The sequence below is a fragment of the Accipiter gentilis genome, chromosome Z, assembly GCF_929443795.1.
Source record: "Accipiter gentilis chromosome Z, bAccGen1.1, whole genome shotgun sequence".
Classification (NCBI taxonomy): domain Eukaryota; kingdom Metazoa; phylum Chordata; class Aves; order Accipitriformes; family Accipitridae; genus Astur; species Astur gentilis.
In genome coordinates, this window is record NC_064919.1 from 15115665 (window position 1) to 15177589 (window position 61925).

Below are 61925 nucleotides of genomic sequence, written 5' to 3' on the forward strand. Positions count from 1 at the left end.
TAAACATAAATATACAGACTTATTCATCCTTCAAAATATATTGTAGTAAAATTAAGTAGAAAAGCAGTAACAGCATAGAGAGGAGAAAAATTGTGAACTCTGTAGCTTCTGTACGAGTTCTGCTTACCTTCTGTTGGATGACGCCTCTTTCAGGCTGGAGAATCTCATTTATCTCCAGACTGCTTTTGACTTTGGGGTAGCAGGAGTATTAACATCACTTAGATTTGTGCTCCCACAACCTGATCCAATCTTGGCAGAGAAACAAAAACATGATTTTGTTAATTTAGCACATGTTCAGAATCAAGTTTTAGCAGATCTTTTATAAAACAGAGCAGACATGCTCTAAAGTAGGAAAACAATGGGCTCAAAAAGCAATGACAAGGATGCAGTTTGTCCTTTTCATACAAACTAAGTGGGATATAACTAGCTTGCTTACTTCTCACTCATGTGACTTCATATACGCATTTGACGTCAGCAGTGGCCATCACCATTGCTGACTCTTAACTTCAGTTCTCACACTTTCTTCCTCCTTTTAAAATATTCTCTGTCCCTTTTGTTGGCAAAGAGTTGGGAAACAAAAACTATTTTTTTGTCATTCTGGTGACAACAGGCCATTCTAAAATCTACATGAAGTGTATTTCAGCAAAATACAAGTGTCTCGTAAAGTAAAAGTTTCCAGAGTATAGACCTTAGTCAAACAGCCTGATGTCCTTCACAATGACTTGACTGATACAGAGGCTATGAAGTACTCCTGTGTTGTTTAATCAGCTGAACCTTCCCCTTGAAAGAAACCTGAGATTCCCATGAGATCCTGTGTTTAAGTCCATTGTAGTAAATTCCTTTTCATTTCACTAGCAAGGAAGACAGGAAAGCAACAGCACCCTTTGGCTAAGGCTGCTCTGTAGACTGCTCAATATTCAGCCGTTTCCCGGGCTATGGTCTCCTGAAAATCCAAGAGAAGATCTTTTTTTGAGAAGAAAAAAAAAAAACACTGAGAAAAAAGCCCTGGTCATAGTTATGCTTGCAATCCTGATTTACATTTTGAGTATGCATATGCGGGAGAGGCAGTAGAAAATCAAGAAGTAACTGCACCTCCTCAGCATCAGCTGCCAAGTGAAGAGAATGAGCTGCAACAAAGAAAAGAGTCTGTTATCTTTTCTACCCCACCCTAAAGTTTCTCACAAACACCTATTATACTATCGCACCCCTCCACTCTGTCCCTTCCATGTTAGTATGATTTAGCTTTAACTATGTACCACTGAAACCTTTACACTGCCACTGCATTGTGTAGGGGTAATTCCTTACCCTGGCTGCTTGGACAAGCAACAGCACATGTCCTCTGAATGGTCACCTGGCTGCTCACTTCCAGGTGATCCAAAATAGATGGCTTAGGAACTGTGGCTGGCCTCAGTGGCATGGGCTCTTTTGTAGGGGAGAACAGGATCTGTTTAAGAAAAGAAGCTAAAACTCTGCCATTTATGAGCCTCTGCTTCACATTAGCTGAGTGCAGTGAGTAATAATTCCTGAAGTTCCTTTACTGCCTCCTACTAACACATATTAACACCATGTCAAGGCCAAAGTAATGGCTTGTTTCCAAAAAGCATAATACAGCCAGACACTGCAAGAGGATATGTGCTTTCTGCTAACACATCTACCTGATTAAAGTGCAGAGTGGCTTTGTTTCTTTTTCCTCCTCACACATTTCCAAGCACTGCAGCGTGTATGAATGGATTGTCCTTGAGACAAGCATGCTGCTTATCTAAAGAGGAAAGCCTGGTGTCAGGAGTTTAGGGCACTTGACATATCATAAAATTAACCTTCAGCAAACAGAGTTATGAAAAGCCATGTTTAATGCTAAGGTTATATTTACATGTTGAAAGACAATATGTTTCCCTGCTGTAGCTAATTTAAAACTCATGTATGCCATTGTGATGGGTGTTAAGTTAGATGTGAATGCTGATATGTATTAATCAGCAGTTAACCACCAACAAAACCGATGTTCCTGAGGGGAACACTTTAGAAATCACATGGGGTTGGGTAGTCTTTCTGAGTATTTCCAAGTACCTATAGAAGAGACAAAGGGTGTAGTCCGTGGGGCCCAAATACAGCTACATACCCACCTGAGGACGTGCCATGGGCATGATCACTGGCCAGCCCAGCAGACAACAGCCTCTATTAGCCCCACATGCAACAGATGCTAGAGTAACTTGGTATTGTATTTTACCATTCCTGCCATCCTCACTTTTAGCCCAGTGTCTTTCACTGGCAAACTGGTTTTGCCAAAAGGCTTTTTCCAATTCTTCTGCTCTTTAATAGTGAATGCAGGCCGAGATTTAGGATCCTCATTTGTAGATCTGTTAATACAATCTGAGGATTAGATAGCAAGAGATGGGCTTGTGCTTGGGGAACCTGCTATGACATTGTTACTGCTTGGTGGAGGGCACAGACAATTCTACTGCACTTCTGTATTGTTCAGTAATCAGAGGGTTGGTCAGATCATGCAGTTTTTAGTTCACAGGACAGAAAATTGATACGACCTACTTTTAGGAAGACTCATATTCTAATAATGTGAAATATGAAGATGAAAATGTGGAAGGAAGGGCTGGCAGACACTTAAATATGAGTAAGAATAAGCCAGAACAGTGAAAGCCTTTAAATTCCACATTCTCGCAAAAGCTTATCATGTGGTTAATTTTGACATCAGTGGAAGCAATAATCAAACTGGCACTTGAAAGCTTTCCAAATAAAAACGGATCTAAGTTTAAACACTTATTACACATTAAAAAGTACTTAAATATTTGCTGAACCATAGATGCTATTCTTTATTTCTTCAAAAATGAAATTATATAGTGAAACACAAAACACATGATCCTGCTGAGGCTGTATTCCAACTAAATTCTGACTTGAGTAAGTACATATTTGCTCTCTTCTGGCTCAAGCAAGTCTTTGCAACCTTCTTGTGTTTGTGGAGTATTGTAAATTTAGGCTGTCCGCTCTCATCCTGGAGATAGCTAGCTTGTCATGGCAGACGAAATGGTCAGTAGGCACAAGCTGATTCTTCAAAAAATAGTGAACAGCTGACCCGGCCTGTTATACTGCAAAGTCAGTATCAGCAGCAGTCCATACGCATTGCTTTGCATTTAGGTGCATCAAAAATGGAGACATGATACATTTATCCTCAGTGACCTGCTTATGCCCAGGCGAGTGAGATTTAAGGGAAAAGTTTAAAAACACCTCTACGCTCGTGATAACAATCTGGAGAGTTGACTGAAGTTGTATAACATCCCCCTCCCCCCCCCCCCCCCCCAGCACATCAAAAGACACTGAGAAAAAATTGAGGATAGGCCTTGTTAGAAGTAGGTTAAATGAGCAACAGAACAGAGTTAATCCACTAGATAGAAATTATGATAATACTTACTATCTGGGAATACTCTACATGTTCTGATATTGGAGGGGCCTATACCATCAGGCTTATAAAGGCTAGCATGCAATTGGAGTGTGGATAATCACTGCCTCTTCGTGCCTAGGAGTAGAAGAAAATGTTCTCAAGAAGCAAAGGTGGACAAAATACACATGTGCATTTAATTCTGGAATAGACCAGGTAAATATCTTACATTCTGTCTCCTTTAAGCCTCAAAATGGATTTTTAGTGTTGTTTGGACCTCAAGCTGTGTTTTTGCACCCAGAGGGTATTTTCAGTTTAAGTTCCTACTTGGTTTGGCTTTCAGGTTTTGGTTTTTTGGGTTTGGTTGGGTTGTTTGGTGAGGGGTGGGTGTTTTTTTTTGGGGGGGGGGGGGGGAAGAGGGGCAGAGATGGCATGAAAGGAGCAGCTCTGGGTTAATGCATTGAAGTCTGCTGTAGGTGACACCCTCTGTCCACACAGCAATAGATCTTGGGTGTAAAGGCTTTCCTCTGTGAAATCTACACCAGTCGAAGGCTAAGAGGTCTTCCTAAGGAAATTAAATCAAAGTAGGATCAACCCATATCCCATTTCCAAAATGATGCTGAACATTTGCTTTTCTATACTTCTGTAAAAGTCATTCTGGGTGTTAGCATCTTGGCAGACCTACAGGACTTTCAAATGCTACATTGTCATGAGTTATATTTAGTCAAGTGGTAAATGAGATTAGCCTTTATATGCAATTCTGTTTATATAGCTGGGTGCTGCCTTTCCATTTATTTCATTAATTCTTTGTGGTCTTCTTTGTATTTTTGTTTTTTTCATATTTTGTGTTAGCTTCTGAGTTTTGAGACCCCCCTGAGTGATGTGGCATTTTGGTCCCACGAAAGTCATAATAACTCTGGGTGCAATTTATTATTGCAACAAGTTTTCAGTCTGTTTCCAATTGCCAATAGTAGAGAAAAATTGTTTCCAGTAAAGCACATGAATTAATGGAGTAGTTTGCTGGGTTGTGGCTGGCTTTGGTCTGTACTGGATTCAGCTGGTTGGTTTGTTACTGTTTACTTCATATTTTTATTACTGTGTGCTGAGATGCATTGCAGCCGGCAGCTGACACGTGGATTAAATAAATAAGGGAAAAGATGACAGTGCCCTGAGAAATTAGCAGATGTGCCCTTTGTGAAGGGGATGACAGTTTCAACCTACTGTACCTAGGTGGAGGGAGGACTTTTTACTTGCACTCTCCCGCCTACTGCAGGATGCCATCATTGTTCCTATTTTGCTGACTGTGACCAACAGCAGCCCCTGCTTCTCCAGCAGCTCCAGATAACTGGTTTGATGTATTGCTGGATGGACGGGATTTGCACTGCCCTGCAGTCCCGCTGATACAAAAATGCCTTTAAGATCCTGCCTTTCCCATCCTAATCTACAAAGGAAACAGGAAAAAGGAACTTAAACTCCCTGTACTCAGACAGCAATGAGACTGTTCCAGTCTGTGCCAGTGCTACAATTTCTTGCCTGTGACTTGTAAACAGCATATCATGCAGAAGAGTAACTGGTAAACGTGTGCCCCAAGAAAAGGATACTCCATGAGCAACTGTAAGAACTGGATGGATATATTTTGGAAAGCATGGACCCTTTAGCACATCTAGTTCTCTATGGATTCAGCCTGATGATTTCAGGTAAGCCTTTGCTTTAATATCTGTAGTCGACCTGTCATGACTTTCTTGTTTCTCATGCAATGTGCAGACAAAACGCATGACTCCCTATTCCTTACTCCAGCACTTATATTTATTGATTTAAGTACCTGTGTTTGTTTCAGTGAGTCCACTTATCTCTGTGCAGTGCTCTTACAGTGAGTGAGGGCAGGACTGTGGCCAAACTATTGGGGAGCATTTAGCTACATCTAGAATCTGCTGCTACCTCTTTTTAATTGTTGAAGTCACTTGTTGACACATAATGCACATTGCAACAGGGTTTGTCTTCTGTCTAATGGTATTAACTTTTTCATAAATCTCATTACTTTGAAACCATTGAAGTCTTTCCCCAAGAATTTCTGCTCTAAATACATACTAAGTATTGAGTTTTTCTCTGGCTGACTTTATGAACTGGTTGTGCAGCAGGAAATGTTGCTGTTTCTAGATATTTCAGTATCTGATTTCAGACAGGTTTTTAGGCAACATTCCACAACAGAAATCTAGATGAAAGTCAGTGGACAAGAAGGACAGAAAAATGCACATTATATGAGATCAATTAATAACACTTCACATGCAGCTAAAGAATGAATCAGTATTATCAGCAAATGCTGTTAGTTCAACACGTCAGAAGTTAGTCATAAGAGACATCTATGGGAAGTTACAGAGTAAGATTATACTAATGCAAATTTAGTTTATAGTATTCAGAGCATTAATGTTAGAGATGCTTTTCTGACGCTACCACAAGCAGAGCCCTGAGGAAGCCTGCACTCTTCCCCCAGATTCTTAGTTGCTCAGCATTTGAGTATTGCTTTCACCATCCATACTTTGATTTTCTAGACAGTTTCTCCTGGGTAACGTACCAAGCAAAAACTGCAAAAGAGAAATACAACTCACACAGTAACCTTAGACTCTTAACTCACTTCTAACCATATCATTGAGATACGCATAGGTTGTTCCAGTCCATTTCACAGTAAAAAGGCAATGTGCTGCAGATTGTGCTGCAATGAAAACCAGAAAGTAGCAAGAAAAGGCAGAAGTCCTCATTGCTGTGTAACCTGCTTTACAGTTTCGAGATCTTCTTGATTAGCCGCATGCTAATAGCTAAGTGAAATTATGGACAAATGAGTTTGAGATGTTACTTTTGGCATCTATAAAAGGAAAAAAAAAAAAAAAAAAAAAGGTTTAAGATCTGTTGAATGTGTGTTTGGAAGTACTCTTACCTAGCCATTGCTGCAATAGGCTGCATAGTGTTTACCAATTCCTCTTTCGTGGCTTAAGTTTCTTGATTGTTTAGCTGCACATTGGTTCAACCTACTTAGCCTTCAGATCACTTCCAGCTTTTCACTTTAAGGACATATCTGGTGCTGTAAGCATCATGGATGGAGAAGAAAAGAAAGTCCAGTGACCCCGGCTCTTTTTTCCTTGTGTCTCCTGTTTCTCTGCGTGGTAACACACAGCTAATTGACGCAGAAAGCAAGCAACGTTCATTAAGCCACAAGCACAGGAGAAACAAAAGCCAGCTGCAGAGGTCAGCTATAAACGTGGGCAGTGCGGACAGGTCGGCACTGAAGAGCTGCCAGTCACTGCCTTTTCCACAGGGGCTGACCAGCGAGGTGTGTGCCGTAGTCACACCCATCTCAATAGATCTGTCAGCTTTCCCGCTTTTGTTTGAGAATGATATCATGTTTCCTGGGGCGAGCTGTGGAAGACAATGCGAGCCTGCTTTCCTCAGATACTGCAGGCGGAGTTCAGGAAAGCAGGAATGACATTCCCTGAGCAGGGAGGCTGTACGCTCAGCACAGGCAGTGAACTGGCGTAACCTTGTCTCCGATGGTCATAGGCTTCTCTGGGCGTGGTGCTGGGTAGGCACAAACTCCACTCCACCCTTTTCCAAGGTGAAGACCATCGGTTTGGCTCCTGTTAAGAGAAATGGCCTTTGATTTAATGTCTCTTTTTTAGTTTTTTGGGGTTTCTTTTTTTCCTAATAACAGTACTTCATTTGCAGCTAGAGCTAAAGATCTGATTTGGATGGTAATGTTCGAAATATATACAAATGCTCACTTTTGCGCTGTATAGATCGTCACTGCTTGCCATAGCAAATGTTCAATTAAACTGACAAAGGGTTGATTTTAATCCTGTGGAGGTTCTTGAAACTAGACTGAGCATCGCCACATGTTTTTCTTTTGGTTGATTCTACTCCACTCAACATTTTGTAGAGTCAAACTGATCCTGGCATCCATCCTGAAGTATGTATTCAAACCCCAAGGCTGTGGCTAGGTACAGTCTGTTAAATCCTGACCAAAGAAGAGCTGCAGAGTCACCTATTCCCTTGGAAGGCTGGGGACAAAGCAAGTAATGAGTGTCAGAACTTGCCTTTTCCCTCTTAACAACATCCTCAGATGGTCTGAAAATTTGCTTGCAGCTTCTCACAGTGTGCTAACTCAGAAATGTTCATGTGTGAACCTTATTTTAGCAAGATGGCCACCATCAGCAAGAGATTTGTGGAAACCAGCAACAATTAAAACCAGTTTTAAGCACATTTCTTCAACTATTTCTGGCAGGAAACAAATACATTGTCAAATGTCCCCATTCTCCAAGACAGAAAGAATGTTCTATGCTATAGCTTTGCTCTCCAATAATCTTAGATCCATTGGGTTTCTAAAAATGTTGGATTATTTGTGTGTGTGTGTGTGTGATTTAGCTGTTGGAACCATATATGGTAAAAGACTCAAAAGGTTATATTAGCCTTTTAAGAAGGGTAAAAGTGGAGTTAACAGTGCAGTGGCATCCATTAATAGCTCTCTATCATCCCTATTGATGGTTGCATTTTCTTTGGGATCAGTAGGTGTTATGAAAAAAAACCCACAAATGGTATTTATTATCATAATTATGTGGCTCATTTACATATTTAGAAAGTTAAGCAGCTTTTAACACAAGCACCACTATGATGTTGTAGGCTTTTCAAAACTACAGGAAATCATAATTTTTAGTTAGACTCAACTATTCTAATAATTCTGTTTCAAGACTTGCTTTTCTCTTGTGACGCTTAACTTAACCTAAAGAAAACCTGTATTAACCTCTGGTTAACACATGCCTGTGACTGTGAATATGAATGTCATCCTTTCCATAATTAAAGGGACTAGGCTTGTGTGATTACCTTCAAATATGCTGTTCTCAGACCAAAATGGCACCTGAAGTTCAAACAGTCCATTCTACAGCTGCAGTGCTGGGGTTTTGAGCCTCCCACAGCCAAAGCTGTGGACAGAAACCATGTTGGAACTTTTAATCTCCAGTATTTCAAAACTATGCTGATTAGACATTACACCGACACACAACCTTTCAGACACTTGAATTATCAAACTACTGATGTGACTTGCAAGAGGAACTTGCAAATGGATTTCATTCCTTGTTCCTGAAGTGTATTCGGTTTGTGAGACACAGCAATTGCATCTGCCTACAACACATAGGTTATTTACCCAAAGGGAACAGTACCCTGGTGCCTTTTTCATGAGTCTGAAATTTACATGGAATTTAGACTTTTCTTAAGATGTAGCTCTTCTTGAGATGTTCTCTTACGACAATCATGACTACAAAATCGATGGATCTGTTTTATGGGAGAAAGAAAGCTTTTCTGTTTTAGTTACATTGTTTGCTATACGTTTGCAAAGAAAAAAGTTCCAGCTGTGACCTAAATCATCGCTCCCTGACTCTGCAGCTAGAAGCCAAAACGAACAGCTTCAGCCTGTGCAGGCAGCTCTGTGTACCTACCCTAAGTGGAATTACAAAAGTGGGCTGATTCTCTCCAGTTCTTCTATTTTTTAGCTTTAGAGTTTGCTTTTGGTGTGTTCCTGGGACAGACCTAGTGAGAGGTAGAGTAGCTCTCAGGAAGTCTGTGCTCCCAAAGGTCATTTCAGCAGCTGGGAATAGTCAGGAGTGAAAAGGCATTGCATCAGACCCAGAGGAATCAAATCTAAAAGGGTGAAATGAAATCACACCACATGTACAAGTGTTAACATATGCTATTGTTTTAGATACATATTTCATATATATATATATACACATGTATACTAGATTTTTTGGGTATTTAGTCATAATTAAGTTGCTTGGATGGATTAGGTTTTTGCTGAAATTTCATTTCAGGGAAAAAAACAAAGCTGTTACATTTTGCAGAGATGGTCTGATACCCACAAAAATTTCATCATCTGGAAGGCTTTAGGTGGACAAGAGGGAACAGAGAAGTCAGAAAGACTGACTGCAGCTGAGCAGCTGGCTTTAGGACAGGGAAGGTGTGGAGTTGGTCCTTCATGTGCCCACAGTGAGAATTACCTGGGTTGGAAACCTGCTCTGTGTTGGTCACACAGACTTGAGCCTGCTTGGCCCAGACACATCTCTTAAACACACAAAACCCCCTGTTTGCCTCTCCATGGAAAACCAAGTCATTGTGGTGTGGAGGGTGTTGGGTAGGCGCAGAAGAAATGAACCAAAAATGGATGCACCTACCACCTGTATGAGACAGACATATAGTTCCATGGTCAGCTCCTACTGTGATGCAAGATCTATCTGGGACTGGAGGGATGAAAATCTTAGAGAAATTGAGATGAAGAAGTGTCTTCCAGAGACATTATCTACCCTGTGCTAATGGCAAAATCACATTTAGGATGGTGTTCCGCTGTGATTTCAGTGGAGACACATAGCAAAGAACCAGCTCGAGTCTGAACTGGAGACTTTCCTGTAAGGAGTTTAAAATGCTGATCATTTTTTAGGGTGCAGATTTGATAACTGTTCTCCAACTAACACCCAAACTAAGAACATGCACTAACAATTTTAAACAAGGGTCATATCATAAAGAAGTAAAAAAACCCACCAAAATTAATTTTTAAATTCATCACTAGGAAATGCAAACACTTTTAGGGTGTGAATATATTAGGCATTTCCTAAGTTGTGAAAGGATTTTTGAAAGACACAAACAACATTTCTATATTCAAGGGTGATATATGTAAACTTTTTGCCTCAAGGTTGATATTTTGATTGCCTGGGTTTTATTTACTTTTTGCATTATGTCAGCCTGTCTAATGAAGTGGCTTGGTTAATTTCCCCTTTGGAGCGTAACAAGTCTCCCTCAACAACACAGTTCCAGCTGCACTTCTGATAGTTCTGGTGATTTTTTCTTGTATTATTTTCTGAACAAGAAGGTTTCCCAGTGGTCAGGGACCTTAGCCTCATTAGTCAAAAAGCGTGATTAGCACCAGAAACACCTCCCACCACTCTGCTCAGAAAATTCAGTAAGTGGCAAAGTGAGGGTACGCTACTGTACAGGCAAGAACGTATTAAGAGTACATCCATCCAGCAGCCAATGCTCAGAGACACTTCTAGACTGTTAGCCTTGTGTGTGTTGTATGTACTGATGTATCCTATGAAGACTAGTTGGTTACCTATGTTAGTTTGCATACTTCATCTTGGCACATGTGCATAAACAACATACATTACGCATAAACAACATACATTACACATATACAGTGTACATAGTAGCCTCATAACGCAACTTACAAGGACCACCCTTGTTATGGACATATTTATTCTTGCTTGCAAGTACTTTCTTGACAGTAGTACCCGTATTGTGCAAGCTGCAAATCCAGCCAGATGTCGTTGAACTACAAGCCTATCCTACTCAAGCTTTCCCACTTTTCCTCATCCTTTTTCAGCATTGCCTAGCACATCATCAGCTGATTGTTCAACGAGCAATTTCTGCTGATATGTTGTTTTCTGCTTTACTTGCTTATGGTCAACCAGGCCTAAGGAGAAGTCATGAGAAAGCATCTTTCTACATTTTGGTTGCTTACACACACACATTTAGGCACCCTTGCTGGGAAACCCCCAACCAAGATGCACCAGTGTTTCTCTTCTAGCATTTACATCTTAAAAGATTGCTTTTATGGGTTATGAAACAATTGAAATGTAGAGAAAAATCACACTTTATTTTACAAGAAGGCAGTTGTGTTTCCTTCAACTGCTCCAGAGGTACACAAGGGCCCGTAAGAAACCATTAACCCTAGTAGCTTTGACAGACTATTTTATTTTTCACACTTGTGCTCTGGTCTTCCCACTACTGCAAAGTAGCAAAGTGATGTTCTGTCACTAATTTTTTGTCTCTTATTAGCTTCACACTACCTTCTCTCCACAAATAACGCCCTGTTTCTAAGGGCATGAGGTCTCGGTATTTGAGCTGTCCCACAGCTGCCCAGTAGCATCACATAAGATACAAACAGTAAGATTCTTTCCATGGACAACAAGAAAGGTTTTATTGGAAAACCTGACTTTTTCCTCATTTATGAGCTGTTTTTCAGCAGCATTTCTGTCTCTCTCCCTTTTTGCCCTGCTGCTGCTGCCATGTGGCAGAGAATCTTAATCTGTTTCAGTAATAATAACATCAGCCTTGTTTTTCTGTGGAGGACTGATCTGGTAGAAGAGAACTTGACTCACTGGGAGAAATTACCTGGGCTGCTTCTATCTTTGCATCCCAGATGAAGTTTCCAGGACTTTAAGAGACTACTGAGCCCATAAAGTGAATATGTGATTTCAAAGCGCACCCAATTTAATTTTTTGGAGAATGAACAAAAAGTAACCAAGATTGATAAGAGAAATGCTGAGTGCACAGAATTACCAAATTGTGGTGGAGTATATGTTCCACTCTCCACATGAAAAATATCACCAAACAGCTAATGTTTTGGTTAGTTTCTGACTAGTTTTAATATTAAGTAAGAAGTACTCCATTTTTAATTCTTCTTCTTCTTCTTCTTTTTTTTTTTTTTTTTTTTTTTTTAAAGGGAAACACTATATGAGGATTGGGTTTCTATTTTGTTAATTTCTTCATATTTCACTTGAATTATTTCTATCCTGATTATCTTCAAAATTAGTGAAAAAGTTAATTTTTTAAAAAAAAAGTCAAAACATTTTATTCAGTACTTCACTGAGAATTAATCAAATGCTATGCTTTTTCAGCATAATTTCTTAAATGATTGCCACTTGTATTCTTAAATAGATTAGTTAAATTCTTTTAATCTGGTGTGTGATTTTATAGTGAAAAATACATTTAAGGGGGTTACAGCTGAACTTGTAACTACAAAACAAGACACAATGAGAAATGCTGAGGTGCAGGCTATTTAGCAAGTTAGGTTTGTTCTAAATCAAAACCTTATTTTTTCAAGCAGGGAGAGTGCTTGATGTTGTTTTTTAAGAGATGTGAAGGTGGAGGGGTTGATGACTTGACAGTCTGGGACATAGATTTCCATCAGTCTCAAAATTATTTTTAAATCCTGCAGTGGGTGTTATATACAATTGGCTGTTTTACTTTCAGCATAACACCAAACCTAATCTAAGCACAAATTCTATATTTTTCCGGCTAGCATAGTATCTATATGTTTTACATTCGTATTCCCAGGTAGTTAAGAGGCAGAAATAATTTGTATTCCAAGCAATAACAGTAAAAAAAATAAGAACTGCCTAAGCATTTCAAATTACAAAAACTTTTATTCCCCTTGCTTCACCTGATGAAAAAGGGGGTGGAATTTACTGGAATTTTCTCCCCTCTCCTCTTCTTTTAAATAATTAGTACTTTAAAAATATTGATCTTTCCACTTACCTCTTACGACAGCTCTTCTTTTTCCTCTGTTATGCTCCAAATGTCAAGGGAAGGTCTTCCAGCTTATAATCACTTCAAGCAATTAATAATAAAGCTCTACAAATATAAGGAAAATAAATACACGATTAGATGTGTAATGTCTAAGCAATTTCTTTCCTTCCACTACTACTAAGTATTAATTAATAGCTAAAACAGTTACTCAGAACTTTGCATTCTCAATACACCTTGCAAATATGGACTAATGATTAGTTACGTGTTTGGGCGGTGGTGGGGTATAGTTATCCTTCACTTTGATGGAGCTGAACACTCTGGCTACTTGCTATGGTAGAGGAGTGTTAGCTACTCCACAGTATTTAACACTTTTCCAATTAACAGACAATTTTGCAAAGACAAAATTTCACATTAGGCAGAAATTGTTGATTATTTCCAAGTTTTCCTGGGGACCAGAGAAGGATTAACGGCATAAATATGAAAGTATTTGGGCAGGGACTTTCTGAGATGAAAGGACAAGTCATAACACTGTTCTATTCTCGTAAGACTTGCTGTGTGTACTCATCTATGGCATTAAACTATCTCAGCTTGAGACTGCTGCATTGTTTTATTCCCGAACTGATGTCTAGCACCAATTCTGATCTAGGGAAGTGATATTTTCAACTTTATTGGAGACTTTCTTGCTCTCTGAGCAGACCTGTGCCTGGGATGTGTTCCACGGAATTTCTGAGAACTGTTTCTTCCAGCTGGTCCTGGCTGAGTTTTGCTGGTGCAACACAGTACAGAAAGCATGATGACTGTCTGCCCGTATGAATGGCATTATGGTAGGGAATGAGAACACACAGGGACTGCAGAGACAGTGTGATACACACTTATTCCCTGTTTAGCGCTATTTCCCCAGGCAAATATGTACTAGATAAGCTGTGAAAGATACAGCCAGGTATCACCTAGCAAGAGAGAGCACAATCCTGTAGTTAAGAGTGGGCCAAGAGGGACAGCAAAGGTCTCTGCATTAATTTTGCTGTCTGAGTTACAGTGAGTGTGCTATTATTTAAACTTACTGTTTTAGAGGATGCCATTTTCTCTGTGCTGGAAGGGCTCAAAGCACTGCACCACAATGAGTGTTTGTCATGAATACTGGGCAATGAATCCTCTCCTCATGGTATCTCCCATTTCCAGCATTAGCCTTCTGCAAGTGCTCTCCCTTCTCAAAATCTATTTGCACACACAGCAAATCGCCTTCCTGATAAGGTCAGTCCTTCAAGGACCAGGGCAGGAGTCAAAGGACTTTTTCAAGGAAGCATAGAGGACTGTCACTGATACAGAGACAGGCTGTTTCCTGTCTGTGGTTTCTGTGCTTTTCTCAAAGAGCTAAATCCTGTTGTCCTTATTTGTTCTTTATATACTCGAAGTCTTCATTAACATCGAGGGTAGGATTTGCCAAAGTTTTGCCTGACTAGGTAAATTCCTTTTTAGCAAGGACAGTTGGGTTAGTTTAAGTTGCATTAGCAGAAAGAGATGCTGTAGGAATCCCTAAGCATAAAGCATATGTGCATTTTACACTTTTCTGGTTTTTTTCTCTTCCACAGTCTGAGGGCAGCAGCTCCCAGTGGAGTCAAAGAAAGCCTTCCTATCACCTCAGAGGCCTTAGGCTGACTTTAAATGCCAGTCCTGCTAGATCCTGAGTTGAACGAGTGAGTTGCCTTCAAGTCAATGTGCTGATAGGGTGCTTTTTTTTTGTTTGGTTGTTGTTGTTTTTTTCAAAATACACCTAAAGCATAGCTTTTCTTAGTGCAAAACTTTCACTTGGATATATTTTAATTTCTGCTTGCATTATATTCCAGCTGTGAAACCTTAGCTGCCAAATCATGCTTGGCATATGATTCCATACTTATGTATAGATATTACTCACTTTTAGATGCAGAAAAGCCTTCTAGTGTTTCTCCAGGAAGTCATGAAACTCCATCTGTGCTCCATCTGCTTCATGCAGGTGTCTGGGTTACTCTGCAGTGTTTAATATGACAAAACCCCACCTGTATTTAGACAATCAGAACTCTACCCATCCACCAGTGGCTAGAATTTGATTCATCTGGAATAATCACAAGTGTAAATAAGCAATATATCTGTAGTTGTTCTACACCTTGATGACACAATTTGTGTTGCCACCAAGAAACAGAAAAGTATGTAGCAAATGCCCTGAATATCATACGATATTGCTTGGCTACGTCTTGCACAGGGATCAAAGACAACATGAAAGCTAGTCCTCAAAACTCTGACTTCTCCTACTACTTTTTCTCAGCGTATTAAAAGGTTGAGATGCAGGGGGGGAGAAGAGGTGTTATTTTTCACCTTTCAATCTCTGTTGGAAGTTAGAGGAACAGATAAATGCTAGAGAAATGGAGCTGGAGCCCTGGATGAGCAGCCATCCTCTGAAGGACCCCAGCAACTTGGGCCCATACCTCTGTATTGGAAAGATAGTTGCAGCTTTGCGCCCTGTGGATGTTAGGCAGAAATATCAAAATATTTCCGTTCTGATCTGCAGCACCCTGCCTGACCTCAACACAGATAATCATGCCAAATCACAAAGTTTGGATCGAGATTTGACTCTGAGTTCCACAAACTTTCGCAGAAATCAGGATCTTGCAGTTTATGATTTTAAGAATATCTCTACCTAGCATGTGATCGTTGCTGATATGAACTGAAGCCCTCTGCTTTCAGTGCTGGGACTGTTCAATAACATCTGCCTTCAGCTGATACATCATACCTATAGTAAGAGCACAAATATTCCTCATACAAAACTAAAAATGTTGAGATAAATGCGCTATAAAATGAATGCACAAGTCTGGCCTCATTTCTATCACATACCTCTTTAACTTTTTTTCAAAGGTTTATTTTTGTAATGTGCAGCAGGATGAATTGACTTCTCCGACCTGCACCTTTATGCAATATTTACTTTAACGGCTGTTGCATCCTTTCCAGAAGGTTTAATGTCTCCATTATGTAACTGCAAGTTATCTGGGCTGGCACATTAAAGGGTGGTAGCTGTGGCAGACTGGCTGGGTGTGGTGAGTGTCAGTGTGCTGTGAGACACTTCAGTCCCCAGAGTGGTTGCTGGTATTGAAAGCAGAGGAGGACCTCCTCCCTTGGCCCCAGCACTACAGAGACACACGCAAAGACTGCAGTCAGCACTAAGACCTTTTGACCTCCCTTATCTAAGACTATACCCCTTCCTTCCAATCAGAAGAACATTTGGAAGCTGAGTGGCACTAAATATTGAGTCTCTTTGTGTAAGTACAAAATATTCTTGTATCCAAAGCAGGAAAATAGATGTGATGAATAAAAGAAATCAATTATTCTTCCTGTTTCAGATGGAAAAAATGTTAGTTTCCCTTCTCCTTACCCTGAATTTCAAAAGTAAAGGGAAACGCCTGTTGTTTGCAAATTGTTGATTATAGGAGAGCTGTCTTTCCCTCCTGCTATGCACATTTGAACAACTAAATTTGTAGCACTCTGCCAGACACTGTTTAAATTAGGCTTGCTTCTATAATTTTCAAAGAACTTTGATTTCCATGTATTTCTGGCAGTTCTATTGATCAAAGGGGGCCATTTCAAATTGATTTAAACCTAACCTCATAAAAAATGGCTTTACTAGTGCCGCCAACTTGCTCTTTGTTCTTGGGAATGTTTCATTGTGCCATGGCTCTCACTGTTGTCTGTTAGCACTTCGAATGGTTAACATATGAATGATTATGAAATCATTAATCCAAATTCATAAAACAGCTGAAAAAAGTACTCCAAGTATTCAAAGTACTTCCAAAACCTATAACTGAAAGACATATCTGCTTTACATCAATTCATACATATTAAATCCATGCAAAGGACACCATTAAACTGACAACTTACTGTCTACTGACCCTGTTACCAGCAAGGCACCATATTTGAGGCATTTATGTACATGTCTAACTATCCAAAGATCTATCTGCTTCTGCAAACCACAGTTTTCCTTGGGCTTCTGCAACAGCTCTTAAAAGAAATTCCACAAGTTTGCAAGGCTTATTTCCTCTTCTGAGAAGAACAAACTCCATCTGTCCATGACATAAAAAGTAAATCCTGAAGTCAGTGTAGTTAGAATAGTTAATCTACAGTCTTCCTATTTTGCATAAAAGCTGTGCAAGACACCAGCCAGAGAAACCCTGACTACTGGGTGAAAGAGCTTACCTGGTGATTTGATCGGCCACGTACTCAAACTCTGCAGTAAAATTTTTTCACTTGCTGCTTTTTTCCCTAGGTAAAGTGGAAGCTGCACTGGACCTCATACTGATCAATTCATTCCCTCTAGTGGGCAAGTCCGAGACATCACTTATCTGTATCACTTCCAAATGGCGTTCCCGTGAGTCTATCACAATAGACCGAGACCAAGAGGATGTGACAAACCAGCACCGGGAACCACTGGAAGTTAATGAAGATTCAAAGAGACCGACAGCCAAAACAGTGGTGTGGAAGAGGGAACAGGCCAGTGAAACTATTGGAGCATATTACTGTGAAGGGAAACTCAAGGATGAGGTGACAAGGATACATACCATGAAGATGCCGCTGCGAGGTACTGTACAGTGGTCAGATCTGAATTTTGCATGTCACTGCTTGCAGACTGGCAGTTATTCCCAGTTGACACAGGTGGGCACAAACATGACTCCAGAGCAGGCAAGGCAGTCTGGAGTCAAAATAGACTTGGCTCAAGCCTGTGTTTTTCTTCTAAAATGCAGAGGAAACTCGTAGATGCTAGCTGCTAGTCATTTCCTCATGGAAGTTAGTCAGACACCTGTAGGTATTCTGCCTGTATCTGGCTATGGCCAGGAACACAAAGTCAGGTGGCAGATAAGGTAAGTACTGGCCTCGCTAACCCCATGAAATAACACATGCAGTAACTGCTGCACTGGGTTTTCCACATCCCAGACCCCTGATTTCTAAACATGCTTCCATTGTAAAGTCTTGACAGGTCTGAGATGCAGACAGGTAAGCATCACTATCCTTTTTTTTTTAGTAAATGGGCAACCTGAGCCTAGAAAATAACTGCTTTGCCTAGGGTTCAGTCAAACCTCAGATCAGCAACATTGGATCTGCACAGTCTGTGTCAATTGAAAAAACCACTCCAGCTCAGCACTGGAAAGAAACTCTAGACAAGTTTCCCAAAATCTAAGAAGGTTATTCACAAAAATCCACTATGGATTTCACTATTGACTTGGTTTTCACTTTAAGGTTATGCACAGTAGAAAAAGCAAATATGGCAGGGAGATGTTGTGATGAGAAGGTGGGATTTCCAAGGTCCGGCACTCTAGCCATTAAATTAGATTCTCTTATGTGAAAAATTTTGCTTGTCTCTGGACCTCATTAGGCTTCTGGGATAAGTTCCAAGACAGAGATCACCATAAAATACAGAAAAGTGCAAGAAATTTTGGCTGATTTTCTGCACTAAATCAAGTTTTCAACACTTCAGCCAATTTTTAGTAGACTTCACTGTATTGCTAATACTTTGTGCCATGGCAGCTGGTCTGTTGGGAGACTTGACACCTTTTCTTTATAAGGTTAGTGAGAGCAGTTATCATTGTTGGTATCTCCTGAAATTATATGGCAAATTTAGGAAAAGAGGGTTTTAATTTGTCCAAGCTACAGTTAGTGTATATTTGTTTCTTTTATTATGGGAACGTTAGAAGCAAGGTTGGCTTATGTTTTCTCTGACCCAATGTGGTCTTTTAAGTGTTGGATGGATCACCAAGAAAGCTCTGCAGATGCAGGCTGACAACTCCATTGTTTCAAAGTAGGCTGCAATGAGGAGGAGATAAGACAACAGTCCATGGAAAGTCAATGTGACCCTGTGGCAGAATGCTTGTGAGCTGAGCACACCTCTGGCTGTCCTGTAGAAAAACCTCCATGGGTGGAAGAATGTCTTCTGAATCAATTATTTTTTTGCACTTGGTATCTGTGGACCTAGGAGCAGAGAATTTAACGTAATCAAACTTTTGAGAGATTCCTATGTGACAGAAGTTGTTCTAACCAGAAGTAACACAACATTCACACCAGCGGTAGGTAGGTTTCTTTGAATAATTTCTGGGTTTGAATCCATTTCTCAGATTTTCTCTGCAAAAGCTTACACTGACAACATTTGGGCTAGCAACTCGTCGGTGAACACTTGTAATATAATCAGGCTAGGTGGGTGAGAAAGAGGCTTAACAAAAATTCCCAAAGCTGTTAAAGTACAGAAAAAGAGGAAGAAGAGGTCAGTGAGGGACTGTGAGGTTTGGCAAAGGATCTATAGTTGGAAAACAGGACTTTTTCCCCTTTACTGTTGTTGTCTGAATAATTTTAAAGACAGAATGTGTTTTTCAACACCAAAAATTGAGCAAGAGTTGAAATGTGCAGTTTCCCATTGAGGACACAAAAGGCATGGGAAGGAGCAGTACTTCTGAAGATCAAACCACTGTTCTGCAGCCTCGGGGCAAGAAGCCGCTGGAACACTCACTAAGAATTAATCATTTGGGTAGCACCACAGACTTTAGTGGGAACTGTCAACTGCCTGATTATGTATCCATTATCAGATATGCAGTTACAGTGAGGATTTTTGCTGCATAAAATGGAAAGACAACAGGTCCATTTTCCTGTTTTACTCTACACATGTGTCATTCTGAAAGCAACGAGTCCATTCTCCTGAATTCTTCATATTGTAGCATTATGGTTACACATGTAATATTCATACTTGTAATGAGAGGGAACAGAGTGATGCTTATACTGTATACAGTATCAATATCTAGAATAGAACAGTATATAGCCTGTTCTGCAGCTAGTCAAATAGAATTTACGCAGTTCTCTACACAATAAATGTGTATTTTCATATATATGATTGAGTTTCCCCCACAGAAACTCTCTAGAGCAGGCAAAGGGACAATAATGGAAATGCTAGTGACAGAGTTATGGCACTTGCCCTGCAACTCAGTTCATTATGTCTCTATAAGGAATTGGCACACTTGAGATATGAAATCATGAAATACAAGTCACAATCTAAAAATACATTGGAACTGAGCCCACCAGGGAGTGTACATTCCTTTCCATTGCAACAATACTCTGAAGAAAAAATCTTGTGGTTAAGCTAAATAACATAAAAGAAAAGAAAATGGGAATACAACAGTTTAATATCTTGTTAAAACAGTTAGTAATGCCTCACTAAATTTGGTCCAAAAATCACTGCAGCTGAAACACTTAGGATCATTTGTAACTAGCAATTCATTTTTGGGAAAGCTGTTGAATTTTCTTTTCCTAAATAGATCATTATTTTCACCATGCATTTGTTATTCATAAATAACTTCTAGCTTGGGAGCTGACAGTAAGTTGGGACTGCTTTCACGTTTTGTTTGCCTGTTTCTAATGAGATCTTCTTTCATTATTCTGTATTAGAAACCTCTGTTTCTCTGAGTTGTTAAGTTCAGATACCAGTGCCTAGGTAACATGGCAAATGCATGTTCTTAGTATCGTGCAGGAAGAGTCCTGCTGAAATTGATTGGATAGCACTTACAAAGGAATGAAAACACATGGCAGAGGCTCAGAGCATAAACACTAGAACTGCACAGGGGATGGAAATCCCATTCTGCAAAGAATTGTGACTTTTCAATAGCTGTCTTATTTCCAATCAGAAATAAAACATTAAAATGTCAAATTTCTCAAGGAAATAAAATTCTGGGAGAGAGGTTGGCTTGGATTGATAAAAATATCTTCATTTTTACTCAAATTTTCTTTCTTTAATTTTACATCGCATGACATAACACAATAGAAACATTTTGATTTTTAATTAAAATGCCATTCTGAAATGGAAGTATTAAAATGTTCTTTCCTCAAATATTGCAAGAATACTACCCTTTTTTCCCCCCTTGGATTTTACAAAATAATATTGTGGAGGTACTAATACAGTTTCAGCCTCATACAGACTTTGATGTAGCATTTACCCACTCATTTTTCACAGAACTATTCACATATAACAGAAAGTTCATTCATCATTTTTTCTCTGCTTTCTGATCCTATCACTGTGTATTTCTTTGCCAACAGATTTCAGCCGCAGACTCCAAATTTGTTTTCTGCAAACATTGGTATGAACCAAATTATACTTTATTGGCAGTTTTCTAAAAATGAACCAAGAAAAAGAGACATAAGTATGGATAAATGGCAATTTTTTATTAATGTTATCTAGCAGTTCATACTAACATGTGTATGTGTTCCTTAAGCAAAATATTCCCTGTGAAATAAAAGCAACTTGAACAGAAATGGAACCTGTGTAAATGCAGAGCCAACTAGGAGCATGAATGGCTCTTCAAGGATTCCTTTCAGCTGAGGCTCAGCTGGGTCTTTCTGTTGGAAAGGTCCCACTTACCTTGTTGGGGAGGCAGGTGGCAGCAGAAATGGGCTCCCAGGAGCTGAACAAAAACAAGACATAGGACAGATTTACCCAAGAGGAACTTGCACAAGAGGAACTCTAAGGCTAAACAGCCTCCAAAACAGAAGAGAAAAGGTACTGGTGAAAATCAATGCCTCACTCCCCTGGGTGCTCTGAAAGGGAAAGTACAAAGGTGTAACATTCTTACTCAGATAAAGAGCTGAATAGTTTGGAATTTAACTTTGCCTAGAAGTGTTTCTGAAATTTTTTTTGCCATAAGACTTATCAATGACAGTATGGCATAAAAACTCAGAGCTAAAAATGTTCAGAAAACCTGAATTTGTCTTCAAAAAGCTTCACAGCCTTCCCTTGGAACTTGGGAAGTTCCCTAGTTCCATAGGAACTAAATGAAAGGAAGTGTCCTTCTAACTTCTAACTTCTTTCTAAGTAATATTGCCATTAAAATTATCATTTCACCCGTTTCAAAAAGTACTATTTATCAAGGTTCTTCTGTTCCTTCCCCAATTATCTTCTAATCTTTTTTTCCACTAGTAATAATAAGGAAAAGGCAAAAATTTTGTGAAAATCCCTCTATCTACTACTTTGTTCTTTTTCTTAAATCAAGAACTATAAACAAATGTATAAAAGTACTTTTTTTGTTTAAGCAGGAAAATGAATTTCAATTTCCCAACTGGAAAATTGAAAAATATCACTAATCTAGCCAGTTCCTCCCACAGAATCTTTGTGTTAATTAAGCCACATTTTCAGATGAGAATATTTTGGTAAAAGTACTACTGGGTGTGAATATGTTTTTTTCTTTTTTTCTTAGTGCAAGCCAACACTTCACTATTTATACAGGGCATGGTGAACTAACACAAGCACAGACCTACTCTACCTTACTGCATCTCCCCCAGACCCTGCATGACTGTGGTGTCCTGAACTATCTTGACTGTTCTGCGTCATAAAGCTTAAACAGAAGAGAACTGAGTCACTCAGGGTATTTGCCAATGACAGCTAGTTCCCTACAATACATTTTCCAGTACTTTATCCAGTCTGCTTTAAAAATGTCACAAGGGATGAAGAAACTTGGGAAAATGTTTTGCAGCCAGTTGGAGCTCCTAGTTAGGAAGTGTTTCCAGTTACTCAGCCAAAATCCTTTTTTTTTTTTTTAATTTCATGCCCCAGGTTCTAGTGGCAGTCAGTTGTTTCAGGGTATAGGCGAGTCCTCTGTCATTGCCAAAACATAGAGTTGAGGTTGCTGGTGATAAAGAATCAGTGTGTGCTCTAAAGAAATGTAAATGTCAAAATCTGAGTCAGGGTCATACTGTAAACCGTTCTCAGCTTTCAGCCCAGAGACCAGATAGAGGCAATAAGTGCTGTTATTTATCCCACACTTCTGTGCTGTTCTGTTTTCAGCCTCATTCCACCCAGTGGCATTAACTGTTACAGCAAATAAGGGAGAGCATGTGAATATTTCTTTCATCAGAATGGCAGCCAAAGAGGAAGATGCAGTGATCTACAAAAATGGTAATTAACCTTTCTCTCTTGTCTTTTCTCTTCCTGCTATCATTGTCTTAGCCAAGTGCCATGTAACTGTTTTAGTCATTGGTGATGATGCCCATGCTGTGCAACTGGAGCAGACATAATTTGTCATGCATTTAATGTTCCTTAAAGGAGCCATTTGCCATATCCAATATATTGAGCTGACCTGTTTCTCTTCCACCATAATGCCAAATCCTCTGTTTATACCTTTGCTGTTTCTCATTTTTCTTTTTGACTTCCTTCTATATCCCCTCTTTTATGATACTCTTCAGGCTAAGAAATTAAGCACTAGTAATCTGCTATTAGAAAGGCAAAACTGTCAACAAAATCTAATCCTTATGTCATTCAACTACAAAAATTAGCCAGGTTGTAAAATTTACGACACCAACTTTTCTATCTAACATGTCACCTAAATCACATGTAACTCACTGTTCAGCTGTGTGTTGCTTCTGCTTGAGACTTGGAAGAATGTGCAGTTTGCCATCTACCTATTGTAGAAATGTAGTAAAATACTGGTCACTAAAACCCACAGTGCCTTCATACTTAATCAGAATGTTAGACCCCAACAAATTATATGTTGTGTGGAAAGCACATCTAATGTACTGGTCCATCTTTGTCTACTGATAGTCAAGCTTACAGTTTACTACCAGGAAATGGAGTAAATAGAGCAGAATGAGGCAAGGAAGTGTCAGCACACTGCAAAAGAATGCATGCAGTGGGTCAGTATCAACCCCAGTTACTGAATATTTGGAACACTTCTCTACAGACTGCAAGAGCAAAATAACAGAAAGGTGTCTTTTAAAAAGGCAAGATGCAAAGCAGAGTTTCTTAAAGACCTGTTTCTTAATTCTTCAGAGATTCAGCTATGGCAGCGCACAGTGGAGAATGTTTGCCATCACTTGTCCTTTCAGGATGCCCAGGGAAATTTTGTGATCTCCTGTCAGCATTTTCTCATACAAGAACCAGCTGGTATGTTGGAGCAGGAGTGCTTACATCATGGTGCTGCCTTAGCTGGGATTCCAGCTGGAAATTTGGCAAAACCCCTCAAATTAACCATGACTCTGGACAGTACGTCAAGTTCTCCACCTGCAATTACAGCTAAAATAGTATCCCTAAGGATTCCTGATACAGCAGCTGGCAAAGAAGAGAAAATAATTGTCCTGTTACATTTAACTGTTGCAGTCTTTCACTTGAGCCATTTACAGTACCACTTGCCCCTTGCAGACCCTCACAAAAGCTGTCTAGAGAATAAACCTGTTCTGCTAAACAAGATTGCTTTAAGATATTGGCATAACACATGTCATCCTGGAAATGAAACTACAGAAACTGAACCTTGCAAACAGACTGTGAGCATAAGGCTTTCTTAATACTTTGCTGCCAAGTTTGTTCTGCAGCTTGTAACTCAAGATAATAATAAAAAAAAGCCCCATCATTTCAGAACTAATCCCTTTCATTCTTTGCTCTTTTTCTTTGTCCCTGTTTTCTTGAAGAACTGTTATGTGTTGTCATGGACTAAACTGACCTAAGATCATTTTGCTGTTTTGGCTACCATCCTCAGAAAAGTTTTACGTTTCTAGGCTGCCCGAAATTTGACTATAGTCACATTGATAGTATTGTGTTATGTATGATCACAGACAGTAAAGGTTCTGCCTGACACTGCTTACCTTCTAAATTATTTCAGCAAAGTGAAAAAAGTTGTTTCATTATCACTGTAACTGTAAGGGGATGTAGAAGGTAAGGGCATTTGAATTTTGGGAGTATCATCTGGTTAATGGTCATTCAGCATAAAAGACTAAGACAAGAAACAAGAGAAGTAATAACTAGACACAGAAACCCTAAGAAGTAGCAGATGACAAAGTCAAAGGGCAGAGCTGTACAGCTTCTGAGGGCCACTGAGGGAACAATACAAAGCCCTGAGCACCTTCAGCCAGAGCTTTGTAGGCATAAGAAGCAGGAAACAGGATTATCATGGGTCTCAGAGGGAAAGAATAAGCATATTATGGCATGATTGAGGGGGACCGCGAGCATGTGTGGAATAATGGGATATTTAGAGGCAGAGCCAAACAGGAGAAAGGGAGGGCTCAAAGTGAACAGCAAAGCAACAAGCATGGGAAAAAGGGGCAGGAGGCAGGTGGAAGTTGCCACTGCTCTCGCCAAGCTCTGCAATACAGTTGGTCCGATCTTATTAAACTCTATTCTTAATTGTTCTTCAACATAAGTGTGCTCTCTGCCTCATACGCATGTGTATAATCTGCTAGTGACCATCAGTCCAGACTAGAAGGCACAACAGTTTTGACTCCTAGCAACTGGAAACATATGTCAGGTGTCAAAGCATCTTATATGCTGGCCAGCAACCAGAGGGACTAAATGTCAGGGACCCATGTGACTCTGTGTGTGTGTGACACTAGTAAATTTCAAGCCAGGCTAACCAGCAAGTAGGATAAGGGGTCTGAGAGCCAGCTATTAGAAAGACTGTAGGTCCAGGCCAGCTAAGACGCAGTTTGGGGTGTGTGAGTATATGAGATCTGCCAGCAAGCCCGACTAGCTGGCAAATGAGAATAGGATTAGGCTGGCTGGGTGTTCATGTGTTTGTGAGTCCTATGTTCACATGCAGTAGTACCTGTAAAGGCACAGTTCGGCTGTGTGCATTTCTTGGTGGCTGGCTTTGTTGGTACAGTGTGTGTGAGAATGTGCACGTATGTTTTGATGATAGCTGGCTGGACTTGGCATTAGCCGACTGCAGCAGCCTTGCTCTAACAGACTAGAGTGGAGGGACTCCCCGGGGTCCTGAAGTCCACTGGAGGCAGCTTGTCTTTGACAGCAACCAATGTTCAAATGTTATTACTTGGTGATACAGAGCAATGGGAGAAGACCAAATGCTATATTGCCTTACTCATCAAGCAGGTATGACCAACTGTAGCAAACCTAGAATAACACAGATAAGCTCCCTTGGTGAAAAAAAGCAGAGGAGACAGAAACATGTTAAGTCTGGGAAGAAAAGATAAAGCTGTGCTGTCTTCTTCGTGCTTTGGCCTGCTAAGTAAATTGTTGTGCTACCCAGATTAAATAGGACCTGGCTGGCATTTGCTGTTTGATTCCTCCCAGCCACACTAGACTTCTTACAGATTGACACCCCTCACTTCAGGAAAGGCTAGTAAACAAAACATACACTTTTAACCACTAGTGCAGTTACTCTTAACCACTGGTGTGGTTATTCTTAGCAACATTCCTGTAAAGTAACACTGAACACGAAGTTGTTTGTCACGTTCATCTACTAAATCTCCTCAAGATCTAGCTTCCTTTTTACTTGCACCTCTCCAGTTATCAAAAACTAGTATAGCTAAAAAGCTGTTAGCAAATTCATAACTAATAAACAGATACTGCTGCTTAGCTCATCCCAAGCTGTCCTTCCTCAGTAACCAATGCAAACTCACTTTTCTCTGTAGAGGGTGAATGGCTTCTGTATGTTGTATCTGTATGCTCCTTCCCCAGGTTCCTTCATCCACTCTGTGCCCAGGCATGAAGTGCCAGGGGAGCTGGAAGTCTCCTATCCTCAAGTTCAACCACAGGATGCAGGGGTTTACTCTGCTAGATATATAGGAGGAAACCTCTTTACTTCTGCTTACACAAGGCTTATTGTAAGACGTAAGTTCCATTAATGTGTGCTGATGATTAATTGTTTAAAGTCACAATGAATCTGAATGAAACTTACACTGTGCCCAAATAAGGGCCAAAATCTTTCTTGGCATAATTTGCCATCAGATTACGTCAGATGAAAATTTTTTTCCCAAGGATCTTTGGTACAAGCTGATACTATTTAAGCAGCTAAGAGCAAAGAAAAATTCAGATTTAGTTTCAATTCATCTTAGCTATTTCCAGGACAGCTAGCTTTTTTCTCAGCACCTCAGCTTTTCAAACACCACGTAAGTGTGAATGAAGAAGGTGGCACTGAGTGTCCCATGAGTATGAGATGTGGGTCTGAGCACAAAATAGGAATTTTCAAATATCTCTGTTGTCTATGGTGGGCTATATCCAAACTCCATTTATCCTAAGATTTATCATCTTTAGCATACATTATTGTAATTTCACAAACTGGTAAAACTCCTGGGACATAGTCTGGGATAGTGGTAGGGAGCACAGTAACAATACAGAGAATGCAGGATTACATACCACTGCTCAAACACATGTCCTGTTTTTCTTTGAATTAGCATTACAGACACACACTGATGATTTTTAGAAGAGCTTTTTTTTAAGCATCCACATGTAAGAATTTCATTGTGGAAGAAGGAGGAGATAGATCTCCAAGTGCCATGTTGATTCATTAAATATTTGCTGAAATCTGAAAAAGCTGATCCAAGTCTGGATTACTCAGTTTTAGCAAGCCTACCTCAGGACTTTGCCGTTTATTATCTTCTCAGTCCTAGCTTTACACTAGAGGGAGTTATGAAGGTCAGTTTCTGTGACATAAGAAAAATTGTTACAAAAAAAATACTGAAAATTACTGAGTCTTCTCAGCTCCCACTGATTTTAAAAGCACCTCAAAGAATTTTGCATCTTGTAGGGACAGATTAAGCATTTGCGTGATGAAGCCATATATACTTATTCAGAGCTTGAGCTCCACTTCGATTAAATGAGTATCAAAACTCTCACTGGCAAGATTAATGGTAGTAGTATCTTTTTAAATTATGAAGTGGGAAAGAAAATCATGACAGGTGTTAAAACAACTGATTGCTCTTAGTCCATTTATTCCAGAAACAGGTCACCAGTTGATTAATCCTTGTTATAAAGACCTAGTGAAGACAGTAAAGATACAACAGATGTGAACCCAATCTAATGAGCTTTCAAGAAAAATAATGATACAGAAAAAAATCATGCCTTCCCAAATGCTGGTACAATGCCAGTGACGCCAAGCTTGGTCCTGCTGACATACTACCAGCACAGCCAGCTCCACGTGAAGTCTGAACCTTTTGTAGGTCTTGGATCCCTGCTACAAGAATAGAAATCTTAAATATAACATCTTTATCTTCTTCCAAACTTACTCTTACAGACTGAAAAAACTATCTCTAGCTTCAAAAAAGGAAGACTTTTTCAGTTCCTTCCTTGAAGATGTTACTTAGTATTACTGCGTACTATGCAGCAGTTTTGATCCAGAAATAGAGGCACTTCCACAATGCAAAAAGTGATTCCTTACCTTAGGTCAGTTGGCTGGGGTTTTGGGATGTCCATATGGATCATATTTTTATGTATTTTACTGTTTGTCTTTATTAAAAAGAATTTTACTACTTGATTGGTTAGTGAATAAGAAGACAACAAATATGCCATTATATTTTTCCATAAAAGGATGTGAAGCTCAGAAATGGGGCCCTTCCTGTAGCTCCCACTGCCCTTCCTGCACAAACAATGGCATTTGTCATGAAGATACTGGGGAATGCATCTGTCCTCCAGGTTTTATGGGAAAAACATGTGAGAAAGGTAAGCAAATATTATTTTCACAGATTGCTTATTAATTAGTTGTCAGTAGTAGAAGTTGGCAGATTATTGAGGGAAGCATCAAATGGAGTAGCCTTGTTTTACTCTTTATAGCTTTAGCATTTACAGCTGATGCTGGAGACAGGACAGTGCTGGGTAAGACAAACACTGAATTAGTAAGGCTGTTCTTGTAGCTGTGACTTAACTTCTCCCTCTCTTCTCCTAGTAGAGATTATATTGCTAAGGAAGATGAATGTTTCCAATTCTTCTTGATCAATATGCACTTGGACAGAGTGCTAGATAATCTCACCTAGGCTCCTTTTCCCACAAGAGACTGGACCAGATGATCTTTTGAGCTCCCTTCCAACCTAGGCTATTCTCTGATTCCCCTGAAATCAGTATGCTCAAAGCTACAGACTGACTGTTAAATGCACAGTAGAATAGGAGATCTTAAGGATACACTGGCACTGGAAAATGAAGCCATGTGTTAGAGATTCCCTGGCTACTTCTGAACAAGCTGCTAATGTGCTCACAGGGTGGTTTGTTTCTTGGGTGGGCATATCAACAGTATATGTCTGTGCATATCAACAGTATATGTCTGTGCATATCTGTGTCTGTGACAATTAGTTTGGATTCTGGAAGAATTATAGCAGACATCACATTGCTCTGATCCTTCCAAGCAACTTCCAGGTTCAATGCTAAATATGTATCCTAATATTTTGACTGAATTGCAGCGCTGCAAATACTATAGCTAAGCTATTGGAATTGTTGACATGTGAACGACGCTAATGTAGCACTGATCTTATCAGAAAAGCAAAGCCTTGAGGTTGGCAGTTTCATATGCACTGACCTCTAAGAAGAATATTTGGTTTTCATGGCACTGTTTGTCCATTTTATATTGAAAAGGCTTACAAAGAGGATTTACTGCTGAAGCTTTGTCCCCACATATCCAAAGCAATGGGTGCTTTGCTGATGGATCCTCACACAGGAGAAAGTTAAGTTTGATTCTGCTGCCTGAACTTAATCATTAGTGCAGCCGTGGCTTAAGTTGTTATGGATGTTAATATATCTGGTGTCTGAATGGTAAAAAATGCTAATTTTTATTTTAATTCATGTGTTCTGTTGTCTAAAGCTGTGTCATTAGAAGCATTAGCTCTTTTGTGGACTTAATGTTATTGGGCTATTCTTCCCCTCTCTCTCTTTAATAGCTTGTGGAGCCAACACATTTGGCAAAACATGTGAAGAGAGCTGTAAAGAAAACTATGGCTGCAGAAACTATATGTTCTGTCTACCAGATCCATATGGTTGTTCTTGTGCCACAGGATGGATGGGACTGGAATGTGATAAAGGTATAGTAAAAGATATGAGGAATGGTGGAGTCCTTAGTGTGCTACACATAGGCAATATAGAAGGGAACTGACAGAGAAGTATAAAAGACAGGATTTTTTACATTCTATAAAAGAGGGATAATATTTACCCATCTCAGAGGACCATGTCAGATTTTCAGAAGGAGGACATGGTAAAGTTGAAAAGTATTCAAATTATTCTGAAAAATGAATTGACATTCTACTGAGACGTTAAAAATGCTCTAACAGCTACAGTCCTGCTGTATTTCTACAAGTCAAACGGAGCAATTCAGTGCCAAACATATATCCATTGCTGAGCAATACTGAGCATAATCAGCCTTGTTCATTTCAATTAGACTGGAGTCTCTTTGGGACACAAAGCACGTCTTCCTTTGTGAATATGTGCCATCTTGTTCAATGGTGGCATAACTCTGATGAAGACTTTGGACACTACCACAGTGTAAGTAAGTGAAGTGCTAAAGAAGCTTCCACATTGGCATCTAGTCTACAAATGACCGGCACAGATACAAATGTCATCTATGTTTTTGATATTAGTGGGTTCTCAGGCTGCTCTGTGGATGATTTAGTGCTAATACATATAGTTTCAAACTCAACCCAACTGAGAGAACTAAAACCTACTGGAGAATTGATGCATGAGACTGAAAATTAATGGAAGACATTTTCTAGTACCTTTACACTAACTGGAAACACGTGTACTTGCAGAATGCAAACCTGGTTTTTATGGGTCGGATTGCAAACTCAAATGTAATTGTCACAATCGAGGGACATGCGACAGATTTAAGGGCTGCATCTGCTCCATTGGATGGCATGGTCTGCAATGTGAAAAAGAAGGTAAAGCAAGGTAACACGGTAGTAAATGGCTTTTCCCAGTGTAACTGAAGCAGGTCTTCATGTTGGTACATCATTACCACTCCAGGCTGGTATCCTTGCTCTGCCAATTACATTCCAGGAGCCCAGACGCTTATGTACCTCTTTATTGCAATACAGTATTTTTAAGCCTCTGCCTCAAATGCTGCATCTAGCAGGCTGGAATGCTACCATTTCATGTGATTTTACTTTCAATAGAGGTAGATTTTCAAACCTTACTCCACAGGATTTAACATTGGCATTAATATCAATTACTGACAGAAGCTGCACATCCTACCTGCATGATCAGCTTTTGGACAGGCTCATGGTACTTTACCATTACCTACCTCTTATTCATCTGCATATACTCCTATACCACGTGCCTCATGATCAGAAATTGATTACTGAGACACCAGGACAACCCCAGAGTTTAAAACGGCTCTATCTCCCTGAGAGGGAGTTAAGCTTGCAAACCTGAAGATATCTCATTCAGAATCTTTGGATTCAGGCAAGCTTGGCACACAGTATTTTATAAGATGCACTCAGCATCTATTATTTCTGCTTGATGAATAAAGTGACAAATCCACTGTTAACTTTTAAAAGCTTTCAAGTGCAAAAACAAGTAGACAAATAAGATTGTGATCTAATGAGCCAAACTATATAGTTGTGATCTGACTGGTCTCTTAAACAGACAAAATGGAAAGCAAATAGATACTGTACATTCAGTACAAAGTGTGTGCACAATCTTGCCATAGCTACACTATCTGTGCTTAGAATGTCATCGAGGATGAGAGGGGAGGGGACAAGAAAGAAGACTGGACACAGGGCTTGTTCCTTCTCACATGGTATTTACACTGATGTAACAGTGCTGAATTTGGTAAGCGTGATCCTTGCACATGCCCACATGAGTGAAGGGAGAACCAGACACCTATGATGCCTGTGCTCATTGTACACCTAAACTTGTTTTGGTGCCGCCTTTTTAAAGTTCTGTTTGAAGGCTAATATTAAAATACTATATATCTTCTGTAGGTTCAGCAGATCTTTCACCTCAGATAGAAAACTTACTAGATCCTGTAGAACTCAATTCTGGTGTCGAGTTCAAGCCTTTTTGTATAGCAACTGGGATACCACTTCCTAAATCTGAAGAATTTAAACTTTTGAAGCAAGATGGAACTGTCCTAAGGGTAGGCTCCTGATTAGTTGCTTCCTGTTATTTCTGATGTTTATATTGACTTCATCTGTAGCTAATGCACACTATGGTTTTCAAGCATAATGTGAAATTGCAATATTCTGAGATACCTCATGAGCACATGTGAAACTATGGAATTGGCCATTGTACACCCTTTCTATTGATATCACTGAACTCTGGATAAGTTCCTAAACTGTGAGAAATTGTCATGGGAATATTCCTAAATACCCACATTTTTCAGGCCCTGTATGTCTTCTGTCATTTCAGCCTGCCCTAATTGTTACCAGTAATCGCTCTGAAGCCATGTTTACAATTAATCGAGTCCAGCCCCGAGATACAGGAACCTGGGTCTGCAGTGTGCAGACAGTAGCAGGAATGGCAGAGAAACCATTTCAAGTTACAGTCAAAGGTAAAAGCATGAATCTTTTCAAATGCCTTTGCCTCTCTACTTTTAAGGGCAGCTTTATACTCTAACATGGCAGAGCTTTCTGTTCTCTGCATGGCAGGAAATGTCCGAATATCTACAGTCAGAATATGAACAGAAACCCTTTATAAGCAACATACTAATTATGTGTATTGACAAAATAAGTGTGATGATAAGGATTAGAAGAAAACCCAAGGGTCTTTTGAAAGATTGAAACTGTCAGCGTTATGGTGTAAACCCCTCTCTACTTCGTAAGAGTTGTGAAGAACATCTCCCATTTTCCTGTAGATCTAGGAAGATTTCAGAGTTTTACTGACATAGGGAATTAAAAGGCTGGTTTAATACTTGCATTCTTGCTCAGTTCCTCCTGTGCCACAGTATGCCCCAAGGCTGACAGACAGTGGACATAATTTTCTCATAATTAATATCAATGCTGAGTCACATCTTGGAGATGGACCTGTTGTGTCAACAAAGCTCCTGTACAAGCCAGCAAAACGTTATCAGTCCTGGATGTCTGTGGAAGGTAAGAGAAAAATCTTCAATTCCCTTAAACACAAACTTCAGCTGCATGCTGAAACATACTGTGGTATCTGCTCATGACTAGACTCAAAAGACTCTACAATGCATAGAAGTAAAATCTTTTATGACTGGACACGTGAATCTCTGTGTATCACTATGTATAATGTTAATGTGGATGTGGTACACCAACAGTAGTCAAGAGTGTGTATTCAGTTTTCAGCAACTAAAATGTTCTATCCTCCTTCCTTAAGACAAACAGTACTCAATGTTGGGCCCAGCTGTTGAAAATTCATGTAAACATGTAAACAGCAGGTTTTCAAAAGCTGTGAGCAGTATGGAGGCATGCTGTAGCATCCACAATCTTCCATTGTGTCTATTGTGTCCTCTGGTGAGACAAAAATCTTACCTAAATATTTATCAGGAATGGTACGGGCAAAATGAAGCCTTCTTGTGAGTTAGATGATCTCTTCCAGCCCTGTTTTAACATTTTATGCAAGACCTAAAATATTATAGGAAGCATTAACAGGAACTTTAATAAGTAACAAACAACTGTTGTTACTAATTCAGGATAACCCAAGATCCATGTACACAATACCTGCTGCCTAAGCAACCAGTCTTGTTCTGTCCTGAAGGAAGGGCAGACAGAAACATTCTTTGGGCTGGGTTGGAGCTCAACTTAAAAATAAGTATTTTATACTCATAAATAGTTTATCTTAGTGAATCGGGAACAAAAGAAGAGCCTGAGTATCTGACCTTCCATGGTTATTGGTTCAGGAATATTTTCCAAACCTTTTCTTCCATAACATTTTTCAGCATGGTCTATGGCTTTACTTTCTCCTTTTGTTGTCAGTAAAAGGCACAACCAAAAGACTGGACAATCTGGAACCAAAAACAGAGTATCAGTTCTGTGTTCAGCTGAGTCGGCAAGGGGAAGGTGGGGAAGGCCATCCTGGACCACAGGCTAGCTTCACCACAGCTGCGCTTGGTAAGTTGTCATCTTGGCTTTCTACAAAAGGGCTGTTTCAGCTGCTTTTCTCTGTGGTCTGATCCCTGATCTCTGCCAGAGGACTTTCATTTGAGCAAAGAAGGCTGGACCTGAAAACTATGTAGAGTTTTTCAAAATAATCTCAGGCAAAGAAAAAAAAGAAAGAAAAAAAAAAAAAAACCAAAACAGAGGTAAAGAAAACTATAAAAAGGCAGAGCTGTTATTCTGCCTGATTTATATCTGGGGGATCTGGGAAAGGAAAATGTACATATTTTGGCTGGCTATGCAGCAGAGTTGGAGATACAAATCACTTCTTTGCACGCTAGTCCTTCCTCCAAATACTAGATCAGGACTTCCTTTTAGCATTATATCAGTTTAAAAATGAAGATGTCTGAACAAGCAGAAAGTCCACTGAGGATACAACCCAAACTGAATAGAGGCATAGAAAATAAATGAGGATTGCACCAGGAATTATCTAATGAGAGCAACAGAGCTGGCTTCTCACATCTAAAAAGTGCGTCTGCAACCTCAGCTCAGTGAAGAGACATTTTTGTTGACACAACAGCTGTTGATAAGATACTTTGGGACTATCAACACCTCTTAAGTGTAATTTCTGCCAAACTGAGTGGGGTGGTGGGGAGAAATATGTCACTCTATAGCTAGGGCAAGTGGTTGGGAATAACTGGTACCCCTATTTTAGCTTGCATACCAGACATGAATTATTGTTCCCTGTCTCACTGTGGCTTTCCCAAGGTCTTCCTCCACCAGAAGGTCTCACTCTCTTTCCAAAAAGTATGACTTCACTGAATTTGTCATGGCATCCTTTAACACTGAGAGCAGAGGATGACATTCGTGTTGAGGTGGAAAGGAAGAGCGTAAACGACAATGGTGACGAGAGCAGCATTATTACTCAAGTGCCAGGAAATATGTCCACCCTGATCATTAAAGATCTTGAGCCTCGACAGCAATACATGTGCAGGGTACGGGTGAACACCAGGTCCCAAGGAGAATGGAGCAACTATCTGTATGCATGGACTTACAGTGACAGTAAGTAGCTGATTCACACCCTCCTGTTTAATTCTTCCTCTTTCCTCTAGTGGTCAGACTGATTGTCACTTAATGACTACATTAAATGTAATCCTTTGTACTGGTAACACTCAGTTCCTGATGCTCACTTATGGTTGTTATTACTATTATTATGAAGATAGCGTAGTGTCCAAAGAAATTCTTATGCTGGAAATTATCAGGAACTAACAATGAGTATATAAAAAGGCCGGGGGAGGGGACAAATTAAAAGCTTGGGAATTCACATCTTCATTTCAGTGCAGTTCAGTCTTCTGACACAGGTAGCATTTTTTTTCCTCCTCATAACGATGAACCCACAGAGTTCATTACTCCAAGCCCCTTTGTTACTCCAAAACCACACTCAGACCCTGCAATTGAGTTATGTCAATACAGAAATAATAAGCAGTTAAAGAAGGAAGAGAAGATACAATGCCAGGTAAAACCCTTGTGAGCAAAGAGTAAGTTAAGTGTGCTACATTGAAGACCAAGGACTGCCCTTGAATTCCCTGAGTGTGAGTAGTGTCCTTTCATAATGCTATAATAAATGCCCTATGTGAATGAAGTACCACCTGAACAGATGTCTATCTGAATGGCTGATGGGTGCCACTGCCCATACCACACACTGGAAAGGTGGGCTTCTTCCTCCTTACAGGTCATATGAGGAGGTCCTCACTGAGATCCTACCTATATTAACAGAAGTATCAATGGCAGTCATGAGACACTGCAGTTCCCTGAACTCTGACACTGAACTGCACTAAGAAAAACATAAAGGTACTCTTTCCCAGGAGAAGGTACTTACCTTAGTAGTTATTGGTGCATCCACAAGTCTAGCACTCACCCCTGCCGGTGGTTTTATGATTAAATTTGTGGCAATGGGGGTATCGATTTCCCTTCTTTCTAACAGCCTGTATCCTGACAGGGAATTGTTCCCTGAAGCAGTGAAAATATAGAACTTGGGAATCACACAGGAATGATGATTCAGTATAGAAGGAAATTAACACTTTCTGCATTAATCTGAAAGCAATCCTGTTGTTCTTGCATACAGCTCAGAGAATTCGTATCTTCATCCAAGGACAGGGGTATACTGAATGCCACTCCAACCTCTGCTGGAAGTGTAGAGTACTGCAATATGGGTGACGTGTGACAGCACATCAGGTTCATAAAACTACTGCATTCAGTTACCACACCACGTCAACAAAATTCTGATTCTGTTTAGCAGAGCGAAAGCACTGAGGAAAGTGTCTGGCTCACTGTGGGAAGGAAGAAGAGGTGGATGTACGCTCCAACGCTTTGCGTGTGTTTGTGTTTGTTTGCAGGAATCCCTCCTGCACCGTACAACATCAGGTTTTCTAACACCACAGACACATCCTCAGTCATCTCTTGGACAACCGCTGAGGGTCATTCCATCTCCTCCATCATCATCAGCTACAAAATTTATGGCAAGGCTGAGTACAACCACATCGATATTATCATAAAGAACACCAGCATTACTCAATACCATCTCAAGGGCCTTGAGCCAAACACTGTGTACCAGGTTCAGATTAATGCTCAGAACAACATTGGCTTGAGCAACCCAAACACATCATTTGAACTGAAGACTCTTCCAGAAGCTAAAGGTTGGTTATTCCAGCATGCTGGACTTGCACAAACCAGGGCCAGTGGTATAAACTAGTTAGCTAGGGCAAAGTCATAATATTATTATTTTAATATTAGTTTTCTTTTGCTGTTAATTTTGACACACAACACAGCATCACCAAAATCTGATTCATAGTTCACTGCATAGCATTGGTGAAGTGACAACATGCAACATTTGTGTGTATCCACTAGAAAGTGCCCAACAGCTCATAGATGAAAGGAGCTGCATACAGTAGGACTATTAGATCACTGAATGTGACCTCAGCTCTGCTCTGCCTGAATTCAGCAGGACCTGCAGGTGCTCATACATCTGAAAATCAGAGGATCCAATGTCTGCAACATTTTTGGAAAACAAAGGGATGTATCTCTATGTCTTTATCTAGTTTACAAGACAGGACTATTTAGCTATATATTGTTCATGGCTTTTTCAGAATTAGCTGGAAATAATGATGAACTTTTTATGTGCTTCCTCAACAGCTCCATATGAATCAAAAGGAGGCAAAATGCTGCTTATTGCTATACTTGGCTCTGCAGGGATGACCTGTGTAACAATTCTCCTGGCCTTTCTCATCATGCTGCAGTTAAAGCGAGCCAACTTCCAGCGCCGAATGGCTCAGGCTTTCCAAAATGTGGTGGTGGGTTTCCAGCTTTCCTGTGTCAGTGTCATTATTAATTTTGGCCCCATATTTTCCTGCTTTTTCCAATTCCTTTTCCTCAGCCTTCCCAAATACTGTCTTCTCTTCACGTGTGCAGTTAGTACTGTTGTTGTAAAGCTTCTCTGCTAGTGGCCCCAGAGCTAAAGCAATCACAGTTACAGACTCTGAGGTAGAAAACCTGACTTGAAAAAAGTTGCACACCATTTATCCTTCTCCCTTTTCTGCCTTGCCTCACCTGTGTATGAGAAGTACCAAGACAGACAGAATGGAGGACCCTCTTCTCCCCCTCCGAAGCTGTGCCTGATTTTGAAAACTACAATATATTTTAACATTGTTTTTGAGCATCAGCGGCTGCTCCATCATGGCTTTGCAACGTGGGGACAGCACACCAGGGATCAGTCAATGGCAACATCGTAGTCCTGGATGTGAGGAAATTGCTGAAGATTGTAACGTCACATAGAGATATCTTTATATATACACGTATATATTTGTATCCTACTGTAGTCTCTTTATTGCTCTACTTTCTGGTGCTGTTCTCTCCCTTCAGAGGCCAACCTGTGAAGCAGAATGAAGCTGGGTCAAAGAGCTCCTCCGTATGGATCTGCATAGGTTGTTTCATAAACAGGGGGCCAGGGGCTCATCCAGAAAGTTGATCAGTCCCCAGGCCACACAGAATAGCTCCTGCTCCTTGTCCTGAAACTTTTCCCACAGAAGTATTTCATGGGAATGTGTAACTGAAGTGGTGATGTCTCCCCCAGTATGGAGGAAGATCATGTCCTCTCTCTTTCGTTTCCTTGCTCCTTTCTTTCTCAGTCTTCCTGACCGAGCCTGATCAGCACAGGATTTAGTCAAACCTAACACGAGATAAATCTCAAACCTGAGACTTAAAATGGGCTTTGAGATCAGTTTTACCAAATTTTTGCCCATCTCCTTCATCTTCAAGATGATAATAAAACTGTTCAGGAGGCCTAGGTCTACAAAAGTACTTACACATAAATTTATTATTAATTAATTAATGATTAATTTTGTGGATCTGGGCAAAAGTGCTTGATGCAGTTAGCGTCTAAAGTAGGTGTAATTGTCTATTGTACTCACTCTTGCATAAGCAAGAGATGGATCAGACTCTGTGTGTGTGTGTACATGAGTGAGCACACATTTATTCTGGGAGTGTAATCAGAGCATTGCTCAGTAAAGTAGAAATCACAGTTAATGTCATTTGCTTAACTCTGTTACAGAGGGAAGAACCAGCTGTACAGTTTAACTCAGGTACTCTCACCCTGAGCAGGAAAGCAAAAAACAGCCCAGATCCCACTATTTATCCAGTTCTTGAGTGGAATGACATAAAATTTCAAGATGTGATTGGGGAAGGTAACTTTGGGCAAGTCCTGAAAGCACGCATTAAGAAAGATGGCTTACGCATGGACGCTGCGATTAAAAGGATGAAAGGTAGTAAAGATGAGAGACTCTGAGACTAAAGACTTTTCTTGGTTGTTTGTTGCAACTGTTTCTCTGTCATAAGAAATGCTTAGTAGCCCTCTCCTAAAGATAAAATAAATACTCAAAGTTGCTAGTGAACTTGCATCAGTTGTCACTCGGCCAAGATTTCTGCCCTGGCAAAGACTGTATTTCTGCATGGTCAAGTTGGTTTATATTTCTCTTTAGTTGTTAATATCATTAACTATTATGTATTTTTCAATTCATAGGTCAGTACGAACTTCATGTGTGAGTTCATCTGCAAAGTAGGAACCATTATAAGATGCATTTAATACAGAGAAGAGCACAGAGCTAGCCTGGGGCACGGCATTTGCTTAACTTGCTTTACCTTAGCCATTCAGAGACAACTGTATCTGTGCATCTATGTATATACATACTATGAGGATCACTCTTTTTTTTTTTTAACTCATTGGGCATGACCACCACGTTCCAGAGACAACTACTATAGATAGAATACTGCAAGAATGTACATATTTTCTTGCGATTCACAAGATCATTATCCAGGCAAATTGGGAGTCATTCTTAAGTATGATGATCATTTAAAAAAGAGCCAAGGTCTGCATGCAGGGCAGAAATAATCAGTAGCACAAATATGGAAATGTTTTTAGGCAGCTAATCTTCATATGATCTGCTATGACATTTTACATTCTCAAATAATAAAGGAAGTGACATGGTATATTAAGATGCTTTCTTTCTCTGCAGATGGCTGTTACAGACATTAGATTCTCTCTTTTCTTCCTTTGATTGAAAAATCCTACTTTTTTCAGTAGATACTAATGTATCTTAGAGTCTTTCTCTTTCTATTGGGGCTGAAGCAGTAGTGCCCCAGGCAGCCCAGAGTCCTCCTAATTAACAACAATATGGTCATAAATTCAGTTCAAAGGAAAACACAAATGCATGCTTTTTTGCTTTTCAGAGTATGCCTCAAAAGATGATCACAGAGACTTTGCTGGAGAACTTGAAGTTCTTTGTAAACTTGGTCATCATCCCAATATCATAAATCTGTTGGGAGCATGTGAACATCGGGGTAAGATACGCTTGAATACATGTACTTTAAAAATCAGTTTTAAAAAAAATCCACAGTACAGCCCATACAGTTCATAGAAACACCATCTCATAAGCAGGTCTTTCTGAAATATTTGTTAAAAAGCCAAATAAACTTGGTTTTAGCTCTACAAGCCCACATTAATTCTTCAGAAATGATGTTCATCAATAGCTCTAAATTCTCCTCTGCACCTAGGAATTTTGCTGTTTGACGTTTCCCCTCCAGTCTGTTTTATGTTTATTTCTTCTTCACTCAAAGCAGTGTAAGTGTCCAAATACTGTTATTGATCATCTTTTACTTTGTGATATGCTCACTGTCTGATGTTTCATTAGGATATCTTTATCTTGCTATTGAATACGCCCCACATGGAAATTTACTGGACTTCCTTCGGAAAAGCAGAGTGCTAGAGACAGACCCAGCATTTGCTATTGCCAACAGTACTGCATCTACACTTTCCTCTCAGCAGCTTCTGCATTTTGCAGCAGACGTGGCTAGAGGGATGGACTACTTGAGCCAGAAACAGGTCAGTCTTCAACTATCTACCCACTGAAAGCACAGCAATTCATTTTTCAGGGACTATGCCTTTTAATGAAAACAAAATAAGGTTTTAATATTAGCTTCTATGGCACCCACTGGAGGAGTTTTATTTTGTTGTGTTCACCTAGCCCTACCAAATATTATTTCACAAGGAATCAAGGAAAAGGCATTAAAACTTACTAAAGACATGGCAACTAACTGCTTTCATCTTCTGATAAAGTTTAAAATGTTCTTGGTAGCGCCATACCAAGCTGTTTATTTTGGGTTTTGTTCTTATTCTGAACATTTGCAATTTTTAATATAGCACTAAAGTAATACATGTAAACCTCATAGATACTGTGGTGATGTCTTTTTTATTATTATTTTAGTTTATTCATCGAGATTTGGCAGCAAGAAACATCTTGGTTGGAGAAAATTATGTTGCAAAAATAGCCGACTTTGGCTTATCAAGAGGCCAAGAAGTTTACGTTAAGAAGACCATGGTAAGGATCAAAACAAACTCATTTAGTCTGTTTTCCTCATTTTTTGTTTTCTTGTTTCTTGCTTTGTGTTTTCATATGAACAAGAATGCAAACTTATGGGTACTACAATACTGATTATTTAAATGTTAAATATTAACATGTATAAATATTTATATTGTGTTTATTAATAGACATACATTACTTGTATATCAATTTTATGCCATGTTTATAATGTAATATCAATGTAATTGAAAATTATTTATATGAGTATGGATGGCAGTAAAATAACCAGTTTTGCAGCTAGTTATTAGTAAAAATGTACTATAAAAAAACATATAATATACGTTTGACATATGAAGAGGCTATGTGCATGTGGGTGGATCTGTACAGCTATGAAAATATTTTCATACCAGAATTTATCCAGCTGCGGCAAGCTGTTTTAATTCTATTGAACAAGGCCAAAGTTAGCAAGATGGTAACCAAAGGCATGTCAGGATCTGTGAGCTGAAAAAACAGCTGTCCAGAGCTAATGCTTTGGAAGAGCTGAAACAGGAAGATGTGTAAAAAGCATCGTGTAGTCATAGACCAGGAATAACACTAGGTGGGCAAGGGAACAGGACTGGTTAGAGGCATCATAAGACATCACTCAGGAATTACTTCCATTTTCTCTTGATGCTGGTTGGATAAATGTTCTGTTAGCTTTAGTATGAACTGTCCCTTTGAGAAGTGAATGCACAACTTAAATAAGTTTATTTACTTGATAAAGCTTACTTGCATAAAGTCAGTTTTCATTAAGGTACCACACAGAACAATTGTTGAGGTATAAATTGCAATATTGCTATTCCAACAACCAACAAATAAACTTTCATGAAATAATTTCCAGGGACGGCTTCCAGTACGATGGATGGCAATTGAATCTTTGAATTACAGTGTTTACACCACAAACAGTGATGTGTAAGTATGTTTTCAAGTGGTTGTTTTTTAATAAAGAAATATTTTTCAATATCAAGGAAAGTTTGACAGCCAAGATGAGGCATCCACTCTTAACTCAAAAAACTCAGTAGCTGCGTCAGCGTAAGTGAGCAATGGAAGCAAAAATAAAACCCAGAAAGAAAAAAAGTTACTTTTATTTCATCATCAGTGTCTGAACAAGTTCTGTGTTCACAAACTAATTGGACTTAGGGCACTACTTTAGCTATATTTCTCATTTGAAATTAGAATCCTCATGAATTTTTGGGAGACCCAGAGGAATTCAGTATTTTAGCCAGGAAATCAGAAGTGATATTTGGCAAAGCAATTCTGTAATAGCGCTATTTACTGAGAGCTCACAGTCTGGTAAGGACTCTGGTTGACGAACTCACAGTAGATTAATTTTGCTAAAGATCTCTCTCCTGCTTTCTGCTTCAACAAACCCTGTCATTATACAAAACAATAGAAAATATAAAAGAATGAATCACACTTATCTGTGTTCTCTGAATACTAGCAAAACTATCTACCATTTTAAAATATGAAAACTTGTTCCATTCTTGTTGCACTCCATAATATCCCTCTGTTGCAGATGGTCATACGGTGTCCTATTATGGGAAATTGTTAGTTTAGGTAAGTATCTGAATTTTGTACTGCACAAATAAACCAATCTGAGCCAAGCCAGCTCCATTTGCTCTGTCAAAAATTTATTGCTTTGCAACATATTTCGATTTTTTCTGTTTCATTCATCTAGATTTTATTTATCTTCAATATGCTTAGAAATGCAATTTTCAATTCAGGTACCATTCTAAAGGAGAAAACCATAGTGACCATGTTTTCATTGCACTATAAAACCTAGGCCATATCTAAATATAAAATCCAGCATAATACATAATATATAGCCCTAATCTAATACAACTTGGGTTTGATAGGTGGCTTTTCCTCAGCCTTCCTGAGTTTTAAATCAAGACTTATATTTTAATGACTCAGGGGAGGAGCAAACATCCCCTACTCCAAGTATTCTCAAAGAAAGTTTTTGAACATTAATCTTCAAATAAAATTCAGAGTTCATTCCTGCGCACACCTCTATTCATCATGTATATGATACTGCCTCAAACCATTCAAAATTACTGTGTTACATAGCTTTAATGATTTGCCTTGGAGTGTGCCGCATGGTCTGCTGGCCAAGAGATGAGTATGGACTGAGGTGCACATTGCATGGTGGACTAATCATAAACTCTTGCTTTCTAATTTGTTCCCATCTTTCCTTACTAAATAGGTTTGTGCTAGATATGGATGGGAACTAACATGCCGCAGTGTAGAAAATCAAGAGTTTAAGTAATCAAATATCTGCAAAAAGGGGGCAAAACCAGCTTGACAGTAATAGCTGCAGGAGTCCATACCGGATCTTTTTAATACCATGCTCATGAAGGAATGACTTGCCTATTACCATCAAGAGTATTGCAAAACCAGTTCAAATACAATCAGATGCAGGCCCTCAGAGTTGTAGAGAAATTTAGGCCAGTCCCACAGATGATAAAAGTTTATATTCACTTTTATTTTTCTCTTCAATACTGCGCATTAAGCAGTATGGAAACATTAACAACTAAAATGTAGCTGCAAAATATTCCCTAATATTGGACTCATTTATCTGTTACTAAGTCAGTCAGCCTTTTTCACTTCTGCTATGCAATTAAATTTTTTCTTATTAAAAACCCCTTGTGTTCATGACAATGGTTAAATTCTGCTTTAGGTGGAACACCGTATTGTGGAATGACATGTGCGGAACTCTACGAAAAACTGCCTCAAGGGTACAGACTGGAAAAGCCTCTCAACTGTGATGATGAAGTGTAAGTAACTGCCTCAGCAAAAAAAAAAAAAAAAAAAAAAAAAAAAAAAAAAAAAAAGAGTAACAACATCTGCTGCAGGAAATATATGATGTCTACAAGAAACTAATAAACATTATTTTCAGGAACATAAAACCTACATTTAAAAAAAACCAAACAAACATCAAACATTTTAAAAAGGGTGCACAACTGCAAATAATTACTTAAGTCCTTTTGTACCCAGCATGCACTGCTATTTGCCATGAACCCTCTCCCAGGCTCTCTGCTCCTGCCAGATATCCTGTTCTTTACACAGTATGGCTGGGCTTTAGCTCAATGAGAGCTTTTTGATTATTCCAGAGAAAAAAGAAATAATTCTTTTCAGACAGCAACCAGTTGTGGAAAATGTAACTCCAGCTATGTATAAATCCATTTTCCTTTGAAAAATGGAACGTGCACAATCTTCCAATAAACATGAATTTGCAGCTTTAACCTATGTATCTAAACTATGAAATGTTGGTGTTTGTTTTTTAAAGGTATGATCTAATGAGACAGTGCTGGAGGGAGAAACCATATGAAAGACCATCATTTGCTCAGATACTGGTATCACTGAACAGGATGTTAGAAGAAAGGAAGGTAAGAATTAATCCCTAGAAAAGAATTAGGCCATGAATAATTTCAGTATAGTTTAGGCTTCTTGAGGTAATGCACCTTGCATCACACTCTTTCCATTTATTTCCTTCCCAGACCTATGTGAATACTACCCTATATGAGAAGTTTACTTATGCAGGCATTGATTGCTCAGCTGAAGAAGCTGCTTAAGACAGGAGGAATCTTCGCTCATCAATGATGTATTGAAGAAAACCAAAACTCAATCTGCTGGAGCCCAAAATGTGACGTGTTGTGCAGAACTGTGTATAGCTCTAACTGTATATAATATAGTAATACCGGTTTACTACAGATATGTATGTGTATATCACACAGTAATCTCTGCCTCCACAGGCTGTAGAAGTGTATATACTGTTCAGAGTAGGAGTAGACTGAAGTCATGAAATCTGCTGTTTCATATGCAGGGTTTTCTTTTTCCCTAGTCATGTAGCTGTAGTGTATACACACATATTGTAATGCATTAGGTATCGCGATCTTAGATATTTTTTCTATTTTCTAAGAGCTACTGATAGCAAAGTGGGTATCTTACAGCAGTATTTGAGACATTTCATTGTGATTCAAACAAAAATGCTAAGCTCAATGTGACAATGGGAGTTGCAAGCAGATGTCAATCCAGCATGCTCACCAAGGATAATTAATTATTAACTAACTCCTATTTGAATGTAAAAGTGAGCTAGTAGAAATAATCTGCTCAAAAACTCTACTGACACTTTTAAGATACAAGGCATGCTATTGCTACTTTGTAGTCCAGTTTAACAGTCAGTGTTTGCCTATATGCAAAACATGCATATATTTTGAAGTGTTTAACGCTATCGGAGGCAGCCATTCAGCAATTATCATGAAGCATAGGACTGAGGAACATACTACATATCGTAAAACACATTTTTACAATTAGCCTAGATATACACGAGTCTTATTCAATTTGTATTTCATTTAATAATTTCACTGCATAACTATAAATTACAACCTATTATATACAAGCAGGGCTTGCTTATTTTTGCTTATTTTATCCCTTATGCAGTCTGCAGTGTCGTATGGCCTCTTAAAAATACTGTACTGAAATGCTTCAAAACAATTATATTTGGCCTGCTGGAAGGATCTTCTAGTCCTTAGATTAGACGAATAGAGGCAGGATTGGCCTGAGCTTCTGGTATTAAGTCCACCACATGGGATTCTGTGGACTTACCCTATACAAACTTCACGTATTAGCTAACCACATGCTTTGCACATGTTCATCTCATCCCCCCATGACTCACTAGCTCATAATTGACCATCAGACCATAGAGACTTTCTATGTGGGTGGATCAGTTCACTTGACAAGACTTGCAGGAAGATGCTAGAGAGAGAAAGATAAAAAGGTTTCTCTTTCCCATACTGAGTTTGTAGGTGGGTATTTGGTTTGTTACAAGGCAGGGATATCACAGCAGAGTATAGAGTAACACTACTGGCATACACCAGGCTGACTCAAACAGAAGAAGCACCAAGAACCTTATTAAAAGGGAATAAATCAACAAACAAGTGTGCTGAGATGACTTGTGTGGCCTTGGGATAGGCAGAACTTGCACTGTACATACAGTTGCTACAATCTGACATTCCTTGGACCAAGGAACAACTCCAACATGGAAAAGAGAACCAAATTCCACTATATTTTTCATAAAAGACTACTTGGCTGGGCACTTTTGAAGCATGAGTATTGCATTTTGCAGTCCAACCAGGTTCCTACAGGACAGTGAGGTGAACAGGAATGGACCTCCACCTGGTGTTTACTAGGCTGCCTGGCAAAGCTAGCTAACAACTTCTGTTGGAACTGCTCCACTTTCTGTACAGAATTTTTCACAGGTCCAAAACAGCTCATTGTCTTACCCATCTCTAACAAGCAAACACAACCAACTATTCTGCTACTTGATGTGAACTCCTTCTTCTTTGGCAAACTTTTACTTGGACCAATATGCCACATAAGGAAAGAATCAGAGAGTCATTCATCAACCCAACAGGTCTTAATACTGTCTGCATTTTAAGTGCTCAAGTCTCACTGTAAATTAGCTGAAGGACATTTAAGTGTCCTTATAAATGTTCTTCATATCTTCATTTAACATTGTGGCATGCATTAACTTTATAATCCGCTGTAATGAAGTGTAATTTATTTTTTTTTTAATTGCCATTTAAAAAAATATGTAAAAAAACAGTAACTCCAATACACAGCTTAAGATGTCTCTATTCAGTCTATACATCACAGAAGTACAGCTATTAAAAACATCCACTAGCTCTGTCAGGGTCTCAGATAGACTAATTCCTTCTGTACTTGCAACATGCACTGGGTATCCCAGGTTCAATAGCTGGATTTTACTGTTATTCAGTGCTAGAAAGCCCAGTTTATGGCAATAGCTGGCATATAAAGGTTTTCAGCTTAGCCGTTAACAGGTCCTTCCACAGCACAATACATCAGATCCTATGTTCCCTCTTTTACAAGTTTCTTCGCTGTCAAGAACATAATGCTACCAGTGCCAACAGTTTTCCATTATTCTAAATATACCATGTCCTAACATTCTTTATACACCTCTACCTATTTACACCTGCCAACATCCATGCACAAGCTTAGAGTACTATCACTTATTGCCCATGTTGTTTTTGACCTCAGAGCATTAGTTTTCCCATATTCTCTCACATAGAGTTATCAAGCTCATACTCAGTACATATATTTGGTTGAGAAAGAAAAGTGTTTCAGACAAGTGGAATTGGCCATGCTATGAGGAGTATGTGATGCAGAATGACAGGTAGCTGCTTACAGTCGAGTGTTATCTATAGTTAAAAAAAGAAATTATCAGACACCTGATCAGAGAAAGTGGGGCCTTTAAGAACAAAAAGGCAGAAACAAAGCCTCCACACTTCACCCCCTATGCATTCTCCCTCACCATCCTCAACTTCCATTTAGTGCAACAGCTCTGATTGTTCAACACTCCGAGTGCACACAAACCAGAAAGTCCTTAATATGTCCAAGCAAAATTCAAGAGCTACAGAAGAACATGGCGTGCTTGGCAAGAAAGCTAAGAAATTATCTGAGAACAGACATCACTGGCTAGTGTAATGTAGGGTTCACTAGATACCGTCATGAGGGGAGGCATAACAAAGACTCCAAACAAGCACCTTTACCCTCATTAGATTTGCTGAAAAGTAAGGTATAACTACCCTTGGGGATGTCTAATCCACTCAATGGCTGCACTTCTCCCATTACTCAGTAACCCGAAAGGAAGCACACATCTAGTCTTAAATGACAGGGATATTTAACTCTTACTTCTCTGTAGACAGACTGCACCTTACACAACTTAAAAAGTCAACCATAGCCCCTCTCTGCTACCCAAATACAATGGTCAGGCACTTGGTGAAACTAAAAATACAAAATGGTGACTATTACATACATCTCATCAAAACATATAAATACCTGATCGAAGGAAGTATGGCAGATGGAATTAGCCTCTTCTCAGCAGTACTCAGTGACATGATAAGAAGCAGTGGGCGTAAACAGAAATGTAAGAAATTACATTGAGAGTGGTCAAGTCATAGAAGAGGTTACCCAAACACGTTATAGAGTCTCCAGCCTTAGAGATATTCAAAACCCGACTAGACACTGCAGAGGACTACACAAGATGATCTCCTGAGATACCTTCCAACCCCAGCTATACTGTGATTCTGTGAACTCTGCAAGACAGGGATGGGAAATGCAGAAAATAAGCAGAGGCCCAGCTAAAGAGCAAGAGCAATTATATTACAAGGATGTAGTTCAGCTATGGTCAAACACAAGTTTTCCCTCTTGCTACTAATACCCTCCCTGTGCTGGCACACAACATTGCCTGCTCCCAACACACCATTTTGCCTTTCCCCAAGTCACATACTGATCAGCCATTCCCATGTGCAAGGCACCTGGCTGGACACAGGGGAACACTGATTAATCAACAGCTTATACAAAGCAAGCCAAACTGTTCAAGGCTGTAAGTCAAAATCCTCAAATCAAGCAAACCTAGTGTAATGTTTCCTTATACTATTTCAGAGCTCTTTCACATATTTACTTAATAGCACAGTATAGTATATGACACAGATGGTGATATTCCTACAGTAGGAGCCAATAGTTTTAGCAAGTCCCTCCATAAACTGTGGAGGTCCAATCAGACCACAGCACTCTGTCACATCTCCAAAACATGAGCTAAGTTTCCAGTACCTGAAGATGCTGGGTCAAGTTTTGCAGTAGTAAAGTCTGTATCATAAATATATGTGGGAAAGAGAAAAGTAGGCTTACAGCAGCCAGCAGCAGAAAGATGACAGAGATATGACTCCAAGTTAAGCCACTGTTCCAAAGACTGACTGCACCTATATTCATACCACCTTTCATTTTTAGTGAAATTTCATTACCTCTAGCTTCTCTATTTTTACAAAAAAAGTTTGTATCTAAATTTATTTTACTTACTGTGCATAGTATTTTATCCATTTAATTTAATAATTCAATAGTCAACTACAAGAAGTTATGGAGAAGAAAAGTCAGATGATGGAGGTTGCTTGGATGGCTTACAGACCCTCAGTGTACCAGCTTGGTCACTGCTAATAGCTTGTTGGACGACTAACACAGTTTTTCTCTGCAAAGCAGAACCGGCTCTACAGAGTAGACATTCATTTCTTTCCTTAGATTTACTCAAAGCCAAATAATAAAGGCAACCTTCACTAAAAAGACCTACTTTCAAAGCTGGGATGATCCACGAGCAAGTCTCTCCCCCTCGTAAAGAACAGGCTAAAGCCCCTTCTCTAAGCTGTAGTAGGGCCTGTATAAAGGACTGTTCAATTAATATAGAAAGAAGCATCACCTATTCTTGGGTGAAAGAAAAATCAGAAGTCTTTTTTTTTGACATTCTGAGCAGCAGATGTAGAACAATACGCAATGCTATTTCTAACCACAGCTATTGCCTATCAGTGTCTTACAGGACAGGACACATCCCCCAACTACTTTAATGTGCAAGAAGTGATTTTTAGCAGTGACTTTTAACCTTCAATACAGATTTAGTCATGCAGTGTACTCATTCTTCAGGGTATGTCTGTGAGAACTATGAGATCTTTACACTACTGGTCTACTCTTATAGGGCCCTCAGTCAAGACCATTTTTTCCTCACCTGTCTCAGCTTTCTTTGACTAATCAGTGCAAAGCATAACTTCAGCTTAGAGCTAGTGTTGAACAAAAAACATGGTCCATTCTTACACTTTCATTTCCTTCTGTTCCCTTCACACAAAAATAAGTGGCAACAGACTTCAAAATCCTCCTTTCTGAGGGTAGCAGATGCTGAATCCTGTCTCTAAGTGGGAGACAGGTAATTATAACCCAGAGTACAGTCCAATTTTAGCTGAAGCAGTAAACACATTTACTTCTTGTACTCTGCTTTTTAGGAACTCTTATAACTCAGCAAAGCTTATTGTTTTTACAGTTGAAAGGCTCAACTTCTTTAAAAAGATACCAGCTGATTCTGCTCCAAAAGAGGACACATTTCCACCATTATGCCTTTTTGTGCCAATCAGTACATTAAACATGACTGTTTTCTCTCTCTCTCTGAAAGCAGACAGGGAAGTAGACAGAAGAAGGAAGTGAAGCGAAAAAAGAAAACAGTAATCTTAAATTTCTGCTGTGTGATTAAGTTTTATTTCAGAGGCTGAACAAGGTGGAAACAAGAATTGTATCCAGAATTTTAAATAGTGCTTTCACTTACTGCAAACGATAGCTAAGGATAATAACTGAAATAATACTCTTAACAGAACAGAAAAAAAGCATGGGCTTACTATTTCAACACACGAATTTACTCTGTGCATCTTACTTGTATTTTATAGATCGGTGTTTTCTCTTTCCTGTAGATACAGTCAAGTTTTCTCATTAGATTTTCCCATCAGAAAAATAATCGGTACTGAAGCATTACAGAGCAGTGAGCTAAAATGAGGTCAATTCTCCCCACCATCTTCTTCCTCCAAAGCCATAATAATCAGCATTTTCTCCTTCTATTGTCCTCCTTGACCTTCCAAAGCATTAGTTCCATACAAGCAATTGCATCTTCCCTGGAATTATGACCACAAACTAGAAGAGAAAAAAAAATTAGAAGTATTAGATTATGTATTTCTTTATAAAAGAATGGTAGCTTTGTTAAGTTGAACAACTGTTGAGAATATTAAGACAGTACTTGGTATTCAGACAGTTTTTGGTGCAACCTCTTGCTACCAGGATTCAAGGTAATAACCACATGCTTCTAGCAGTCCAGTACTGTCTGGCAATATTCCGTTTCCCACTGCATCCACCAGCTTCAATATCCAACAGAGCCTGGAGTAGTAGCCTAGAGTATCCAACATAGGTTGGTTTTCTAAAGACAGTTAAGTCATGTACTTTCAAATCAGAAGTTGAAATAGTAACAGATGACAAGCTGGTTTTGCAACTAGATGGTAAGTTTCTACCCCTAATTAAGGGCAATCTACTTATCCTGATGTACTGAAATGCTCCACAAAATCTGAATAGAATGGAGTTAAAGGATTTAACTTATATACAGTTATACATTTTTATTACATGTTTGGTCAAAGCTTAAAAAGTCAATAACTTAAGTTTACATATGTTTTATACAATTCCCATAACTAAAAAAAGTATAGTAGAAAGGTTTTAATGCATTCTGGCTGGAAAATAGTAGTAGTCATTCAAACAAAAAATGGATACAATCTTTTTATTAGTTGGCACTTAACACAGGCATCAGAATACCCTTCCTAACATTAAGTCAGTACAAGAAAATGGTTGCTGCCAGGACAACGGTAGTTAACTTCTGAAAGTTCTGAGCCCTCCCTACTGAAAGCCAAAGCTGCATGTTGGGGGTCTCCTAGCAACTTTAGGACAGGTGGAGAACAGACCTATTATAATTGGCCATCATCTTCATAAACAGAAATTTGACACAGCGTCAAATTGTCTCATTGGCTAATTTGACTATGTGTACCTCATTAAGTTTTGTGAGCTGATCAAGGGAAATCTAAATCCTGTATGGTTTAAGTTATGTTAAACAAAGATACCATTTTGAGTATAGAAGTTTTAATAAAGGTACAGAACATGTTAGATAAACACATTTGGGACTGGGGCTGGTTATTCAGAAACCAAAAAAGTTGTGGAAGAAAAATCTGAGATCGTACAGACCAGCATTTTCATTTGAAGGTAACAAAATCCCCTCCCCACTCTGTTGCTGAGCTAGTGACTCAAAAAGAAAAAGGTATTGCTTCTTTGCACTATAGCACTGCATTACTGCACAGATTCCACATCTACTGATTCCGCAACTGCTTTGAGCAGGGGAGAACACCACAATATAGTAAGCTGATACCAGGGAGAAAAATAGTTTTCTTAGACTTGATTGAGATGTTCCATTCCACAAAGAAGCAGAGGAATTAAGTGCTTTCACAATAAAAGTTGACTGAATAGTCAAAGTAGAACCCTCTAGCTTTCTCTTGTAAAACTTCAGTGCCAGTGATTTGAGATCATTTTTCATATGTAGCAGCCTAGACTGAGAAACAAAGATCTTAAGGCATTTGCAGACATGCAGTTGCAATTCAGATATCTACTGGCTTAAAGCAGTGCAGTATCTCCTTGAATGTGGAAGTGGTTATACTTCCCTCTCAGTGAACACGTAATTTCCAGAGTCATGGTAATCACCTGTAATAGCATTAGTGTGCTACATTAATACTTTCACCAGCATATTTTATAAGAACCACTCCTGCAATACCTATTTAGATTGGACATACAAAGAGCCATGAAAGCTAATGCAGGAGACTCATAGCTTTTTATCTGTAGCAGTGAAGTTTATACCACTTAGTAACTTCTCCTATTCACAGAATCAGAAGACAGCTGGTAATATCCTTGCAAGTTTTAGTTTTCTCCTCTCCTAAGTGCACCTTAAGAAATAAAACAGAACAGCTGCTGATAATCAAATAGAAACAATTTTGTCATTTGGATAAGAAAACAGGCAATTCTGTGAGTTTCCCCTCCATCCTTACTATCTCAGAGAAAGTTTCAATTTGCATTTGCTTTCCACCACAGTGCTGTGCATCAGACTGTCAGAGCAAAGGAAGTCAGAGGATATTATAAGCTTTGAGATGCAGCATCCAGCTACTCCACTGGGTATCAAAGGCCATCAAGTTTTGCTCAGTGTGACCATTTATGTATTCCCTAGGCAATGAAGATATGTTAGCAGAATAGAATGTTGTTGTCCAGAAGGCTTCACTGATAAAAGCAAATAAGAATCTGCCAGTTTATTAGAAAAAATTAAGTTATCTGAGATAAGATTAAAAATAATTTAGAATGGCACAGTCAATTCAAAACATACCTGTCAAATACAATGTTTCATAACTATTATATGCACACTGTAGAACAGATTTATTGATTTGTCTTTGACAGCCAGCTCCTGTATCAGCTTGGATAAGCAAGTGAATCTTGAAATAGGTGTTAGCCTCATCACATTATCTTCAGAATTTTAAGAATGCCCCTTCTACAAGGGAGACAAACTGGAACACTCTTGTGTGGTGAACACTTTGACAAGCCAACTGTACTGGGGAGAATGAGTGAGAGGCTGTGTGTGATGCTTAGTTGCCATCTGGCGTTAAACCAGAACACCAATCATCTTACCCTTCAGGTATATCCTCTGCTTTTACCATACTATTGAAGTAAAGGTATTCAAAACAAAGCTTTAAATGACAGCAAGTGTATTACTACCTTTTCAGTTTTCTGGGTTATTTCTGTCTCCCATTTCATGATGTAATATACCGATTGCTTAATAAGAACCTCCACTCTTACCATCATCTTGACGAATTTTCCTGAGGTAGTCAGCCATCAGACTTGTAAGTTGTCTTTTGTGAGGCAAACCTTGCCTATGAGGAAACACCATTGAAGTGTCCACAACTTTGTCATGAATTAGCTGGAAAAGAGCAGAGGCCACAGTAATAACTACACATCCAGTTAGTCTTGCACCTCCTTTATTTATTAAAGAAATCCTTTCTCAATAATATGCCCAAACTAATCCCTGAGCTCTAGATACTACATCATCTGCCCCCTGTTCCTCTATTCATTATAAAATGGCAAACTGTGGGGCAACAACTGTGGAAAAATTGTTTTTTACAGTGATTTCTGTACACTGCATTGACATTTATTCACTAGTTGTAAATATACAGCGAACATGATTAATTCTGGTTTTAGACAGCCAATACCATACTGCAAAGTCTCATTTGCTTTGGTCTTTAGATATCACTAGCAAGGAAGCCTATCAAGGCTAAATTTTAATTCCTTCACTACTAATAATCACAGAATGGTTAAGGTTGGAAGGGATCTCTGGAAGTCATCTTGTCCAAACCCACTGCTCAAGCAGGGCCACCTAGAGCTGGTTGCCCAGAATCATGTCCAGATGGCTTTTAAACATCTCCAAGGTAGAAGACTCTACAGCCTCTTGGGACAACCTGTGCCAGTGCTTGGTCACCCTCACAGTGAAAAGGTGTTTCCTAATGTTCATAGGGAACATCCAGTGTTTCAGTCTGTGCCCATTGCCTCTTGCCCTGGCACTGGGCACCACTGGAAAGAGCCTGGCTCATTCTTGTTCACACACTCCCTTCAGGTAATTTATATACATTGGTAAGAGCCTTCCTGAGCAGATGGTTATGTTTCTTATGGAATATTGCTGCCTTTGATATTTAATAGCATAATCCATTCATTTCTGGTACCTAAGGTAATTACCTGACAGGCAGCATAATTGTTTACAGAGATTCTAAGAGCAATACCTTAGTGTTATTTGAATTGTCACTGCCTTTTATGCATTGTCACTGCCATTTATGCATTTGCCGTTGTGAGTTCAGCAAGATCAAAAATCATGCAATTCTAGGTTTCTGTGAACCCATAAATAAAGGCAATGTTATTCAGTGGTGATGTATGGTTGCATACTTAGAAGCATAAAACAGCAAACTAGGAAGCCCAAATGTTAACATCTTTACCATACTGTGTTTGTATACACATCTCTTCCTTCTCTGAATGTATTATCTTTAATACAGCTGTCATTTAGCAATCAAGTATATTTCATTCTTTTTTCATACATGCTGATCTGCCAAAATGCAACATTCTTTTGCTTTTTAAAATCAATTAGAACACATTAAGGACAAGTAGTCACCTCTTAGAATTGGCTTAAACCAGGTTATTTTACCTTGAGAGCAAATAAGCCATCTTCCAAGCTGTGTCCAATTAAAATTGTATCTGCACTGAACAAGTTTAGCAGTATTGCCTGTACACCCCGAAGAGATGTTGTGGTATTCTTCAGATCATTCTCTGTTACTCCAGAGAGTCTAAAGACAGATTTAGAAGAGCTTCATTAACAGAGACACTAAAAAATATCTAGTAGAACTAGGTTTATGGTAGTCATCCCCCCAGCATCTAAAGTTAACACTAGCCTTTTGAAATCACACAATGTTGAAGACAACACAAGGCATTTTTCATTCTCTTCCTTTTCACCTAGGTAGCATAAGGTAATCTAAGCTAGGTGATATTAACTCGGCTATACCACTGTAAGTGAGCCTGTTTTTTAAGCATAGACCAAAAACAGGGCTCTGTCTTGCAGACAACAATGTTGCAGCAAACAAATGTTGCTGTTGAAGAAGGAGCACCTTATGCTCAAAACCGGTTTCTTCTCAGAGCAGTTGCAGGACTTCAAAGAACTAACAGGAATCAAAAACATGTCTTCTAGGTCTCAATGACAAAACCCAATAGGAAGATCAAATACAAGTCATCAGCACTAAATACAGCCAAATCTTGTTAAGCTGTACAGTCTGATGGCCTCAATGCATGGCTTATGGCTATACTGCTTTTCTGCGAGATGACATTTATAGATTAAATTTGCATTTGCCTCTATCCCCTTTGGGAATTTAGTAAATTCTGAGAGGTTTATCTTAAAGTTTTTGGTGGTTTTTTTGAAGGAAGACGAGAAAGAGTCTTCAAATATGGAAAAAGAATAAATTTAACAAAGAGACAAACCCAAAAATCCTACTTAATTGAGCCTGTAAGAACCAAAGCCTCATTCCTGATTGAAGGTCTTTGATTTATGTTACTAGAAATACACATTTAAGAGACATCTTTTTTCTCATATAGTTATCTGCCAATTTATAGACTAATTAGCATACCTTTTATCGTAGTCTACAATTTTACCATCTGGTTTAACAAATGTATCATATACAACCTGTAGCTTAGCGTTGACCACTGCCACTCTAATTAGTTCCAAGCCATGGGTTGTGTAACACTGAAGAAAAGTAAATTTAATGAGCATTTACACAGCAATGTTTCCTCACATTATGTAAGTTGTACAGAAAGCAGAAATGGCTGCCAACTCAACAGTTCCAAACAGTTTTGCTCAATGCACATTCAACACTAAAGGTCTAGTTACATAGTTACCAGTCAGACTGAAGGTCTAGTCATGTAGAGTGACTAGTCAGAGTTCTGCAGACCTCTCAGAGAGAGGGTGCCAAACTACTACAGTTAGGAAATTGCTTCATAAACAACATAGTTCTCTATTATCTGAACCAAATTTTTTAGGTTGTTCATACCGTCTCGCAGTCTAGAGCATATACACCATAGTTTCCATCAACAGGTGGTGATTTAATTAATGTCTTCATGAAGCCTTCCAATTTCTTGTTTTTCCCATCATGAACATGAAGCTGCAAAGTTTCCATTAGTATTTAAGTGCAAGTTTACTAGATATATCTTACCCAAATTACCAGACAATTTGTTTCTCTAACAGACTCAGGAGCATATATGTACTTCCTGTCAATATTTGCCACATAATTTACTAAACACTAGTAAGTAAACCTAAAAGACTTATACCAAACCATTCACAGAAAGCTATGACTCAACTTTAAATCAAAAGGACATAGAAAGCAAAACTGAGATACTGCATTATATAAACCTTGAGAACATTTTTCCTACCTTTGCAAACTGACATCCATCAGATCCAACTGCTCTATCACAGCAGCTATAGCGTTTTTCCATGCCACCAGGAACTGCCAAAAAGAAAAGTTGAAAATTGAGCAGCTTTTGCAGCAACTAGCAATGGCAAAACCAAATCAGTACACTCTTCTCAGATTTCTCTTCCATTTTCTCCCGAGACTCCACTTTGGAAAGAGGCAAGTCCCACCTATGCCAAGATGACAAGCTACATCATTCCCTCCTGAGACAAGGTTTTCCATCAAAAAAAGAAATACCAATGAATGGGAGAAAGTTGTAGTATGCTTTAGAAGGTTTTCCCTGAGGGAATTTTTTAATGTAGCATCTGAGTATTTAACATGTGTCTCAAAAGATTACAAGGTTCACTTAGAAGTCAGTGCAAGGCCACACAATGAACATTTTTCTACCGTCTTCCCACGCAGTCTTATTAACATCAGCTTTCCTGCATTTATGGCATATTCAGAGAACACAGGCTTTACCAACTACCCACATTCCCCAAAGAACAGCAGAATGTATCTCAGCTGAACCTTGTACAAAAAAGTTTCATATTCTGATCTTATTCAGTTTTGACATGAGATGTTCTAACTTTTAACAGCTTCCACAAAGATTGAATGCCAAGGATGCCTACCTTTTTGTTCCAATACTCTACCAGAATGATAGTTGCATTCTTCTTTACGTCTATGTTCTCCTGAAGTAGTAACAGCATATACTTCACCACACCTACAGCACAACCTTTTGAAAGCTGAAAAAAAAAAAAAAGCAATAAAAAGAGCATATTTCCTAGCTGGCTTGCCATAAAGTTAAAAAATGCTGAACTGAAGTATAAAAAAAGTTACGTGAACAGTAATTGCAATAGCAGAGTATCAATAGATAAGTAGCCTCCCAAGATTAGCCATGTGTAAAAAAAAGAACAAGTTCCTCTGTAGCACAATAAGAAATTCAAGTTTACCTGCAACTTCTTCCATTACTATGTTGAAACAAGAATTAAAAAAGACCTATGAAGCTGCATTATTTAGTTATGAATTTAGCTGTGAATTCACTCATAGTCCAGGCACTAAAAACAGAACACTGACGTAACGTATAATTTTATACCTATGTATATTACTGTCCTGTGAACTACTGACTGAAACTGAATTTTGTTGCAGTCTAGTAAGAACTTACCATCATATACAGTATTTCTTAGAACCCCACTAAGTATAGCATGGCCATTTTTTTCAGGATTTGGTCGAGGGAAGTTATTTTCCTTCAGTTGTTCCTCAGTCAGAAGATAATTTTTTAAAAGTTCATATAAAACATTGCCTGTAAATGCTAAAACAAAACACAACCAAAAACCTAAAAGTAAACAAACCCAAAGCTTAAGCAATATTAGAACAAATATAAGTAGCACTTAAATATCCTAGTACTTCCAAAATAAAACGAAACTTAAAATACAAGATGTGCACTATAGTTTACATACAAAAACTATATGTTTGTACCTCAGAGCAATTAGGAGTTAGAGGTGAAGCATTATTCAAAACAAAGACACTAAACAATAGGGATGTTAACTCACTAGCTATCCCAGAAAGGCTAGGCAATGAGCCTTCAGATATAAACAGGGAATTGTGTTGGAAACCCTTAGAGTGGCTAATAGGCAAAGCTTGACCAAAACCAGAGCAACTTTTTCATGCTGAAATAAGCCCTTTTATAGGCTAAAATTGAGAACTGACATCCCCCTTTCCTCTTCCTTACCATTCTCATCCTCTGACTTCATGGATCCAGCACCACTGAAAGATTTGCTGTTACTAGGTTTCTCTAGATGCAGGAAAACAGATTTTTAGCATTTCTTCTCAATTTTAGATTTCCTGTTAACATCCTAAGCAAATATTTATAAACCACCAATTTCAGTGATATATTTCTACAAAAGGATTTAAATATGCAGAAATATCTTCAGTAAAGTTAAACTAAATAATCCTTTTGGGACATTTCTCTGTTGCTCTAATTTCTACATTTATAACCCATTTAAAAAAAAAAAATCTTCACTGAAATCAAAACTACCATGATCCCTCAGCTTCTTGAGAGTCTTCACAGCAAGATTCAGGTACATTTTTTTACTGCCACAACGATCATAAACAGATTGCTCTTCTTTCATGGCCTATATTTTAAAAAAAGAAAGGAGACTGAGGGTTAGTGGAGTACTGCATGTTCTACAAAAAGCACTACCATTTAGAATCTGAGATGCTGAACCTAGAGGAAGATACACATGCAGGCAGTGCCCTAAATCTGATGTGCAACAGGAGACACGAAGTCAGATGGATGAGACATCTAGAAAGACAAATTCAGTACTTATGAAGCAAAGATCTGTGGGGGAAATCAGTGGTCTATCTCAGAATTTAAATCTAATCCTTGTGGGAATTTGAACACTCAGAGTAACCATTCTGGTGGCTACAGACAGTTTTTTCTAATCCTGCTTCAAAGGAAGCATCATTACTTTTTTAGGCCAAGAAATTTTTCCTTAATTTTCTTTCTGTAAAGTCATAAGAAACTGAGGTGAAAGGAAGGTCTAGCACCTTTTACCTATGAAAAGGCAGACTTGAAACAATGACTGTTCATTAATTTCCTAGGGGAACTAAAATGCTTCTTCCCTGGTCTTATTTCACTGTTTACACTATCTGCGTAGTCAACAAAGGAGAAGCTTATTTCAGGCATAAACACTTCTTAACAATTCACAACAGCAAAGACAATTCACAAGTTACAATCTCTAAGCAGAGGAAAAGAGAAAGTGGAGAACTGATGAAGCTGAGAAATAACACAGGAGGAAGTTAAAGAGAAGGTAAAAGAAACAGTACTTAGTGAGAAGAAATCAGGCATACCAAGGTATGCTGCATAACATAAAGAACAAACAGTAAATGGCAGAGTAGTAACATCTGATGTTTTGCAAGCTTTCATTCAACATATAATTAAATACACATACAGAGTCTTATCGGGACACCTCCATAAATTCTTTTGATTTCCAGCATGCAAGAAATTTAGACCACCTAAAGGTTAAGCTCAGGATATTTGTGCCTGTCAGACTATATCTGTTGGCTATAAGCTTCAGTAGCACTTGGTGTGGTGTAAACAGTAAATACAAGATCAAAGGCTCAAAATAATTGAGATTTATGGTTGTTCTTCAGACATGTTTTCCTCCTGTCCTGAATAGATCTCATGATTACATTCTATTCTTCCTGAATAGAAATCAGTATTACATGCCAGGAAGCTTCCAGTATTCACAAGAAGATTTTTATTTTGCATTCGCAAAAGAAAAACTTTCCCTTTTTAATATTAAAATAACATGTCTTTTTGGAAGCCGATTGGCAGTGCTGAAGACAAAAGTTTTCACCTAGGAAAAACTGAAACTGATTGATAACACTGGCAAGTATAACATAAAGTACATTTTAACTTCTGCTTACTGAAAAGTCTGAAATATTTGCCTTAAAAATAATTAAATAACAAAACCCACCCACACACTGTGCAAGATAAGACCTACCAACTTAATTTGGAAGAGGAATTGAAATATCTATAAAATATTACAAACCTTGTTAAAAGCCTCATTCATTGAGCTACAAGTTTTGAAGCATTCTGAAAAGAAAACCTTGACATATCGCTGTCTTGTCTGTAGTGTTACTTTGACTCTTGATTGTGGGACAGAAGACTTTTGCCAACTAGGAACCTTAAAAAAAAACAAACAGAAAACAAAAAACCCCATACTAATGGGGTCAATATGTAACAAATAGCCCAAAGAACTAAAACCAGTTCAGACATTCTTTTGCCTAACCTCAGAGAAAAAAAATAATAAAAAAAAAGCAAGCATTGCTGAATACCTATTCAGAAAACTGGAGTTACACATGGCAGGGAGCCAGAAAAAACCTTCAGAAATAGTAGCTGTAGAGGTTTTTCCCTGCTTGAACTAAACGAAGTCTTGTGCTCAAAATTTTGTGAGGTATTAAAACTAATTTTAAACTTGTTTTTTCTTAAAGAAAGTTCAGTCTTCCAGCAGTTCAGTTATGATTTAAATCACACTCTTCATCTGGCCTTTATTTCAGGCAGCACTTCTCTCAAAGCATAAACTAAGGACCCAGTGAACTAGACTGAAAAACATGAGTTTATTTTTAGGAACTTAGTCTTTGTTAGACAACACAATGTACAGTTTTTGCTTATCACAATATGCTTATTTTAAAAAAGCACAGAATTTAAAATCATCACATTCAAAAATCTGACAGTAAGTTACATTAACCATGCCACCATCACACCCCAAAAGGTCTGCACAGTTACAAAGGTGCAGTGTGTGGATCAAACAAGGAGTAATCCGTCTATACCATATTTATTCACTAATGAAGATCCTTTAAGAGCAGCATTTAAATGTGTGTGCTAATACCAAGGAGAGAGTAATTTCTGCATAAAGGGAACAAAGGCAATGTGTATCATTGTCACAATCTAGCCTCATCATTACTGAGGCCTGCTATTCTGCTTAGGAAACAAGAATATACATACTGGAGATAGGAAGCACAAAGTAATCTGTACTTAATATCCTAGAAAAATGCCAATAACCAAACTGACCAAAGCTGTAACATTTGACATTTTTAATTAGAAAGCTAAACTCTGATCTTGTAATTTATCTGACCCCAGGAATCTTCAGTGACCTCTGCTTTAAAAGCAAAGGTAGAGTTATTTTTCTGAGAAGAGAACCTTACGATACTCTGCCACTGAAAAATACAAAGCAAAGTTGGCACTAACAAACCAAAATATGCTGCATTAACTTTTTGACAAGTTCTTTGAAAGCCCTTTAATTTATAAGGGTACCTCTCACAAGGTCAAATAAAGCCCTTAATCAGATATCATCTGCCTCTATACATGGCAGGAAGTTTTAAGGGAAAATAACCAACATGCAAGCACGACTTGACTGAAAACAAACTAGTACTTAATTCTCCCATCACAACCACTTTGATTAACAATTTATATATTTAATTGCTTACGTTTGTGTAGTGCTGGCTAGTACAACCAAGGAAAATGAAAATACAATTTCCATAGCAACTCAATTAAAGCACACAGGAAACAAAGTAATTTTTTTAAAAAGCTACAGTAGTATATCACATTACCGGGTCTACATTGTAAAATACTGTTTGAAATCAATTGCATTTTTTCCACTTCTGTTCCCATTCATATATCCAACCTCTGCAGCAGTAACTCTACAGTACCTTGAATGATACAGGAATAGTCCTTTTGACTGAACCACCAGAACTTCTGCAGCGCACTGGTTTTGCAACTTTTCGTGCTGGTGGTACACACAGTTGACCACTGCTGGTTGCAATGGGCTGAACCTCAAACAAATTTGAAGAGGCTGAAACACACAGAAGATACAGACTGAACCTAAAAATCTAATGGTAAGTTTTATTATTTAAATTACATTCATCTGGAACACAGGTATTTCACAGCTCCTTTGTTAAAGCAGGTTAATAGTAAACGAATGCATGGAAGCAAACCTGGAATTTCAGGAAACACATTAAGACTTCACTTCTGCCAATAGATTTTAATGCTAAGTATTCTCCAGCATTTTTGAGAACATGCTTCAGTTTGAAGACATTAGAATAAAGCAGCCACAGAAGTCAAATTAAAAGCCACTTTCAAGTTATAATAACTATGATTTTTAAACACCTATTTGCCTGCCTTCCCTGTTCCTTTCCCCTCCCCTACAAAAGGCATCATAGCAAGAAAAAATAAAGAAGAAAAAAAAAAAAAAAAAATCAGGAAAACACCATTCTAGCCTCATCTTCCAAAGCAATCAGTAAGTGCCCTGAAGTATTGCTTTGCCTTTTCAAAGTCAGGAAAGCTACAGATCTCAGAAATAAAAATTTGTCATGAGATTCTTGAGCCATCCTGCTTAACTTTACTTGCATCAGTACTGCTATGCAGCAAAACACATTTGTACAGCATGAGATACACTAATCTGTTATTCAGAAAGAAAGCATACACTAGCAGAATGACTCAATTTTATGTGAAAAGGTTTTACAGCATCTGTAATAAAAACACATGAATTAAACTAAGCAGCAGTATTTTAT

The 61925-nt window shown here is 38.7% G+C and overlaps 1 protein-coding gene across 1 annotated transcript; it reads left to right on the forward strand.

The window, feature by feature from the left end:
- The first annotated feature begins 4745 nt into the window (after positions 1-4745).
- Positions 4746-45933, forward strand: TEK (TEK receptor tyrosine kinase). Its single transcript, XM_049794882.1, has 23 exons — positions 4746-5082; positions 17016-17327; positions 22560-22670; positions 26178-26330; positions 28026-28157; positions 29363-29503; positions 30224-30352; positions 31397-31551; positions 31824-31965; positions 32342-32503; positions 33350-33484; positions 34238-34531; positions 35866-36165; positions 36662-36819; positions 38076-38286; positions 39251-39361; positions 39712-39902; positions 40285-40398; positions 41261-41331; positions 41936-41976; positions 43097-43193; positions 43706-43805; positions 43917-45933. The coding sequence occupies exons 1-23, from the start codon at positions 5031-5033 to the stop codon at positions 43989-43991; spliced, it is 3387 nt and encodes a 1128-aa protein (XP_049650839.1). The 5' UTR covers positions 4746-5030; the 3' UTR covers positions 43992-45933.
- Positions 45934-61925: the final 15992 nt, after the last annotated feature.

Bases quoted from the DNA above. Each gene is read 5' to 3' on its own strand.
- TEK (XM_049794882.1), top strand. From the start codon at position 5,031: ATGGACCCTTTAGCACATCTAGTTCTCTATGGATTCAGCCTGATGATT. The intron at 22,671-26,177 runs GTAATTAACCTT...CTCCTTCCCCAG, and splicing joins TGCAGTGATCTACAAAAATG to GTTCCTTCATCCACTCTGTG. The intron at 39,903-40,284 runs GTCAGTCTTCAA...TTATTATTTTAG, and splicing joins ACTACTTGAGCCAGAAACAG to TTTATTCATCGAGATTTGGC.